General features: G+C 45.5%; 4 protein-coding genes across 5 annotated transcripts; 2 read left to right on the top strand and 2 right to left on the bottom strand.

Moving 5' to 3' along the window:
- Nucleotides 1–4,156: 4,156 nt before the first annotated feature.
- On the top strand, nucleotides 4,157–14,219 carry dvl2 (dishevelled segment polarity protein 2). The gene is made up of 15 exons (XM_084449578.1): nucleotides 4,157–4,486; nucleotides 6,526–6,595; nucleotides 6,932–7,077; nucleotides 7,276–7,385; nucleotides 7,540–7,666; nucleotides 7,809–7,899; nucleotides 8,125–8,194; nucleotides 8,464–8,603; nucleotides 9,107–9,183; nucleotides 9,290–9,357; nucleotides 10,371–10,505; nucleotides 10,667–10,798; nucleotides 11,004–11,180; nucleotides 11,299–11,517; nucleotides 12,183–14,219. Exons 1-15 carry the CDS (start codon nucleotides 4,326–4,328, stop codon nucleotides 12,737–12,739), a joined length of 2,280 nt encoding a protein of 759 aa, XP_084305704.1. The 5' UTR covers nucleotides 4,157–4,325; the 3' UTR covers nucleotides 12,740–14,219.
- Nucleotides 14,220–15,339: 1,120 nt separating this feature from the next.
- acadvl (acyl-CoA dehydrogenase very long chain) lies at nucleotides 15,340–22,916 on the top strand. Of its 2 annotated transcripts, none has more exons than XM_084449396.1 (20): nucleotides 15,340–15,574; nucleotides 15,722–15,788; nucleotides 16,552–16,623; nucleotides 17,286–17,358; nucleotides 17,520–17,584; nucleotides 17,700–17,834; nucleotides 18,051–18,195; nucleotides 18,318–18,447; nucleotides 18,541–18,666; nucleotides 18,851–19,049; nucleotides 19,225–19,329; nucleotides 19,751–19,837; nucleotides 19,924–19,986; nucleotides 20,089–20,190; nucleotides 20,304–20,401; nucleotides 20,532–20,604; nucleotides 20,720–20,792; nucleotides 21,173–21,245; nucleotides 21,362–21,437; nucleotides 21,561–22,916. In XM_084449396.1, exons 4-20 carry the CDS (start codon nucleotides 17,310–17,312, stop codon nucleotides 21,696–21,698), a joined length of 1,737 nt encoding a protein of 578 aa, XP_084305522.1. In that variant the 5' UTR covers nucleotides 15,340–15,574; nucleotides 15,722–15,788; nucleotides 16,552–16,623; nucleotides 17,286–17,309; the 3' UTR covers nucleotides 21,699–22,916. The 2 variants fall into 2 exon arrangements, with proteins under 2 accessions (XP_084305522.1, XP_084305521.1); XM_084449395.1 differs by having other exon boundaries at nucleotides 15,340–15,633.
- A 5,159-nt stretch (nucleotides 22,917–28,075) lies between these two features.
- Nucleotides 28,076–43,133, bottom strand: LOC311318818 (integrin alpha-X-like; the record flags this gene model as incomplete). Its single annotated transcript, XM_084450251.1, has 29 exons — nucleotides 28,076–28,177; nucleotides 28,567–28,677; nucleotides 28,861–28,959; nucleotides 29,077–29,184; nucleotides 29,304–29,363; nucleotides 29,507–29,608; nucleotides 29,722–29,782; nucleotides 29,897–29,983; nucleotides 30,096–30,175; nucleotides 30,360–30,467; nucleotides 30,540–30,699; nucleotides 30,803–30,876; nucleotides 30,968–31,096; nucleotides 31,258–31,406; nucleotides 31,554–31,714; nucleotides 32,024–32,154; nucleotides 32,275–32,475; nucleotides 35,281–35,421; nucleotides 35,569–35,717; nucleotides 37,038–37,173; nucleotides 39,143–39,216; nucleotides 39,356–39,488; nucleotides 39,658–39,811; nucleotides 39,943–40,088; nucleotides 40,187–40,317; nucleotides 40,435–40,549; nucleotides 41,110–41,165; nucleotides 42,454–42,548; nucleotides 43,033–43,133. The coding sequence occupies 29 exons, from the start codon at nucleotides 43,131–43,133 to the stop codon at nucleotides 28,076–28,078; spliced, it is 3,354 nt and encodes a 1,117-aa protein (XP_084306377.1).
- A 3,511-nt stretch (nucleotides 43,134–46,644) lies between these two features.
- On the bottom strand, nucleotides 46,645–59,572 carry LOC311318817 (insulin receptor substrate 1-B; the record flags this gene model as incomplete). Its single annotated transcript, XM_084450250.1, has 3 exons — nucleotides 46,645–46,763; nucleotides 54,401–57,718; nucleotides 59,218–59,572. 3 exons carry the CDS (start codon nucleotides 59,570–59,572, stop codon nucleotides 46,645–46,647), a joined length of 3,792 nt encoding a protein of 1,263 aa, XP_084306376.1.
- Nucleotides 59,573–60,888: the final 1,316 nt, after the last annotated feature.

The raw sequence follows: 60,888 nt of genomic DNA, 5'->3' as shown, positions 1-60,888 counted from the left end.
TTTCTTTAATCCAGGGGCAATGACTACCATTTCGCCAGGCAGTCTTTGGAAGGACAGAATTGACTTCAAGAGAGGTGACACCAACATACAAAGGTTACTTGTGACCTATAATCTTAGTTTTTACTAGCAAGATGTTGCAGCAAGTCTCTTTTTGCTTGTTTTTCAGGCTCCTTGTTCCCCACACTGGAGCCCAGAGAACCTGAGGACTTGACAGAGGTAGAGGACCTGACTAAAGGATTGGAACCTGAGGACTTGACAGAGGTAGAGGACCTGACTAAAGGATTGGAACCTGAGGACTTGACAGAGGTAGAGGACCTGACTAAAGGATTGGAACAAGGTAATGGACAGTCTGAGGCACTAACTTGGTGGGAAGGTGGTACTTATCAAGACTGTATTTGTACTAACTAACTTTGTATCTTAACAGAAGCAGAGGATGACCTCACTGAAGATGCAGGCGTGACAGTCTCTACTAGACGGAACCAGAACATCACACAGAACCTGAACATCACACTCCAGTCAAGTGACAAGGGGGCTACTCCTGATGACTCATCACATGGAGAAGAAACTCTTGGCACAACGCTTCCTAATGTCGTTACACCTGCACTGTCTGTTGAGGGCAGAAACCATACAGAGGAGATTACTCCTGCACTAAAGAGCTTAAAGGATACAGACTCTGGTGATCGTACAAAAGAAAATGATCCAATAAAAAGATGATTCTAACTGACATTTCATTATTAAACTTCAAACATTTCAGTGACTTCACATTTCCTATTGAGTAAACATTTTAGTTGGTGCACGGGCCTAAAATGGGGTTGGGGAGACTTGGGCTGTAGTTACAGTATTTGCTTTAAGTGCTCTCTGAAAGGTGAGCTTTACTGGAGAAAAGTCAAATCCTATTTGGCTAGGCCATCTGCATTCTCAACAAGAACCTTGGTTGCAACCTAAAAGATGACTGCATAGACGGTTTGAAGGTACATCTCAATCCAAAGGCAGTCTACATATCAAAGAAACGGGAAAGTATGACGAATGGTTGAGAAGTCCAGCCTATGCACCTGTCTGAGTTTGGAACTCGGGGACCAGTGGGTAGCAATGTAGTTGTGCCAGCTCCTCAGCTCAACTTTTGCCTGCTTTAAAAGCTCAAGACTTTTGAGTGAACTACAAGCCCCAACTATCTACATTTTTGTGGATTAGGAACATTAATTTCAAATTTGTCAAGTGATGGTAGCAAACGTAATTGTCATTAAAAGCAATTTTCCAAATGTGTACTTTGATCTTATGGCTGCTCATCCAATTCCACATTGTAGTTTATATGGCAAAGAACATGACCATTGCCTCAACGCAAGTCTCATAAAACATCATCCACAAAGTGTCGTCCTCATGTCTGCACCCATTTTAACACCTGATTTCACTTGCCCAACCTTGATGAGCAATTAGAATCAGCTGTGATATCCATTCCACATGATTGCTAATTAAACTCAAAACAGCAGGCTGTTTTTGTCCTTGCCAAACAGACCAATTGTTCTCATCTCACTTGGGCTACTGGAGGACACCAGTCAGGACATTACAGTTTAATGTATTAGCATAGACACTGACATTTCTGAATGTTCTTGTCCAAAATCAAAATGAAAGGCTATTGTGAACATTCCATCTTCATGGTTCTCATTTTGTCATCTACGTTGAGCACTGGAAGCTGCATTCGAACATTGAAAGATGGGCCAATGATCGGACCTGACTCAAGGGAATATAAAGTTTTTTCACAGAAAACGTTTGATGAAGCTGCTGTTGAAAAACCTGTTGGTCGACCACACAGTGGCTCCTCCACTGTTCACTTACAATGTACTGAAACAACTATGGTTATACTTATAAAGGCAGACTTGTATAATAGCCGTTATGTTTCACCTGGGGAGCTCTTTTTGGGACAAGGTCGATCGGAACAAAAGGTCTGTCAAGCTGTTCCTGTAAGTGACACTGAATATGTAATTGAAGTAGAATTGCATGACTGTGGCTCACACATAATGGTAAGTAGCATATCCTTTTATTTGAACTGACCTCTGAACAAGATGTAGATTTAGATTTGGAGCCTGAACTTTAAATAAAGCTATAATGGTCTCTCAATTCTGTCGCTGTGTTAGGTGGTAGATGATTCCATCATCTACATGAACAAGTTGGTGTTTTTGCCAGTTACCATGGGCCATGGCATTACCAGGATGACTAGTGCTGTTGTTCCTGTCGCGTGCCGCTACAAAAGGTACAGTACGGCTGTGGAAACATTTGGTATTGTTTGTTGGGTTCTGGCTGCAGCGTTTGATGTCAATGTCCCTTATCCCTCTTACATAGGATGCATGTGGTGAGCACCAGCAATATTGCCCGGGCAACTTTGCTCCCATCAACATCTTCCAAGATTTCAATGGAGCACTCTGATTACTCACTGAAGCTTATGACTGGTATTGCACTTTTATTTTGTCTCTTAATACTTCTATCAAAGGGTTTTAGATAAATTATTTTACTAAGTGGATGTTAAATGTGTCCCCTCTGTAGATGATTGGAAACGTGAGAGATCCTCGAATGTGTTCCTCCTTGGGGATATCCTGCACCTTCAAGCTTCCTATGATGTTGGCCATGGACCCAGACGACTCTTCATAGACAGCTGTGTAGTCACCTTGGAACCTCACGTGACATCTGTGCCCAGATATTACTTCATAGATAATCATGGGTCAGAAATGTACTCACTCACTCACTCACTCACTCACTCACTCACAGACTCTCATTCATCCTGGCATGTCTATACACTTGATCTGTTTCTTCTAGGTGCCTTGTTGATGCAAAGGATCCAGGATCAAATGCTCGATTTCTGTCGCGAAGAAAGGCCGACATGCTTCAACTACAGCTGGATGCTTTCATGTTCAACAGAGACACAAGAAACTCTGTGAGCCTCTGTGAAGAAAGTATTATGGGTGTTAAGTGTTGGTGGTTGTTTCATGAGTTCTTTGTTGAAATTCCTTTTGCCTTCCCCAGATCTTCATCACTTGCCACCTGAAAGCTGCTAATGAAAAACACAGAATTAGCCCAACAAGCAAGGCTTGCAATTATACAAATAGCAGGTGAGTTTTGACACTTCTGAAAGGACTGGATATGTGTAATAGGCTAAAAACAAAAGTGTCAAAATTGACACTATCAAAAAGAGAGAATTTCAGATACAATTGGTGCCTGGGGTGGGAGAGTTGTAGGTCTAAGTGGGGTTGTTTCTGGTCAGCTTTTGTGAGCTCACACTGTGTTCCTTTTGTGTAGATGGAAAAATGTGGATGGGAATGATGAGGTGTGTAGATGCTGTGAAAACACATGTGCTGCAAGTCGTCCTCAATGGTTCAGCAAGACAAGTCAGTCAAGGACCCCCACTGTAGAAGGTAATGTGTGTTTCAAATAACAGTTGTGCAAATAACAAAAAACTGCTTTTACATTGTTGCATAGGCTACCACTGGTGCCATCATATAGGGGTACCTGTTGCTATCCATTGTTGTTCTTTGAGTTGCTAGTTTAGTTTAAATGATGCAATTTAAATTTGAGCATGTAGCCTAATGTGTGCGCATGCTAGCTAGTGTAACAGTACGAGGCACATTCAACCATACTAATATTGTGCATCTTCTCGTTTCAGACCTCATGGCTTTTGTGACTCTTGGCCCTGTGATAATAATGCCATCCAAATAATCACAGACTTGAAATAATCTTGAACATATTCGCATATACATTTTCTATTTGTGCAGTCTTGACGACTGATAGATATTTTTCATTATAGTGTCATGGCATGATTATTTTTCCTGTCTGTAGCCCACTTAGACTGGAACATAGCCTACATTGTAGACATATGAGTAACATGAAAGCTGCACGGTGAAGGAATGTATTGTGCCATTTGAATAGCCGGTCATGAGTACCAAAGTATCTTTGGAATTTAAATCGGATGTTCTAAACGGGGAAGGGGATACTATGGAGGGGCGTAAGAGCCAGAGGTACGCCTATGCAGAACGTCATACGCCGCGTTGGCTGCAACGAGCGTTGGTAGCCTAGTATGCCCCCTCCTCCCTCACTTCGCACAGTTGGGGCCGAAAAAGTTTCATGGAATTATATGAATGTCTGCGTACCTGAGGGATTTAACTGATCTTAAAAGACTGGGAGACCGTCAAGAATAAAATCTGTGCAACACGAGCAAGCCTACCGCAGATATTAAATGGTGGCAGTTTCGGAGGTATAGTTTGCGGAGTTAAGTGTGGTTTCATCTCGTACTGTTCTTATCCAGTTGGATAGTTTGAGGGACAGAAAGGGCTGGTGAAATGGCGGAAACCAAAATAATCTACCACATCGACGAGGAGGAGACGCCGTATTTGGTGAAGATACCCATACCGTCGGAGCACATAACTCTTTTGGATTTTAAGCAAGTTTTGAATAAGCCTAATTACAAGTTTTTCTTTAAATCCATGGATCAGGATTTTGGGTAAGTTATGCTCTGACTTGGGCTCCTCCATGTTTTTGCCCTGAAATGGTTTAATTGATGATGTAGGCTACTCAATACTCTACAGTAAATGATTGTCACGAGGCGTGGATTAAAGTAGTTCCTAGAAACAGGACCGGTGGATGAGATTTTTTGTGTGCATGCATTCTGCTGCTGGGTTGTAGTTCAATTCCAGTTTATCCATGCCTCGCATCCTTAGAGTGTGAACACGATGACACATGATTTGAGACAATGTTCTCCAAAAACGTATGACACCAAGTAACCTATTGGCAATAATAATAATAGGCAATAATACAAAGCTGGAAATTGTATCGGTATTTCTAACAACAACAGCTGTCTGTCTTAACTTTAAGTTATATTTTTCACAGCGCCAGCCCAGTTCTCCTTTTAGGGAAAATAAATATTAGATGAAGGCAAATCTTTGTAGGCCTAGACGTCTGGGACAAACAGTGTGCGAGTTATTTAATATCTAAATCTGATCAGTATGAGCGACTCTAGACTAGAGCAACTCTTTGAGTCCACTTTTTGAGTACACTTTAGGGGCCTTTTTGGCAGTGCCCTGCATAGTTTAATAGAATGCATAATCATTTAGCAAGTTTTTATTCAGTTAACATATTCTAGTTTTATCTGCAACTCTAAAAAGTGTAACATTTATAACGGATGTTATAGTCTGCAGCACTGGGGGTCCTTTATGCCCCGTTTCGTTTTTGGGCTTCATGCCATGACCCCACCCCCCCCAAATCACAGCAGCTGCACTTCCTCTCCAGCTCCATCCCCTGCCGACATTTAAGTAGAGTCAGGAGAAAACACTTGTGTGCCAGTCGAATTTCTGATTTTTTTATGATCTTTTCCTGGTTTGAGCATATATATTTCACAGTCGATCTGTGATCATGTTACTTACTCTGTTAGTTTTGTGACCTCTGCCCTCAGCACAAAGCCTCTCCGGTATACAACCAAATTACCCAGGGTGTCACACTGGAGGCCCACTGTACATCTAACTTCTGGAGTACTGACATTCATTAGTCTATGTTCAGTCTGGAATGCACAATGTAGAGAAGTGGGACTGTTTTGAACTGTTACAAGTAACATCCTGTGTCTGCCCCAGACCTTGAACAGTGTGTGGTCTTGTTTCTGAAATAATACCGTGCTTATATAGAGTAGCAGAGTGTAGCTGGTTTAAGAACACAGGGACGTTTTCTTTAGACAAAGATAAGTCATGACACGGATGGACTGAAAATGTTGCACTGAAGATGGGTTTTAGTTTCGGGTCAAAATCAAGCATATGGAAACTGGCCCTGACCTTTTTTTTCTGTGAACCGTTTTGTCTGAGAAAGAGGGGACATCACTCCAAAGATACCCCACTCTCTCCTATGGAAGGGACCTCTGCAATTCCAGTTAGAGCACAGTCAAAACATTTACATCATAATTAACATCTGTCCATATTCACTTCATTTGAATGGGCAAGATGTATGTTGTTGCTATTGATGCATTGCCTGGAGTATACACCTGCAAGCAGACCATTAGTCTTGGACTACTGACTTGTCAGACCAGACATAATGTTTATTCAACGAACAGAGAGATCTTCTTAGCATTTGTTAGGACCTGAATATCATTTGGAGGCCGTCCCACTATTCCACTGAGCAAAAAACAGCCTTATCTCCAAGACCTGCAGGCAGGGGCAGGCACCCAGGCATTCCCACACAGGGGAGATGGAGGGATAAAGCCAAGACAGACTAAATAACATGCATCCACACAACCCATAAAGAAAAGGAATACGTTATGCCGCCCTCTAATTTCATGTGTGGAACAGAGAGAGACGCTATTGTGTGATGGGTATTTGGTCTGGTCTCGCAGGCCAACAGCGAAAGGATATTGCTAACGGAGGCCTGTGTGTGTGTGTGTGTGTGTTTGTGCTTCTGCATGTAAATGACAGAGAGGGGAACAGACCGTGTGTTAGAGGGGAACAGACCGTGATCCTAGAGGTCCTAATCTCTCTTTCTCTCTCTGCCTGCATGTCCTAGTGTGGTGAAAGAGGAGATTTCAGATGATGTAGCCAAATTACCTTGCTTCAACGGGAGAGTTGTGTCCTGGGTAAGTCGTTTTGTGGCCCCTGTTTTGATTTTATATATACGCCTGGTCACCCGCATTTAACATTGTTAGTTTTTCATTTAAATTACCGTGGGCATCTATTCTGTCAATAGACCCAGTGAGGTTTCAGCCAAGAAAATCGTGGTGCTTAGATTTATGTGTTTGTTATCTTAATATTATTCTGTTTGTGTAATAAGAGGAAGGAAGCATAGGATTAGGATTAATCCCAATCTGGTTTTCATGGTTTATATTTGCACCCCATTTATCTCCTTTCTTATCATTGCCTTGCCTTTATCTCTTCTTTTTCTTTCTCTCTTTCTCTCCTCCTCTTTTCTCCAGCTGGTGTCCTCAGACAGCCCCCTTGTGGAAGCCCCCCCACCACTGGTGGAGGTTCGGCCAGAGCCCTCTCCTCCCCCTCCCCCTCTGCCCCCCCCTCCGGTGGAGAGGACGGGGGGCATCGGAGACTCCAGACCCCCATCGTTTCAGTAAGTCTGAGCCTCACAGAGACCACTGTCAGAAGCACTGAGAAAAGTTTTGCCAGACAGCATGTTTCAGCTCCAGTTCAATGGTATTCAGCAAGCGTTTTGCGTTTCCTAAGGCTTCGGGAGACCAAACGGACTCGAGGATCGACTACATTAAAACTTATTACTTATACTTACTATCTTTCCTCCCCTCTCTCCCAGCCCCAACGTGGCAGGCAGCGTGGAGAACCTGGACGATCGCACGGAGACGGAGTCGGTGGTGTCTTTCCGGAGAGAGAGGCCCAGGCGCAGGGAGAGTCTGGACCAACATGGTGAGGAGCATCACCTGCATGCCCGTGTCATACTGTGGCTGCTATGAGAATTCAGTGCAGTAGGAATATTGTGTTCCCTGGGTGAGTAGTGTTCTGCTCAGGGCCGGTGGTGGTTAGCTGTCCTCCTAACCTGCTGCCTCGCCCTGCCACACAGGCCCACGTGTGAACGGGCAGAGCCGGCTGGAACGCCACCTGGCAGGGTACGAGAGCTCCTCCACGGTCATGAGCAGCGAGCTGGAAACCACCAGCTTCTGTGACTCCGACGACGACACCATGAGCAGGTCAGACTGGGAGGAGAGGGAGGAAAGGGGGGGGGGGGCAGGCACGGTGGACCGTCTCATTTCAAGACTCGTCTGTGTCGGTGTCCGCCCCGTTTGGTGCTCCATAGAGGGGATGGTGACTTTTGTCGTCGTCTCTCCCAAGGTTCAGCAGCACCACGGAGCAGAGCACGGCTTCTCGGCTGCTGAAGAGACACCGGCGACGCCGGAAGCAGCGGCCCACCAGGCTGGAGAGGGTAGCCATTATTAGCGGAGGCAGAGTCTTAATCTCACGGTCTCGTTTTCGAGACCACTGAAGTGTGATCTTGAGTAACACAGCATGGTCATTGTAAGCAGTAACTGTACTAGACGGAAGATCCTAAATATAAAAGCGTATAAAAATATCAAATACAAATATCAAAGTAACTAATTACGCAGTGGTGGGCATTGTAAGCGGTTGAGAGTCATGTGTTGTGTTGCAGGCCTCTTCCTTCAGCAGTGTGACAGATTCCACCATGTCCCTCAATATCATCACCGTCACTCTCAATATGGGTGAGTTCCTCAGGCCGCCAAAACCCCTTCCCACGTCCCCCTCTCCTCACGTCACTCTGTGAGTTCTGCTGTCGCTCATTCTCAACGGACAACCCCTGTCTTCTGCTGCTAGCCTGCCTGTTGGGTTAGCCACCATGGAATATTCAATTCAATTGAGTAAATCTTTATTGGCCCCGGAGGGCAATTCGGCTGCTGATGATAACTGATGGAATATATGATGAATACCTACATGTACCTGATACACTTCTGCTGGTTTTATGCACGGGTAGAGAAATACAACTTCTTGGGCATCAGCATCGTGGGTCAGAGCAACGAGCGAGGTGATGGCGGCATCTACATCGGCTCCATCATGAAGGGCGGAGCTGTGGCCGCAGACGGGCGCATCGAGCCGGGAGACATGCTCCTGCAGGTGAGGAGGAGGAGAAGGAGGAGACATGCTCCTGCAGGTGAGGAGGAGGAGGAGGAGGAGACATGCTCCTGTAGGTGAGGAGGAGGAGGAGGAGGAGACATGCTCCTGCAGGTGAGGAGGAGGAGGAGGAGACATGCTCCTGTAGGTGAGGAGGAGGAGGAGGAGACATGCTCCTGCAGGTGAGGAGGAGGAGGAGGAGGGGGTGGAGGGGACGCTGGCCAAGTGAGGAGGGTTTCTCCTCCCCCTTCAGACGTCTGAAGAAGAGCTTGGGCTCGAAACGTCACACGGAATAAATCTAGTATACGGGAGCTACCTGTGCAGTGTGGCAATTCTTTTCTTCCTTCATGTTATGCTTTTAATCCGGAACCTGGTCTGAATTTTTGGATGTGCGTACATTTTCCCCCCTGCTTTAACATTGTAGACATACCATTCCTAATCTTTAGATGTCTCGTTTGATAACTTACTCACTCGCTCGCACCTGCTCTGTCTCACCCTTCATCCAGGTGAACGACATTAACTTTGAGAACATGAGTAACGACGACGCAGTTCGAGTGCTGAGAGACATTGTCCATAAACCTGGGTAATTTTGATCAACTGTGGTTTTACATTGAATCTCATTGTCATTTAACACCGGCAAAGACAAGAGAATAAGCTTGCAACCATAACCCTCTGTTTTTTCATCCCAGACCTATAATCCTAACAGTAGCCAAATGCTGGGACCCCTCTCCCCAGGGGTACTTCACCCTGCCTCGTAGTAAGTAGCCCGACGTCTCCTGGATGATTCAACCTGAGAAATACTTTGCATATAAAATATGTTGACTGTATGGAAAGCAAGGCAAGTTTATTTGTATAGCTCATTTCAGCAACAAGGCCATTCAAAGTGCTTTACATGAAACATTAAAAGCATCAAGACAAAATGCAAGAAACACATTATAAAAGGACATATAAAACAAAATGCAAAAAACACAGTATAAAAGAACATTTAAAACAAAATGCAGGACAAATAAAATACAAGAATAAAAGTTACAGTGCAGTGTACAAATGAATAATTATTTGATTGAATAAAAAGCAGCGTCAAAAAGAAAAGTCTTCAGTCTTGATTTAAAAGAACTGGGAGTTGCAACAGACCTGCAGTTTTCTGGAAGTTTGCTCCAGATATGCTTCTCCATGTTTTGTTTTAACTCTGGGGACAGAGAGCAGGCCTGTGCCAAATGACCTGAGAGGTCTGGATGGTTCATAACGTAGCAGCAGATCAGAAATATATTTTGGCCCTAAACCATTCAGTGCTTTATAAACCAACAGCAGTATTTTAAAGGCAATTCTTTGACTGACAGGAAGCCAGTGTAAATACATCAGAACTTCAGTGATCTACTTTCTTAGTCTTAGGGACTCGAGCAGCAGCGTATGTACTCCAAAATATGAAGAAATAGAGGGGGAAACCAGTGTATAATGCAAATATAATTATTTTATGCCTAAAAATAAAATATGCACCCTTTACAGCGTTCGGTTGGCTTTTTAGAACACACAGAGGCTTTTGTTACATGCTGCAGACTACTTGCAAAGTGTTTTGAGCAGAAAACGTTTCTTCAGGCAGCTTCAGAATGCTGTAGGATGCATATTTTTAGGCATAAAATAATTATCTTTGCATTATACACTGATTTCCATCCCTATTTCTTTATATTTTGGAGTCTTGCCTTTTTGGGAACCATATCCTCCACTTTTTTGTGTGGTGACTGTATGTATCCCCCCTGTGGTTGACCTGGTTAGATGAGCCCATCCGGCCCATCGACCCTGCGGTGTGGGTGAGCCACTCTGTGGCGCTGACGGGCACCTACCCCCCATACCCCGGCAGCTCCTCCCTCAGCACCATCACCTCCAACTCCTCTGTCACAGAAACCGAACGTGAGTTCTCTCTCTCTCTCTCTCTCTTTCTCTCTCTTTCTCTCTCTTTCTCTCTCTCATTCTTTATTGACAGAAGCTTGGTATATGAGGTGTCTTGGTATTTGAGGTGTCTTGACATGTAGTGGAACTCACCAGCTGACTTGTTTCTCCTGTGTCCCCAGGCTTTGATGACTTCAACCTGTCTCTACACTCTGACATGGCGTCCGTGGCCAAGGCCATGGCCTCCCCGGAGTCTGGTCTGGAGGTTCGGGACAGGATGTGGCTGAAGATCACCATCCCCAACGCCTTCCTGGGTGAGGAGGAGACTGTAGCACACATGAGGGAGGGGGAGTAAAGAGACTGGCCTGTGTAGTAGACCAGTAGTTGACTGGAAGCATAAGGAAAGTGCTTAGATAGGGTAAGATTAGATGGGGTAAGATGCTAGTATGATTTTGACTGGAACCCCTCTCATCTCTCTCTCCCTCCCTGTGTGTGTGTGCTTATATGGCTGATTGACAGGCTCCGATGTGGTGGAATGGCTCTATCAACACATCGAAGGCTTCCAGGACCGCCGTGAGGCTCGCAAATACGCCAGCAACTTGCTGAAGGCCGGCTTCATCCGCCACACCGTCAACAAGATCACCTTCTCCGAGCAGTGCTACTACATATTTGGAGACTTCAGCGACTGCGAGAACTGTGAGCTATGCAACACAAGACACCTCATGTTGTTGGCAGAAGCTAACATGTTGTGCTGGTTTAAAGACTTAAATTGTTTTGTTCTCTCTCTCTCTGTCTCTCTCCCTCTCTCTCTCAGACATGGCCAACCTCTCCCTGAACGACAACGACGGCTCCAGTGGGGCCTCGGACCAGGATACGTTGGCTCCCCTTCCTCTCCCGGGGGCCACGCCGTGGCCCCTGATGCACACCTTCCCCTACCAGTACACTAACGCCTACACCAGCCAGCCGCCCCCCTACCATGAGCTGTCTAGCTACAGCTACGCCCCAGGGAGCACAGGGAGCCAGCACAGTGAAGGTAAGACAGCCCCCGGGTATAGTGCTTGTGTGTATAGTGTTTTGTTTTTGTATAGTGTTACTGTGTATAGTGTTGTTGTTGTGTGTGTGTGTGTGTTTATTGTGTTCATGTTTTTAAGATACACCAGAATTGCCCCCTGGGGGACAATAGTTTATTGAATTGAGTCTGAGAGGAGGATGCAGGGACCTGGTGGGAGTCAGATCTGTCTCTAAATACTATTTTAAATCTTTAATTTACCTTAGCATTGGCTTGAGTCTGCCTGGAGTGTAAGGTGGGTAGGATCCATTTTTGGCGGAACCACCCATTGATTGCATTGTGCCAGACAAAAACAGTCAAGCTGAAATGATTTCAAGTAGTATTTCAACGCAGGTTTGGGGGTAGTAGATCTGTAGGTCTGTATGTGAGAGGCCTGAGGTAAGTTGAGCCCCGACATAACGTTGCAAAGCGTTTATTGAAATGGTGGTGCGTTGAACATTCTGTGTCTTCGTTGCATCTGTGGCAACTGAGAAGATACAACGGAGTTTATATACCAGTCTGACACACCCACCAAATGAGAGAGAACCTACCTCAAACCCCGTTGCACACTGTCTCACACAGTTTTGTGGAAACACCGTTTTCAGATTGAACTCACCCCTGTATTCACTGTCTCATCCGTCGTGCTGCAGGGAGTCGGAGCAGCGGTTCCACCCGGAGCGAGGGGGAGCGGCGGCGCAAAGGAGGAGGGGCCGGCAGCACGAGCGGCCGGGACGAGAAGTCCCCCGTGGGCGGGGCGGGGGGCGGAGGGGCAGACTCTCGCTCGGGCAGTGGCAGCGAGTCGGAGTACTCGACGCGGAGCAGCCTGAGGAGGGACCACGGCTCGGCCACGCCCAGCGAGCACAGCGTCCACAGCCAGCGCTCGCATCACCGCGGCCCGCCGCCCCAGCACATCCCCTACGCGCAGGGCATCCCGCTGTCCTACAATCCCATGATGCTCATGATGGTGCCGCAGCACCCCCACGCCCACATGCATCCACACGCCCTCTCTGGCCTGGGGCCCCTGCACCCCCAGCTCCCCACCGGGCCCCCTCTACCCGGCCTGCCCCCGGCCAGCACGCCCGGGGGGCCCCCGGGTGCCCCTCCGACCCGAGACTTGGGCTCTGTGCCCCCAGAACTCACCGCCTCGCGCCAGTCCTTCCACCTGGCCATGGGAAACCCCAGTGAGTTCTTTGTGGACGTCATGTAGTGGAAGAGAGCGTACGGAGGAGGAGAGGAGTGTGCAGTGCAAAAGCAGCGTGAGAGCCAGAGCAGAGGATCCAGGGTGCCGGCAACGTTTTGTTGATTTTAGTAGAACTCTGAAAGCTTTAAGCCACACCTGCCCGATGTAAGGTTAGTCGCTCCTAGTTTATAACAACATTACTTGTCATCTGACATGAAGACAGCAGCCCTCCCGGTCCTCAGGGCATGTTTCCTGTGCCTTATGTTACAGGCTGGACTTCAGCATTTTCCAACATGACATTTAACTTAAGAATATGGCCCCAAGAATATCGTCGTTACACCATGTCCTAACTACACACGACGTGAGCGAGCATCAGCGACAAAATGCGTTCCATTGCTTTGTTTTCTATTATGTCCTAACTGGACGCGAGCGATGCGAGCGACGCAGCGCAACGTTTTAACTGCCCTTTTGACGCTTGCCCTGTTCCTATTTTCTTCCTGTCGCTCGCGTTGACAGGCGTTCGTTCTTTAACTGTCTTCAGTTGGGAATATAGACAAATGACGTAACAGAACAGGACATTTAACGGATTCAGTTAGGACAGCAAGCATGCGATGTTGCGTTCTGTTGCTCGTGTTGCAAGCAGTTAGGACACGGTGTTAGTGGTTACATCGTTAGTGGTTACATCATGAGTGGTGTCCAAAATTCCAAATCCAAAAAAGAGTAGAAGGAATAAATACAGATTTGAAGGTTCTGTTTAAATTTGTTTTATTTTATTTGACAAACGATATCTCACTGGATACATCACACATTCTCTGTAGATTGACAAGAATTTGACAGTGATGAGTGTAAGAGTTTGGGATCTGGTACAGTGAGTGTGCAATGTGAATGGCTCTCTTAATGTTCTAACCATCATCGCCTTTGTGTTCCTCAGGGAAGAATGGGGATTGTTTATGTTCTAAAGGATATGTACAGGTGTATGGTTAAGGACACTACACCACTGAGGATGTGAATGAGTTGACATTTTGTAAGACTATCAATTCTTATGTTTCCAGCTGGATCAAAGGCAAACACTTTTTTTTCCAATTACCTGAAGTTGCTCAGATAAGGAATTAGGTACTTCATGATTATTTCTGTATTTAAAATAACTCAAAAATGTAAGCAACTTAATGTGTACCTAATTCAGTGTCTCACAGCACCATCACTGCGGCAGTCATTGGCATATCATGTTAATATACAACAAACTGAAGGTGGATCACATTCCCATTACGGAGCATAGCACACGCACTTAAGAGGCAAATTGCTGTGGTGGAATCTACATGTTCTTGAAATGGTACTAAACAGTGTCACAGCCAGTGTTGGGCAAGTTACTTAATAAAAGTAATCAAGATAAGTTACTGATTACTTTCTCTAAATTGTAATTAGATTACCTTACTGGTTTCTCTGAAAAGTAATCTGACTTTACCCGAGTGCTGATCTAGGATCAGTTTTGCAGCCTTGATCATAATAGACACAAGAAAATCAGATCCTATACCAGCACTCTTGGCTTGACCCTGATGACATAAACAGTCAGTTCAGTCATGACTGCATTGGCCGCATGCGTATATGAACCAAATGAAAGGGAGCAGACACGTGCTTAAGTAACTCAAAGTAACCTCATTTTTATTTGGTCAGTAACTGTAATCTGATTACTGAAAATTCTAATGTAATCCCTTACATTCCAAGTTACTGGAAAAAGTAATCTGATTACAGTAATCTGTTACTTTTTAATCAGCTTCTCCCAACACTGGTCACAGCATGTTACATATCTGTCTTTTGAAATGAGTGGATTATGTATTCAGATTTTTGCCTTTTGATATTACTGCTCTAAAGCAGTAGGACGGTTTGAGAGATTCTGAGGAAGTGTTGGGTTTGTGTCAAGCATGCACTCACGTTCAGGTATTTTGGTAACCGCTGCCTCTGCAGTGAGCTGATATTTGCACATCACTGGTCAGGTTGGTGACTGGGAGATGGGACCTGGTACAGCAGTATTTGGGATAGTGACTGGGAGGGTTTAGAATACTATATGAATAGGAAATGGCTATATCTTATAAATAGCTTTAAGCTCTGATCTTACACTCCAACTCCCATTTTTTTATAACTGAGTGATCATACTTTTAAAAATGAATTTATTGTAATCATATTGAAAAAATACTTATTCATGTGGCACTGTACTGCATGTTTGCTTGATTGTTGACACTTTTAATACATTTTTAGTAGATTTAATATGTGCACTTGTCCCTCTTATTGTCTCTTAATATAACCAATTGGGATGTTGATGATTTTGTTTATTAGCTAATTTATTTTCAGATAAATGAAAATCCTTCTAATTTGTACAAATCAGTAACTTTCCATTTTGAAAAAACATTTTGTATCGTCGCTCAAATCGCACAATCGAATGTTTATAGTGTGCATTAGAATAAAACTTCAACTCCCATAATGCCTAGTTAAAAACCTCGAGTGCGCTTGCGGCTTGATGCGCATAGACCCCATAGATCGTGGCGAAGCAGATCAGACTTCGTAGCTGCGCTGACCTTGGTAGACTACAACCGCTACGATCAGACACATCTACCGTGTACAAATCTATGGCACAGCCATTTTATTAAGTAAAAAATCTGCTCATACCGACGACAGATCTGCAATCGATAACGTCAGTAGCCTACCAACAATATTCTGTGAATTCCTGTAGTCAAACAACAACAAGGGCGCCTGAGCGCAAGAAACAGGATAGAAATCCAGCTTCGGACGCGTATTTAAGTAGGTAATTTCTTCATCGGCATCCAGGACAGCCGACCGGCGGAATTCGTTATAATGCTTTTGGGCAAAGTGAGTTTGACTCCCGCCTTGTGCAGCGCAGCACTTCGCCTCTCTCCTGCCTTCCCTGTGTAAGTAAATCTTCACTGGCATCTGTTCGAAATAATTGTATTTGTTAGTTAGCCTACTCATTGTTGTGAATAATTGTTACTCTCGCAGGGCACAGAAACAGATTGCCGCTTTAGCCGCACAGAATGGCCGACTCTATGCTACTCAATCCGCAGAGGTAAGTAGCTACGATGCCAGGGCACAGACTAGACTGACAGAAAAGCGAAACGACAAACATTTTTGCAATGATCGTTGAAACATTGCAATTCTTGACGCTCTATTTTAAGGGCATGGGTGAGGTGAAGATCACTCAAATGAAACACATGACATGTCCGTTTGAAATAAAATGAAATTAAAATTAAACCAAGTCCAGAAGGTTAAGGTGCAGAAAAGTATTGTCAATAACATAGGATAATAGTATAGTCCTTGCTGGAACAACCTGACGCATACATAGTGCAAGTATGTAAGGAAACAGGGATAGGTAATAATCAGGCCTGGGAGTAGGGTAAAGTTCACTGTGGGACCACGTGACAAATGTAGGGCAGAGATGGAGGTGCCATTGGTGTTCTATTTTCATACAGTGATGGACTGGGGACAGTTTTGCAAGGGTCGTACTGTGGAACAAGGACAGTTGAATGGCATTTTGTCTGCTGAAAACGTGATTGTCGCAATTCTATTTTTTTTTTTCAGGTTTGACCTTTTTATTCTGAATGATAAGAGGATGGCCGTAGCCACAACGCCATCAGTGGTGTTATGTAGCCTATATAAATAAGAAGACTCTCATTATTCAATAACTCTGTCAGGTGTCAAACGTTTTACAGTCTACAAGCCACCACTTTTCTTACCATCCAGTTATTACTACCCAGCCCACAGAATCTCTATATTACGTCTTTCAGTCGATTTCCGCTGACTGTACTGTATAACCTCATCCCTTGGAACAGGCCGTGTTGGACAAGCCGGTGGCTGGCAGCACCACAGCAGCCAAGGCAGCTGCTAAGAAAAAACAGAGTGTGGTAAGCAGGGCTCTCGACGTCCTCACTTCACATTGCCTGCATTGCCTTCATTCTGTTTCCTTCATGGTGACCTCCCCCACCATGGCCCTAACAGAAAGCGTCACATCACCAGAAATCATTTGGGCTGTGTTCCGAATCAAATACCTCCATACTATATAGTATGCCAAAAAAGGATGTAGTATTTCCCAATACATAGTATGCCACATGCAGTATGGCAAAAACGCCAGGATGTGCTACTACATCCGGTCGTATTTTGTAGTATGCAAGCCAGCAAACTTTTCTGGCTTTTTTGATCCACAATCCTGTGCGCAGAGGAAATTACGTCACATGTGCGAGTACACCGGAGGCGTTATGATGAATCCTAGCTGTGGATGAATGTCGCTTTATGGACTGCGACGGATGTGGTCAAATTTCAAGGTGCTATTTTATGACAAAGTAGTATGTCCTAATTGGATGCGTACTGCATGCAAAGTATGCACTTTCTAGGAACAGCTGTAGTACATACTGGTAGTAAAAAGTAGAAGTATGTGATTCATAGCACAGCCTTGATTCGGAAGTTGAATTATGACCCATTATGTACACTGTAATTAATATAGCTCTTTATGACAGTGGACGTATCTGTAATGTCATTGATGAGACTGTATTTATGCCTTCCTTGTTAGGAGTCCAAGTCTTTTGCTGTGAACATGTTTAAAGGCCAGATAACTACTGCCCAGGTGTTCCCCTTCCCCTCAGGTGAGTGTACAACTCCTGTTTAGATGACGTCACAGGGAAACACATGACTTTGCACTCAGGTCTCGGGTCTCTCTGTACTGTTGTCTGAATCATGGATAGTGGGAATCCCCATTGGTTGAACGTTTATGCTGCAGTTTGAATACTTGTCTCTTGGCTTCCAGTGATGAATGAGGAGCAGACTCAGTTCCTCCAGGAGTTAGTTGGACCCGTCTCCAAATTCTTTGACGTGAGTTCATTGTCCATCTGTTCGACCTTACATTAGTCAAATGTCCGGCGTCGGCAGCTTTTGTCCGATTTCTGACGTCTCCTTGTCTTGTCTCCCTGCCTGGCGCGTTGTGTAGGAGGTGAACGACCCAGCGAAGAACGACGCCCTGGAGAAGGTGGAAGACCACACCATGGAGGGCCTGAAGGAGATGGGGGCCTTCGGCCTGCAGGTCCCCGCCGACCTGGGAGGACTGGGTCTCACCAACACACAGGTGAGCCAACACACCCCGGCCACACTGTGTATATGGTGTTCCCCTTGTGCTTGTGGGAAATGAATATAATAAGTCGCTCTTTAAGTGACAACATAATTTGCGTCATGGCCAAGTACACATTAACATGAAGCAGAGGGATGAAGTGACATTGAAACATCCAGGCAGAAGAGCTGAAAGATAAATCACCTTTTTATTTTATTTTTTATCTTCTAACAGTATGCCAGGCTGGTAGAGATTGTTGGAATGCATGACCTGGGCGTTGGCATTACCCTTGGTGCCCACCAGTCCATCGGTTTCAAGGGCATCCTGTTGTTTGGTAACCCGGCCCAGAAGGAGAAGTACCTGCCCAAGCTCGCCACAGGTGAGGATGATGGAATGACGTTTGTTTGGCTTGTTCTGTTTTTTGCACAAATCATACATTATATTTCAATTCTATGTCACTTCACTGTGTCATTTCTTTATGAATACTTCTAAAAACTATAGGCGAGAACATTGCTGCCTTCTGTCTGACTGAGCCCGCCAGCGGCTCTGACGCTGCCTCCATCAAGACCACCGCCACCCTCTCCCCCTGCGGACAGTACTTCACCCTCAACGGAGGCAAAATCTGGATCAGGTATTCAAGCAGGGTTTAGGATGGCTCAAAGCACGGCCATAAAGCACTCCACGCCTGCGATCACTCATCCCTTCTCTCCTCTGCATCTGTCAGCAACGGAGGACTGGCCGAGATCTTCACCGTGTTCGCCAAAACGCCCATGTTGGACGAGAAGACGGGAGAGATGAAGGACAAGATCACGGCCTTTGTTGTAGAGAGGAGCTTCGGTGGAGTAACACAGTGAGTAAGGGATGACAGTTAGGAGGGGATGAAGTAAGGGAGGAAAGCTGGGAGGGGATGATGTCAAATATCATTTTGTTGCCATGCCACATTGTTTGTGAACAGTCATTACAGTACAGTACAGTTATGGTAAATATTAATGTTTAAAAAAGAAATAATAATAATAATTTTGCCTCCCAACCAGTGGCCCCCCAGAGAAGAAGATGGGAATCAAGGCGTCTAACACGGCGGAGGTCTACTTTGAGAACGTCAAGGTGCCGATGGACTGCGTGCTGGGCGAGGTGGGCGGCGGCTTCAAGGTGGCCATGAACATCCTGAACAACGGGCGCTTCGGCATGGCTGCGGCCCTTTCAGGCACCATGAAGGGTGTCATCACGAAGGCCGTAAGTAACGGCCGTGTGTGTGTGTGTGTGTGTGTGTGTGTGTGTGTGTGTGTGTGTGTGTGTGTGTGTGTGTGTGTGTGTGTGTGTGTGTGTGTGTGTGTGTGTGTGTGTGTGTGTGTGTGTGTGAGTGAACACGTTTTCTATTTTTTGTATGTCATGTTTGTATGTATTTCAGGTTGACCATGCTGCTAACAGGATCCAATTTGGGAGCAAGATCCACACCTATGGGGCCATCCAGGAGAAGATGGCGCGCATGGCCATGCTGCACTACGTCACTGAGGTACGAGGACAGGGCTAACATTTTAGCTGTAGGCAGTCAAGACAGAAACTAGTAAGTACTGCCCATTTACCCTAGCCTGGCTCGAGCCCCTGAATCGCACACCCACTTTCATTGTTGAAATGCGATTCAGGTCTGGAAATGCTCTCTGCCAGAGTGGTTTCTCGGTTGGAATTCCAACCAGTGTCCATAGAATGCGATGATGGAATTAAACTGCGTGATGTGATTGGCTAGGAGATGAACTAATCGCTGAGGACTCCCCCTTTGGCAACGCCCATCTCTGAAAACGGCTGCAACGTCACTTTCAGACTGAATAATGAAGTGAAATGAAATGGCAGTTCAGTATTACTGTCAGGCTACATTTACCTTCTTCTTCCTCTTATGTTGTCTTGAGTCTCATCTCCGTTCCCCTCTGCTCTTTCAGTCTATGGCTTATATGATCAGTGGGAACATGGACAGTGGAGCATCAGAATTCCATATCGAAGCTGCCATCAGTAAGATCTTTGCCTCTGTGAGTATTTCTGTCTCATTTCTGTTCGGTGCTGGTTCTTTTCCTAGACAGAACTAAACACTGATAACGTACTCTCACTCGTGCAGGAAGCAGCCTGGACGGTGACTGATGAGTGCATCCAGGTCATGGGAGGAATGGGCTTCATGAAGGTACGCCTGGCTGACTGGTGGAGGAATGCCCCCACACAGTTTTAATGCACATTCAGACATTTTGTGCTTCTGTACTCTGAAGAATGGTTGTTTTGTACACAGGACGCTGGTGTTGAGAGGGTGATGAGGGACCTGAGAATCTTCCGTATCTTTGAAGGAACAAACGACATTCTCCGGCTGTTTGTGGCGCTCAACGGCTTCCAGGTATAGAGGACAACCCGTAATGGCTAACTTTCTCCACAAACCGCTAGCTCTGTAGATACGTAGCTCTGTATGAGTTGTGTTGCGTTACTCCTGATTGCCTGCTGTGCTTCCAGAACGCTGGAAACAACCTCAAGGCTCTGCAGAAGGCCCTGAAGAACCCTCTGGGCAACGCTGGTCTGCTGGCTGGAGAGGTCTCCAAGAGGGCCAGGAGGTGAGTGTGTACAGTACAAACACACCTCTACAATCCTCCCCTGTACATGCTCTGACACACACACACACACACACACACAAACACACTCTGCCTTCTGTAAACCATTTCTCTCGTCCTCCGTCTTTTCCAGGAGAGCAGGTCTGAGCACAGGCCTGACTCTGCAGGGATTAGTCCACCCAGAGCTGTCTCAGAGCGGAGATCTGGTACGATTCCGTCTAGGAGTGTGAAATGCAGTGGTCCTGGTTGAAAGCAGTGTAGTACTCTTACTTGTCACCTCACTCTCAGTTTGGGTTTGAACTCGTCTCTGTCCCCCTCCAGGCTGTGAAGGCCGTCGAGCAGTTTGGTGTCACTGTTGAGGACCTGCTGGTCAAACACGGCAAGAAGATCATTGGTGAGTGTTGTGGCCGTACTGTCATAGAAGATAAATGTGACCAGAGGCCAAACTAAGACAGCAGTGTATCTTGTTAGTGTGTAAAGGGCAGAATCAGAATCAAAAACAGGTTAATCGGCAAGTATGTTTTCACATACGAGGAATTTACTTTGGTCTGTTGGTGCATAACAATAAATACAGTACAAGGACAAGACAGGACAGTGCAAAATACAATAACGAAGTGTCACAAAATACTGAATTTACAGAAAAAACGACAAAAAAAACAAAGTGCACCAATGCGCCGAGGAGACCGTCGACGGCGCCATCTTAACTATTGACATGTGATAGTGTGTGCAGTCACTGCACTGGTGTTCTTACTCTGCCTCTCCTCTCCCATGCAGACGAGCAGTTTGTGCTGAAGAGGGTGGCTGACAGCGCCATCGACCTGTACGCCATGGTTGTTGTTCTGTCCAGGTAAAACCGTCATAAATACAAAAAGAACATCCGAACGTTAACACCCATGGTCCTCTGGTAGCTCAGGGAGTGACCCAGTCCCAGGGCAGTTCTGATGTTTTGTCTCTCTCCCTCAGGGCCTCGCGCTCTCTGAGCCAAAGCACCCCTTCCGCCCAACACGAGAAGATCCTGTGTGAGACCTGGTGTATCGAGGTGAGGGTCTCCCGCTGCCAACCATGCACTATGTCGTACCATCTTCCCCTTTACTAAGGCAGGCATTAGCATTGGGGACACATGTCTGACCTCTGTCCTCTGTCTCCGCCCCCCCCCCCCCAGGCTCACGACAGGATCATGGAGAACTCTAAATCCCTCAAGTCCAGCTCCACCACGCAGGTGTTCAAGAACATGAGGGCCATCTCCACTGCCGTGGTGGAGAACGGTGGAGTGGTGTCCCCGCACCCTCTGGGCTTCTAAACCCCCCCCAGCTGACAGTCATCACACCCCTGTGCCCTGAGAGGGAGAGAGCTCCGCTGTGCAGACTCTACCCAGCGGACGGTCCAGTCCACCCTCACGGCATCAACGCCTCACAATGCATCAAAATCCAGAGAGATCCAAGTCTGCATTATGTAAAGTCTGACAACTATTATATATGCCTTTTCAATTGATCTGATCTGTACTATAGTTATGATAAATGTCCAGGATGTTGTTTTTTCTCAGCGGTGGATAGGTAGTGGGTATACTGTGTGTCTGGATAAAGAGGTATATACTACTGGTCAGAATGACCAAGGTAGGGAGTAAGGTCTTGTTTTGTATTAGAAGGCTTTTATGTGAAACTGTGCTGGGACAATTTGTGAGAAGGACAGTAGTGAGGATGTACACCTGTAGTTGCATCAGTGCCCTGTATGTGATAATGCATTTTTGTGCATTATCACATACACATTAGTCTCAACGCCAGAGAGTTCTTTCGCTGATATACTACATAAGCTACACTAACTATGTTGTACGATCTCTATGGGTCTGGCACACTTAATGCAGAAATTTGGTTAAAATAAATAAATAAATCAAATCCTGGCAATTCATTGGTAGCGCCGGAATCCCGGCGGCACCAATCGGTAACGACTTTCACGATCAGGTGTTCCCACCCATAGATATGCCCCGCCCATCTAACCTGGGGCAGTGTGTCTCATTTGCTGCTACGACCTGTCACTTTCATTTTTGACCTGTTATGTCCTCAGAACACCAGCTTGGGCGGCGAAGTGGCAGAGTCTCTTATGTACAGTACTGTAGTATGCGGAGCTCAGCGATTCAATGTAATATTCGAGCCTGGAGAAAGACTACATACACATTAACCCTAACCCTTATATAAAGTTCCTGCCTGCCTCTCAGTAACCAAATATTCTGACGAGTCGTTTTTGCTGCACTCACAACCGTCACATTCCCTGCTCTCAGCCAACAGTAAAGCTTTCTTCTATGTTCCACTACTTCACTTTATTTCTTTAATTAGCTTGTTTCACATACCGTTATGCTAATTGCTTTATTTGATCTTCCATGATGTACATTGTAAAAAGGTTCAGTATTTATTTGCCTTTATTTGACATGGTGCAGCACGCACACGCGCGCACACACACACACACAGTGCCTTTAGCAGAGGTTGCAGGTCTGTTTGTATGACATTTTCTTTGTGTTTCTATACCTGGGTTATATTAATTAATTGAGAATAGCTTGACATATCATGTTAATGTCCAAAGGAATTCCCAATAAATATGTAATGAAGTAGTTGTCAAATGTGTATTTTGATACATTCACTGTTAAGTCAAATTATTCTCAGTCTTAAGAGGTGCCTGGAGTGATGCTACACATTGTCAGCACATTACCTGTCAACACTCACCTGACATGTTCTCCATTAGAAACATGCTCAAAAGTTGATAGTGTTGAATATGGTTGATTTTCAGAGAAATGCCTTTTAATATGATCCTGTTAGCTATTTCCTAATTATGATTATTGACCTCTGAGTATGGCTGTCGGCTTGAGTTTTCGGTAAGAAACGGTGTCCCTCTTCCATAGACTTATGAGATAAAGACATTCCATGGCTGGTACACTCTGTGCCAAACACCATTTTTGTGGTTAGAGATAGAGACCTGGGCGCCGAGGCGGCGTAGGTTAACTTGACCAAACAAGGCCACAGAAGAGACCAGAAAGACAGTCTTATCGGAGAAGAGATGAGGGAGGGGGGGACACTCAAACCACAAGAACGTTGCAACGAGACCAATACTTTGATTTGGGTCCAGACAGCATACAGACAGGTCATCTGTGCATTAGACCATGCCATTGTCTTTTGTATAACCTTCTGTAATAAACCGCTTTTGCTTGCGCTTACAACGCAGAGCTTAATAAGGACAATGATAAAAGACAACGAAAGTCAACAATTGGTGCAGTGACGACCCGGATCGGACATCGAACCCTGAGAAAGTCCAAGACTGGTTGTCAGCCAAAGCAGACAGCTACAGCCACGGGAGACGCCTGGTAGTGCAGCTGTGACCTGAACGACCCCGGACAGAGAATCAGACCCAACTGGGTGAGTGGGTTCGGTATCCCGATCATAAGAACAAATAACAATAAATCTCAAATATACCACACATAGTCTCTCAACACGTAAAACAAAACCAGTGCTGGATGTAAATGTATGCCTACATGTCTTATGTTTGAATGCCAAGGTATCTGTACAGGTGCTTGCATTGTTTTGTCTTGTGAGTAGCCTACTTCCCTATATGTATGCTGTTGTGCACAACAGCAGCTCTCCACGTGAAATAGGGTGAATGGTGTTTTCTTCTTATAAAGGCCCGTGAGAGATCGGGGGGATGGTAGCCTTTAAGGACAGCCCGTGAGAGATCGGGAAATTGCCTTAGAGGTACCTGCTTGCTTCTAGGGATCAGAGGATCCTTAAGAAGACCCGTGAGAGATCGGGGTGGTGTTAGTGTTAAAGGTAAACCTGTGTGGGGACACAGGACCGAATTGCCTTTGAAAAGACCCGTGGGGGTCAGAAGCTAGATGTGTATGTATGTATGCATAGGCCTGTGTACATGTATACATTCTAGGGAAGCGTTGTTGGTTATGTCACTGTGATAAAATCATACTGTGTGTGACCAAAAACCTTATCTGCTCAGCAGAAGTGCTGGAGCAGTTTCCTTCTCACTCACTGACTCAGCCCCTCCCCTACACAGCCACAGAGCCAAACCACAGTAAGCCAGTCGCTTGACTATCAGCAAGAGCAGAGTAGGCTTAGAGAGGGGAGTCGGAGGAGGAGATAGAACACCCGTCAATGACGGGCCGAGGTCTGTCTCATCTTACCAAAGTGAGCCCGTCCCACTGCAGGGGGCGGGGCTGACAATGCCGTCAGATGAGGACAGAAATGACGAGAGGTTAAAGGAGGAGCCCGAGTTTTCCGCCCCCTCCTCACAAGCTCAGGAGAGAGAGGAGGGATCGTACTGTAGATGTGAAGCACTCCCACCAGCTGTTACAAACTTGCGCCCCCTACGATCGGGGGGTGTTATTGTCGGTGCAGACGGCAATCTTGAATGCTGGTCGGCTAGTGTAAAACATCCACGCGATGTAGGTGATGTGAACATGGCTCAGGCCAGTCACCCTTTGATCGGTGACACCCTTACTAAAGCAATCACCACCAAGGTCAAGAGAGTAGAGGAGAAAGCCAGAGCTCCACAGATCCCATTCAGAGCTAGGGATGACAAACGAGAGCGCTGTCATCTTGGTGGGAGCAGAATCTCAGACAACAGCTTTCACCCTCACACGGCTCCCCTATTATTCAGCCGCTGATGCCGCTCCGTGTCCGAGGCCGCCCTGTTACAAAAGCCAGAAGGCCTGTGTGTAACAACCACCTTGAACGCCAAAACATGTAAGTTCCTCCTTGATACGAGGGGGGTGGGGGGGGGGGGGGGCTACCGTCACTCCTCATCGCTTTCTAGAGGGAACCGACACCATGATGAGAGAGCAAGGCATGCATGCATTGGTGAAGGTGGGGGGAGCCTATTTTGGATGAGGAAAAAACAGGCCATTCCTGCTGGAATTGGGATCTGTGTCTCTCACGACCTCTGTGTGGGTGGGACCGGTAGGATAACCCCTACTGGGCCCTGATGTGTTAACAAATAGATTCATCCCCTCAGTTCCCACAAGGGAAAGTTAAATGGAGTTCGAGTTGGGTAAACAAACCTGACTTAGCAGAGTTGCCAATCTGGGCAAAAGACAGAAGTTATAGAAGGTTTCTGAAGAAACTCACAGGGCCTCCAACAGCCCAGAGTGGCCTGTGTTGAAATGGCGCCTCTGTGTGAACTACAGAGTGGCCAATGAGTATGTGGATAAGATAGCGCCCCTAGTGGCAGACCGTCCACCATTTTCAGTGCCTTGAAACCTGAACACCAATGGGTTTCAGTCATCAATGCGACACAAGGCCTTTTTAGAGTCCCTCTTGCAGAGAAGGTGCAACCGGGGACAGCTTTCAATATTGATGGAGATCAATATCAGTTCACTTGAACGCCAATTGGGTTTACACAACTTCCCAAACACCTATCATCAGGCGTTGCGTAATCACCTACGCAAAATGTCTCCCATCACTTTCCACTTAAAGGGCAAGACTGCAAACATCCATGTAGTCAGTCATTATGCACATGGCATGACTGGAGAACGTTGGAAACAGAGAGGTTTCCTGTCAGCATTTAGGGACGCCCATGAAGAATGGAGAGTTGGTTAGGGAGCTCATGGAGGCCATCAGCCTTCCAAAAAAGAGTGACAGTGATTAAGGTCAAAGGACACTCTCATGGAGTTTGAGTCGAGGTAACACTCTGGTTGACCAAGCAGCAGAACAGGCAGCTCGTGACAGAGAGACCATACAAGCGCATTTGTCCTCAGCCCAACCTGCACCCACGTATCAGATTGACACGCTGACCAAAGGTGATGCAGGCAGAGACTGAGAGGGGGATGGTGTGGACATGGATGGAGAATGGGGCAGAAATGGACTCAGACGAGTGTGGCGACAAGGTCAGAAATTGGTTGCTCCACAACGGTTACTCCCTTATCTGGCAACACAGATTCACTCCACTGTTTTTATCATCCTCAGAGTAGTGGACTGAAAGAATGAACCGTCATCAAGGAGAGACTCACAAAGTCATCAAGAGGGCGTGATTTGGCCCGACGCTTTGAGTCCCGTGCTTTGCTCCATTCGAGCAACACAATCAGGAGATGGGCCTTAGCCTTTCGAGGTCATCTGTGGCAAGCAGATGTTCATCTCACTAGTGATGCGTTGAGTGGTTACTGTGAGTAATTGAGCATGGCTGTGGCCAGGGCCCAAACAGGTGCTGGCAGCATGGAGTGAGATCCCAGAGGGGGGACAGGCTCTAATCCCAGGCCAGTACGTAATGATAAAGGAGTTTTCAAAGAAGAGAAATTAGATGCGAAGTGGGAGGAGCCTTATCAGATCTGGCTCATCACCCACACAGCAGTTAAGGTAGTAGCCCTTTAGCGCTGCTAAAGGGCTAGAGAGAATGGGTACCAAGACCGTAGGCAGGTTTAGAACGGACCTTCCCAAAAGGTTGAAGTCTGGAATCGCGGCGGCTCTTTTAAGAAATGAAACAATAAGGATTTTGCGAAACAATAACCTCTAGATCTGGTCTGAGTGAGAGAGAGAGTGAGAGATATGCTATCACAATCAGAGTCGTGGAATGAATGATACTGTCGCAGTTTTCTTGTTGTTTTCTGTGCTAACAGGTGGAGTTGGAGACTCCACCTGGTTGACTTCCGGGTTGACTTGGGACACGGGTGATTGTGCCGGAGTTCAGTGGGGAAGACTAAACTACTCCGGGTGGAGACGTTAACAGACCAAGACGGGACATTTGAACTTTGACACCACACAATAACCACATCTTCCATTCACAGCTTGCTGGTCAGGGACAGGACGTCGATGCCAGTGATTGTGGAGGGTGTAGGTTATTGTCATACTGTGAATAAAAACTCCAGGTTGCACTTAAGATATACTCATTAAAACAGAGACAGGGGTATTTTATTGTCATAAAAACACAACGCAGAGCTTAATAAGGACAATGATAAAAGACAACGAAAGTCAAAAATAGCATTCCATTCTTTTCAACAAACAATGGACCTTGTTACGCAATATTTTAGGGGGGTACAGTAGGTAGTCAAAATCAAGTTTATTTATATAGCACATGTTCATACAAGCAAATGCAACACAGTGCTTTGCAAAATAAGAAAAGATTAATAAAACAGTTCATAGTAAATAGTATAAAAAGGAAGAAAACATGTAATATATGAAAAAATAGAAAAAATGTGTGTCTCTTGGTCCTGGCTCTAGTTAACATTTCAGTGCCAGAGGACCTCGGGGATCTACTTGGTGTATATCTTAAAAGCTTGCCTTACTTCAGGTGTGTGACTATGGAGTAATTTATATAAGCTAATAAATTAATCTTAAAATCCATTTTAAAACTGATAGGCAACCAGTGCAGTGATTTTAAGACTGCCCAGATAGCAAGCGGATCTGGGCCATATATGGGCCGGAACTAAGCCACAAGTGCCAGATCTGGCCTGTATATGGCCCTGATCGGATTGCTGTCTGGGTGGCGTGATGTGTGCCCTCCTTCTAGCCTTAGTGAAGACTTGTGCTGCAGCATTTTGTATCATTTGAAGTTGACTAATAGCTTTCTTTGGTAGACCATACAGGAGAGTGTTACTGTAATCCAACCTGCTAGTAATAAAAGGTAGTATAACCACGCCATGCAGTCCTGCAGGTGGAGGACTCGGCTGTAGCTTGGGCCCCCAGACAGGCTGAGCTACATGATGGACTCCCGCAGTGAGGTGCTGTCAGCAGAGGGACCAGGAGCAGCTGGGCTCTCACCAGTGCAAGGGGGCCTTTGGACATTCCAAAACCCAATCTGACAGAAAAAGACATCAATTTGCTCAAGCATGATTATCTCAGGCATTCCAGTTCATCTGAGGCAATGGAGTGTTAAAAGTTAGCACTCTAACTCTAAACCTCCACTGTCTCTTCCCCCACTGCATAGGATGTGGGATCCAGGGTTGGGGTCAGACCTGAGTCAAAATACAATTTGAAATCTTTTCAATTACTTATCTGTGCTTGCTATTGCTTGTCTGGCACCATAGAACCAATGAGCTGTTCCTCCAAAAAATGCAAACCCCACCCACCTGACCCTCCAGGTAGACTCAAGACAACGCTAAAGTAATTGAAAGTAATTAAAATTGTACTTTGTATTTTTCCCCACGCAGGTCTAGTTGGGGTTAGAGCACTGATGGTGGGACTGACCTTGTAGAGAACTCCAGAAATGACCAGCAGTACCAGCAGTCCACAGAGCACACCGATGAAGACGAAGAGACCAGTACGGACTTGAGACAATGTGTCCAGGACAGACACAATCTACAGAAAGACAAACAGAAACAGTGCGACGGAGAGGGAGGAAAGAGAAGGTGTCATGAAAAAGGAGATGCTGTTTCTTGCTGCATGTTCGGGAATGACATTTTGAAGTTAGACTGAGGATGTGGGACATGATGTTGGTAAAAGCTAAAGGACTGGTTCAGACAGAGGAGACAGCTAACCCACCTTCAGGCTGTGAAAGCCAACCGCTGGGTACTGGGCGTAGAATCGCTGGTCAAACGACAACAAGCTCCAACTGGCCACCTCAACCTGCACCCCCGAGCCCTGTGAATGAAGCACCCCATGTCTGAGATGTTTAACAGCAAACCTCAAGCAACCATGGTGTGCTGAGGCAAAACTACAATGTAGTTGTAAGTGGTCATGAATTATAATTATGCATACATCCGCCTTGCCACTGATATTCCCAGTAAACTTGAAGATGGTTGGCTGACGGTTTGTCAATAGTCCTATGGTGCAGCCAATCAGACGACAAGTCACTCCGCTACAGTTCTGTGGAGGCCGGGTCAAAATAGGATGAGCAAAAAATAACTGGATAAACATAGTCATATTTCTGCTTGTGTTCATGTTCATTTGCAGTATGTCTCCTTCAGACGTACAGTAAGTCTCACCTGGTTAAATAAAGAGCTGGTGTCTGTTTTTGAGATCACACAGGTTCTGCCGCTGTTGTTCTGCAACAATCGCGCACACACACACACACACACACACACACACACACAAAGGATTGCACACATTTAAGTGAATAATTCAGTCCTATAGACTGGAGAGTAGTGTGTGTCTATTCAAAGAGTGATTTAGAAATGGCTGTGCTCACAGTGTTTGAAAGAGACACACTCCACAGGAAACCAGAGTCCAACTCAACAGGAATCAAAAATGTAACATTTACTGGAACTGCCACATTTCCAATATTCTCCACCTCAGAAATAAAGAAAGAGGAGGATTTAAATCAAACAAATGGCCATACTCTGATAGGTGAATGAACAGAGATAGATAAATACTACTGTATACTTAATCAATAGTCAGTAATACCATGTATATATGCTCCATAAGTGTCTTGTCTGGGAAACTAATCTGCTGGGTGGAGTCTCCTCTGAAACAGGATGATGAATACATGAAAAAAGTACACAGACGTCACCACGTCAACCAATCAGTATTGACTCACACACACATGCACAACCACAGATACAGCACTGTATGTACCCACCCTCTAACAATTATATTGATTGGTATCTTAACAGCAACAGAGCTGATTGCAAAGTTATCCTCAATGGTGTCCAAAGCTTCATTGTTCCTGGAGAATAGAGAAATGAAAACAACTGACAGTCAAAATATATTAATATCCTCTATGTGGATTAGAAAACTGATTCACTGGAAGAACTCGCTTTGGGAGGATGATGACTCACCCGGTGACAGAGACGTTCACAGACAAGAGGTCATTTAAAGATGAGTGGTCAGACACCGTAAATGTCATCAGTACTTGGATCTGGAGGAGGGTCAGAGTTGGGTGGCATTAGGTTCACTTTCAGGAGCTGAATCACTTCAGTCATCAAATCCTTGGTCTACTCCTGGATGAGATTAATAGTTTATATTCTTCATAATCAGTATCAACCACTGTGGTTCAGGAGCAAATAACTGCCCTTCGATGAATAGAGGGGGAAGCTAATTACCTTTGCACCCTGTCTGAGGTAGGTTGAGCTGACTGGGCACACTGTGTGTGTGAGATTTTCAAATTCCGTGGTGTTGGACACACACCAAACAGCAACCTGGTCTGGAGTCTTGCACAGGGTATGGCATTTATTACAACATTATGTTGAAATAACATGAAATCAACTGAATGTATGTGTCACCTGGGGTTGGTCGGACAGGACTCTCACCCGTTTAGCTCGAAGGAAGGCTATGGATGAAGGATGGACCAGTGTCAGTTCAGTCTTTGAGGCATCCTCCCCATTGTTGGCCACTTCCACAGCTAGTTGCACTGGGAAATCCGGAACACTGATCACCTCTGGACTGCAGAGGGAAGGGATAGAGAAAGACATTCCAGAAAAAATCTAAATTGGAAAGAGTAGCTTTAAATTGAAGTAGAGTCTAAATAAATATTCTAGGACAGTACCTCGTAAAGTTGACTGAGACTCGTAGGTCAGGGACACAGATGTTGTCTTCGCCACAAACCTTCTCCAACACCACCTGAAATGCACCAAAAATGTTAATTTATCGTCAACATGATATGACCTATTCGAACCCCCCCAGGGATATAGACACAGGCAGGGCGGCTCACCATGTGTGTGAAGGAGGTGGGGCTGTCTGGGCTGAGGACGGACTTGAGCCCCTCTGTCCCTGGAACCTCCCGCCCCTCCACAACCAGCCGGCCAGACAGACCCACTGCGCTGTAGTCTGATATACAGCCCTGCGACACGGCAACAAAAACATATTTTAGTACATTATATTCATCTAATAATTAAAGGAATGCTTCATAATATGGGAATATAGAATACATTCTGGGAAAAGTACGTCATAGAGAGTAGTTTATACAGCGAGGGAGAGAGAGAGAGTGGGGTTCATATGTACTGGTATGCTTATGGAGAGGTTGTGACAGGCAGTGCCGGTGACCTCTTCCACCCACTGAGAAGAGGGCGAGCTGGGGTAAAACAGTAGGCGAGACGGCCCGGTCTCAGCGTCCAGCTCCACGGACATATTCACCCTCGCTTGGAGAGGGGCTACGGTAGGGCACAGACAGAATTACCATCAGTCAAAAGTCAAAATGCTTTACGTTCAAACCAGAGGGAGACTGTCCTTCTGCAGATTTCTAGATGCCCCCAGATCTTCTACAGCTGGATAGTATAAGTTCAGCTGAGGAGCCTCACCCTGTATGTTTCCAGTGTGAGTGTCTCTGACTGCGACGCACACGGTAGCTGTGGACACGGGGGTGTTGAGAGCAGAGGCGCCCGCACAGTGGAAGTAGTCCTGAGGGATGATGGCAGGGTCCATGGCGACTGACACCCGCACATGCATCACTGGCTGGGATCTGGGGGACCACACAAGCACAAGGTAAAAGTAAGAACCAATGGACATGACGCTAGTATGTCGCAGGGACTTACCCCCAATCCAACCCTTGATGCTGAGTGCCAAGCAGGGAGGCATTGGGTACCATTTTTATACTGTTATCTTGTGACACAGCCAGGGGTCAAACCCCCAACGTCCCAATCTTAGGGCGGACGCTCTAACCACAAGGCCACTGAGCTGGCAAAAAACAACAACTCATTCTCTGAATATCCACACTGAGAAAAGAGAGAAGTAACTGGAGTGTTTGTTGACTAATATTGACCAATCTCACCTCAGTATGACAGCAGAACCCTTGGATCCCACCACCAGGTCAGCCAGTCCGTCTGAGCTCAGGTCCCCAGCAGAATGCACCGACAGTCCAAAGTAACGCAGCCCACTGGCCACACGCGCCCCCTGGATCCTCTGACAGCAGCACGGCGGACATAGGAGAATTAGTTGATCTATTCGTAATAACATACACGACAAGTGCATTTACTTATTTCAGGGTGCTTAGACATATTTCAGAAAGAAGTGCTCTCTGACCTGACTGTATTTAGTTTGGACGCGCCCTGGGCGCCCCAGGAAGATATACAGACTCCCCTGTCCGCCGTCCTCCAGTGGTGCTCCAACAGCCAGCTCAGGCACCCCGTCCCCATTCAGGTCAGGACAGGGGGACATAGAGGCCCCAAACTGACCTAGCTCATTCCCATTGGCTCCATGGAGAGTATAGGTGCAGTTGGGGTCCTAAGAAGATTGAAAAGATTTGATTAAGACTCTGTAATGTCTAAAATGTATGCCAACTAGCAATGTAGAGGATTAAGAACTAGAATAAGGTAGGCTACTGTATATGCAATGGTTTCACAATTATACCAGCGTTTCCGCTGGTAAGGTTTTGCTGTGGCGCACCGCCACGGCAAGATCCTTGCCGCCACACCAAACATTTGATACAAAAAACAATAATACAAATTAGGCTATACTGTATATATAAAAGTCTTAAATTAAACGTCTTAAACTTTCTAAATATTTCTGCCTAACTGCGCTTTCAAAACCACTGTCATGCCAACATTAGGACTATTTATTTTCAATAAGACTAAGAGCCTATAGGACGCGCGCTCTGTGCCGCTCCATGCTGCTCCTTTCTGAGGTGATCGGAAGACGCGTGAAGGGATTTTGTCTTCAGTGAGCGGCATGAGGTTACAACGAAAGATAGGTAGGCTATTGCTGCTCAAATATTACCAGTGTTAACCAGTGTTTGAATTGGGCCAAACACTGGTGCTGGCACCTAGGCCTACTCCTCAAAATGCCTAGCCTACTGTCTAAAATACATTTATGTTAGTAATCTAAGTGCCGTTATAGCTACAGTTAGACGTACCAACACCTCCTGCCCATCTCAAGCACGTTGGCAAAGCCTTTGATTTTATAATTCCCTGATGACAACTAGCGAATCCTATAACCATATATATCAATACAATTTTCCAGATAGACATACGACTATTTTTGAAGAGGAAAAGATGAGACCAGTCATGTAAGCTAGGTTATTGCCGGCTAGCCATGATTCACATCGGGGGGAACAAGGAACGCTGTAGACTAACAGTTTTGCCCGCTTCCCAGGGACCAGTAAACTCTGTTTGGACAAGAGGAATGCCTCATGCAGTCGTCTGATCGGACAAGTAAAAAATGAATATGATAAATTGGCCTTGTGTGGCTAACGTTACGTAACGTTATCTGAAAGTACAGTTTGAGCCGAAGCGGAGCTGCTCCATTTGAGCTACGCGCTGCTGTCTGTCCGTCAGTCAGCCCTTCAAGCGAGCGTTGTCAAGGAGACATACACCACAAGCGCAAGTAGGTTTTGCAACTTTCGTGCGAGTCAGTCAGGTGCAGCGCTGCCTGATTGTGCGACCGTCTTTTTGGCTGGCTGAACTAACACTAGCTTGCATTAATGTTCCTCCAGCCACCTAAAAAGTGCCAATCAAAATAACAGATGTAGTATATTTTTATACTGTATTACATCAATACATCTGTATTACTCTCATGTAGTAATCAATATTACTAAGAATAATGAATAAACTTCACTATAGGTAGAACTGTGTTAATATAACAGGATATTGACAACAGATGCCCTGTCCTGAGTAAACATTCCTTTGTCCTCTGGGTCAATAAAGATAACACCTCGTCTACAGTTGAAACGTGATCTAAGCAGGACAGGAAGAACCCAAGATTGCCCCCATGTCCGGAGGGGGGGCAGAGTTCAGTGACCTGTTGACCAATTACAAGACTAGTTGACCAGATCTGTGTTAAATGTACATCCCTTGTATGCAAATTTGTTTGTCATGTGAGCTTGGCCTGAAGCCAAGTATATAAGCTCGCCACCTCGTAAAAGAACCTTAGTACTGCCGAAATTTTGACCTGTGTGGCGTGCTCAATAAATATTTGGTTTAACCGCATTTTGCTCCTGAAGTCCTTTCATTTTGCCCAAAAGTCAAGAAGAAAAGAAACCACACAGAAAAAGCAACAAATTATTTAGGCATGTTTAAAGACTAGTTTACCTTTAAAAAAATCTACAGCTGCTGTTATAATGGTAACCTACAATACACCTGATTAAAATATGTCTATATAGGCTACCATATGATTTATTAAGTGCCTGTGTGGGTTTACTGTTTTATCCCGTCCAGTTACATGTCATTAATTACATTTTAAGCTAGGACTTTAAACAACAATAAAGAAGGGTCCGCACTCAAAACTATGTTTATGCTCTTTTAATTCATAATGGTGGACAGACCTGACAGACGCGTTTCGGCTCTGCCTTCTTCAGTGTTTAGCCCACCATGTCCACCATTATGAATTAAAAGAGCATAAACATAGTTTTGAGTGCAGACCCTTCTTTATTGTTGATCAAAGTTTTTGTATATTGGTCCTGCACCGGTTCTGAGCCCTGTGGCCCCGATTATTATCAAGCTCTAGGACTTTACCAGCCTTACGAGATAAGTTAGGCCATCTACTCTTCAGTTAATTGTTTTTTTTAGGCAGAGGCAGGGATTGTGGTAGGAGAGGACAGGACTGTGGCACAGGCACAGAGTGGAGGCACAGGTTAGAGAGAAGAGGAGAGAGAGGTTGTTGAGAGGAGCGCAAGAGAGGAGAGAGGAGAAGGAAGGGGACAGGAGAGAGGAACAAGGGAGGAAGAAGGGCGGTCTCCAATCCCCCGCTTTTTTTTTTTTTTTTTAACACACCACCACACCAAGAGATCAGTTCCACAGGAAACACTGTTATACTGTGGTATTTCACACAGTGTGTTTAGCAACATGCAACAAGTCATTAGGGGAAGTAAACAGTAAGGAAGAACACATGACAGAAACCTTTATTGTGACACTGGATAACTGACTCATATTGGATGCAAAGTATTTGTGTAAGGATATATTCTTTTTTTAATTAAAGTAAAATACACTGAAGCACTTTGATTGTAATTAGTGTCATTAGATTAGTTATAATTCAATTGACCTTGCTAATTTAGGAATAAAACAGTATGATATTAGGAGACCAGACCACTCTCACCCCATTCTCCAGAGTGCAGACTTGGACCTCTCCCCCTATGCCCTGGTCGAAGTATGAAGGTGATCCGATCAGCAGCAGTCCTGCACGTCCCTCCGCAGATGTCTTCAACACACACACCTCCGCCCCAAAGTAGGAGCCCAGCTGAGGGGAGGGAGGGAGAGAGGGATATCATGAGAGACATTAGACAGACGTGGGCCACAGCATCACCGGTGGAACGGAGTGTCCCATCTTGCCTCTTTCCCTCCCAGCTGCCACATGTCCGTTCCCTTTCTCCAGAGTCCCTCATACCTGAGAGCCATGGATCCTGCTAGTGACCTCCCACCCCCCACGGAGGAGGTCCCTCTGGAAGGCCAAGACCAGCCCTGTGTGGTTATACCTTGGGGCTCCAGCAAAATACACACTGCCTTTCTCCGTCTCTGCCACTGCCACTGTGTAACCTGGTGGCACATCAAATTTCAAATCGCCAAATGAACTTTTATTTGTACCTTTTGTACAAATTCCAATACAATGTGCTTCAACGGAAAAAGAAAATAGTTTGAAAAGCATTAACATAACTTAATAACTCGGGGTAGTAGTATGGGAATACAGATAACTAAAAGTATTCGTCTCAGTATCTGCCTGAAAGAAACTTTGCTTTGTTAGAAAGCATGTACTGTAATGGGCCACCACAGAAATGTTTTTTAATATTTATATTATTATTAATATTATATTTATTATTTCATTCATTGTATTATTTTATTAATTAAGCAATATCACATGAGAGGGAGTGCTGTTACACTAAATATCACGGCTGTGATTCGGTCATAGGTACGAGGCCGTAGGCTGAGTACTGAAGATAATCACAGCTCCCTGATCATTTTCCAAAGTGGTAATATATAAAGGCTGAAAATTACAGGACCCAAAATGGAGTCTTGTGGAACCCCATATGTAATGTTGGTCATGTCAGAGGAATGGTCACCAAGGGAAACTGAATATTCTCTGTTAGATGGTTTAGGACCAATTCCACTGAGCCAGAAAAGCCCATCGGTTTCTGCAGCCTATCAATGAGAATGGCATGGTCTACCTTTCTACCCAATCAAAAGATGCACTCAAGTCTCAGAGTACTAAGACAGAAAGTGTTTTGTTGTCCGTCTTCATTCTTAGACCATTAACATCTTTAACTAGAGCTATCTCAGTGCTATGGTTGGCACAAAAAACACTCTTACACTGTTACACTATCCCCAAATCCATTGACATATTCCCCAACTACTTTCAAGCTAACTCTGAACTAAGACAGAAACAGTGCCTAGTTGGATAGTGCCATTCCATCCACTTATAATCTTATATAGTACTCTGTATATTCGGTGTACCTACTGTAATTAGTCCTGCAGCATTAGTGCTGTAACACAATGATTTCCCATCTGTCTGTCTCTAAAGCTAGTAGAAACAACAGAGAGCTGAGGGAGTAGTGCTCATTGATATAAATACATTCATAGAATTACACACCCATGCACAACCTCTTACCACAACTGTGCAGTGCATGGAGGTGTAAGAGGAAGTGCAGTATGTGTTTTGACATGTACAGTCCTTCCAAGGACTTTATGCTAACCACATGCTCTATAAAGCTGTTTTTTTCTCACATTATATTCCTGTAATCCAAATCTGAAATGAACTTTCTACCTCTTGCTCATTTCTCTCCACTACAGAGCAAGTGCTGGTGCTGGTCAGGAGCTTTGTCAAGAATGTCAACTTCTATCCAGTCATGTCTCATGTCTCACCCAGGTATGAGTCTTCCATGTCTCTCTCCAGTGCAGAGGCATTGATGAGGGTTTCATTGCCACCACCACCATGGACAATCTCCACAATACCTCCTGACCATGTGTAGGCCCCCACTGCACCAAACAGGGACACATCCTGCAGGGGAGACAAGCTCAAGTGTTACACAGGCCTCAATTAATCAGCAGTATCAATCAACCAATCAATCAACCAATCAACCAATCAATCAATCAATCAATCAATCAACCAATCAATCAATCAATCAATCAATCAATCAATCAATCAATCAATCAATCAATCAATCAATCAATCAATCAATCAATCAATCAAACACATTTTATGTGTATAGCACAATTAAGACATGAATGCAACACAATGCGCTTCACAACAAAATAAAATGGAATGGCCCGTGGACCCGCCCTGTGATTCGGATCTGCTCCAAAGTTTGAGGTAAGAGGTAATGAGTGGACACAGCTGCTAGAGCGTGTCACAATAAGAAAAGGGCAAATGCTGAAAAGAGGACTGACCTGAGGAAGATCTCAAGTGAAACTGGAACGCAAAGCGCACTATCGTTCTCACAGAGTGGCCGCAGGAAGTGACCCTCTGATGAGGAACAAGCCTTTTCATTATACAGTGTCTGATGTAAGGACTGTAAAGGGAGGGAAACCCCTACAAAGTGTGAATGGGTGTGAACAAGTGACATTTGAGACTGATCCTGGATGCTGTTTCACCATACTACATGAAAGTACTTTCAAAGAAAAAGTAAAAAGTGCTCCTAAATTGGAAAAATAACAAGACAAAACAAAACCAGGCCAGGTCCAGCCTGTCTTATGTGCGTGGCTGGCTTGTTTCTGTTCAGGACTGGTAGGAGTGAACAGGAGTGAATTGAAATGACATGAAATAGTGTCTGAGAAATTAAGATAGGTCTTGTCGCATGGACACATCAGTTCCAATGCTTCCAATGCTAATCCAGCACAATAAGAGCGGGATAGCCAGTTAGCTCATGAGCTCACAACAACAAGCAGCAGCTTCCATAACATTAATGGTAGCGATCAGTGGCTAAAGCAGTTACACTGATCATTCCTGAAACGTTAGCTATTTTGCCGCAATTGGTTCAACTTCTGTTTCTGGACAAAGGTAAGGGATAAAAAGATTGGAGTGAAAGGATGAACGTGTAGAGGTTTGGGTATAGTCCCATAAAGTCATCCCCACCAGGGCCTTGAACCCCGGTCTCCTGGGTGGGAGTCCTATGCTCTCACCACTACTCTACTTGTGCAGCAGAGATCAGTGAGTTGGTTTTGGTGTCCTTCTTCCAGTCCCTAGTGTGGGTTGGGGTTAGAATAAGGGTTGGAGTTAGAATAAGGGTTGGGGTTGGGACAGGATCTGACCTATAAGGCAAGAGGTAAAGGTCGGAGTGAAAGGATGAACATGTGGAGGTTTGGGGTATAGTCCCATAAAATCATCCCGTCTGGGGCCTTGAACCCCAATGTGCCACGTGAGAGTCCATTGTTTTCACCGCTACTCTACTTGTGCAGTTGAGATTGCTGGGTTGATTTTAGTGTCCTTATTTATTTTGGTGTGCTGGGACTACTGCCTCTGGTGGTGCCAACAGAGTAATGCAGGTCAACATTCAACGGAGCGAGAAAGGGAGGAAGTGATAAACGGACAAACGCTATACTAGGTGTGCTGGCTTACAGCCACGCACAAAAAATGACTTGATTTGATAACATACAAGAGAAGAAATACCTGTGCTGGGGAAGACTTATGCGAAAGTGAAATACCACCAGCAGAAAAAGACGCTGCCCATCATAGTAGTTAAAGCTCAGGCCCAAACTTATTGGGAAGATGGTGGTTGAAGTGATTAGAAATAAAGTACATTACAAAACGCCCACAGTTGCTGGCCCTGTGGCACTATAAGATTAAAAATATCTTTACATTTCTGCACGAGAAGGAGATTTAACAGAATGTCCGTGTCATGTTAAAGTTGGTTATTGGAGATATAGACTCATTGCCTTAGGACTGAATTGCAGCCCAACAATACATGTGAAATTCTGTCATTACTGCCAGTGATGGAAATGAAGCATAGAAATAAGGAGAAGTCACTCACCCTAGAGAGAGTTGCGCTGAAGCCTCCCTGTGAGAGTTCCTTCTTGAAAGACCTAGCGTTGGCAGAGTTGGTTCCTTAACACAGCACAGAAAAGACGAATCAAGTTCCATTTAAACCAATTACATCTGACATTGATATTCCAGGCTGTGGGCTCTCCTTGACCAATGATAATGTAATTTTTTCCAATCCTTTGAGAATGACAAAAATCTCTACCTTCAATGTTAAAGATCTGCTCCCTGAGCTGCACCTCAATGGTTTTCAGAGCCTCAAAACTGCTTGTGTTAAAAACACCTTCTGGAGACGACGCAATCTGCTTCAGCTCTTGATAAGACACCTCTGCTCCTACCTGGGAGAGAGAGAGAGAGAGAGAGAGAGAGGGGTAGGCAGAGAGACTGTGAGAGACTGAGAGATGGCTCTCTCTTGGTTAACTTGGTTAAGAATCTTGAATTGGTTAACCTAGAAACCTAGTACAGCATCACCAGAATGCCACTTGTAAAAAAATCAAAAACAATCACCCCAACAGCAATTCTGGTGACACCCCTTTTCTCTGCCAATGGTAACACAGCTCCAAGGGTCTGCTTGGGGTCGTTGGATTTCCCATCTGTTATCACAACCAACAGTTTCCTTGACTTCTCCCTCATCCCGCGATCCACTCTCATCATCTCCTCACTGGGAGCACAGAAGGATGGAAGGTTATACCAGGAGGTAGAAGAGAGAGATGTTTTCAGTGGGGTTCCTTCTACAGTTATTCAGCAGTGCAGAGGGACTGGAGTGAGGAGTGTTCATCCAGATTGACTCACAGCACATAGCGAATGGCTAAGGGTGTGTAGGTGGCTCCCTGCACATGGCTTACGGATCCCATCAGGTCATCTGCGTCTCGATTCACTGCAAAGTTCTCGAACTGGAAGACGGCGTGAGCCTCAGTGGAATATTGAGCCACTGCCACCTATTATAGAGGTAGACTATAGAATTAGACACATACACACACACAACCACACACAACACACGCAAACAAACACCTACACATGCATACACACCACTCACCTGTGCATTGGGATCTGTGAACATTCTGATGATGTTTTTAATGAAACCGATCATTGTGTCAAAGTCGCTCTGTATGATACTCTGAGAGCTATCGAACAGTATAACTGCATCAAGACCAGAGTCATGGCAATCTGACAGAGAGGGGAGCGAGGAACCACAGAGAGAACAATATGACACCTTGTCCATTACGACCACTCACCATTCATCAAACCAACGGATGAATAAAATGTACAATGGACACCTCATACCTTGAAAGCCAGGCTTCAGTTTTTGTAGCACTGTCCACTGTGGTGCCAGTTCAACACAGAGGCCGTTGAGGTAGTTTAACGAGCCACAGCCATGGGTCAGGCGTGGTCCACACACCTGGCCAGGACAGAGACAGAGCATGCTACAGTATGTGAAACATTCATTTCTGAGTGGACCAGACGTCAGATGATGAATAATAATCAGTGAAATTACTCTAAAAACAAACATTGATTTTGAACTTGTCAGTTACATTTGTCTAGCATTTGTTGGACTGTGAGTCTCTCTGAGCAGTGACCAGTCAACAGAGGTCATCTGATATGGACCAAGAGGGGCGTGCTTCTCCTCATGTGTTAGAGCACACTGCAGGTCACTGTGGGTGTGTGTGTTTGTGTGTTTGTGTGTTTGTGTGTGATAGATGACACAAGCTTAAGCAGTACGGGACGCTCTCAAAGGGAAATGGAAAGTGACAGGTTTCCTGTTTCTTAGAATCCCTATGTCACGGTGTGCCAGAGGGGCATTCTACTGCTGGGTGGCCGTACAGGTCCTGCTTCAACGCTTGTTAGTGCTCTTCTGTCATGACGTGAGTGGGGGTGTGTACGTATCATCCTTACCAGTAATCAAATGCTCAGTATTTGAAGGTAAACGACTAAGAGACATCCAACAGTTCAAGGACTCACCATTGCTCTGTCAGCATTACAAGCTAACGACAGCCCAAAAGCAATGTGTGGATCCACTAGAAGAAGAAACAAAATGGAGTGAATAAAGTTTTTGGAAACTCAGACACATTCATTAATAACAACGATTTTGTACAAATTAGCTGGTAGACTAAACACTGAACACTAATACAAACAAAAACTAAAAATGAATTAATTTGCATTTGATCAACTAAACAACACATCAGAATAAAAAAGGCTCTTTTTTCCGTCCTCAGTCCGCACAGCAGGTACCTGGAACCGTATCCAGGCACTGGATCTGAGGTTGTAAGTGTCACAAACTGGTACAAAACTGGAACATATGTACAGAGGGAGCTTGCCTAAAATGGCCCAATAATATAAACCAGTGCTGCATCCTGCGCATAGTAAGTGAGGGCCACCCAGTTAGGCTATACAGTGTGCAATGATGAGTCCTATAATGCAATGCAATGCAATAGTGCAATGATGAGTCGTATAATCTCTCCCGTACTTCCAAAAAATGGGGAAAGGAGAGTGAAAGGAGGGAGGGAGAGGGATTGAAAAGCCTAAAGTAAACGTAGAAATAAACCATGGATGTATTAATATAACTGGATAGGATCACTCCATTCACTGACTGCTCGAAGAGGTGAAGCCCTATAGGACCGCGCCATCTTTGAAAAAAATGCGTCATTGGTACCTTTGACATGCGCAGTCAAAGGTATCAATGACGCGTTCTTGTAGTCCATGAACGGATGTGAAATGCAAACGTGCATTCATGGCTCTCCCCGCTCTGAATTAGCAATGAAAATCGGCTTGTTTATTAATCTACTTTAGTCAAATATATCAGTTGTTACTGTGCATGTCAAAGGTACCAATGACACGTTTTTCTCAAAGATGGCGCGGTCCGATAGGGCTTCACGTTAGATTTCGAATCCTGGGGGCCAGGAATAAACCCACAAGCTAGCAGGGGGTGTGGGTATGGTTTCCCAAAATCGTCCCCACCGGGGCCTTGAACCCCGATCTCGAGTCTGATGCTTTCACCTACTTGTGCAGTGGAGAATGACGGAAATATTTTGGTATCTTATTTATTTTGTTGTGCTGGGACTACTGCCTCTTGTGGTGCCAACATAGAAATGCTGGTCAACATTGAATGGAGTAAGGGAGGAAGGGAGGGAGTGACAACCCGACAAACGCTATCCATGGAACGTTGGCTTACAGCCATGCACAAAAAAAAATAATGTGTTGAAAATTGCGGTGGCTTTGAAAGTATCAGAAACACATCCCTCTTCTACATCAATGCTCAGTGTGACTGTCATGGCCATGAGCAACTGGGCAGTGAGTGAAACTTACCTTGTACAGGTACTTTTACACATCGTCTACTCTGGTAGGAGCACCTGTACATCCCTCCAGTGTTGGTCCCCAGGAGAGGGGCTGTGACCAACACACTATACAGACAAATGGAGGGACCAGATAGAGGCAAACTTAATGCAATAATATAAGAGGTATCAAAGACATTACATAATGACCCAAAAACATCATACTGTATATGCTTTGGAAGGAGCCCTGTAGGTCCTAATACTGATTTCCCTGGAGGTGCTAATCGTTTAGATAATGTAAACAATGCAAAAATTACAACAGCTTGAGGTGAATTGGAAGTGCTCCTTTCTTTCTTCTCAATTCTTATGCTATTTTTCGCTCCATGCAGTCAATTTTGCTCCAGCAAATGTGGGCCTCAAATCCAGTCTGCCTTCCGTAGCGGCTGGTCAGTGGAGTCCATCACATTCTTCACACCAGTGTATCACTGCCATTCGTTTTATAGCTTTCTCTTACTGGCAAAATGAGTAGATAAAATGGGGGACAGGGGCCCTCACAATACTGCTATTATTTACAGCCGGTAATTCCTTCATAGTGGGACACTGGGTTTCTGACTTTTTGACCTCTAACGTGATGACTGATGAAACCTTGCCTGTCATCCCGCGCAGCTCCAAAATGACACACTCGATAGCCGAAATGGGACCCAGGTCCAGCATCAAGGGCGGTAAGCAATCTGGGATGATGGATGTCCAAATTGAACCCCATCAATGGTACGACTGGGACATTGTATCAAGAAACAAAATTAAGTTGTCTGCATAGTAAAGCCTTGGCGTAACTATAATACTATTACTATTACTACTACTACTAGGCCTACTACTAATAATAATAATAATAATAATTCGTTGGGAAATCTCAAAGTGCTGATATAGTAGGCTGATATTGTTTTATAAGGGCCCTAATGTCTAAACGTGTTGAAATAACAAGTAGACTACTTACTATGGATGAGTCCCATTAGGGTTAGGGTTAGGGTGTATACATTCCACAACTGGTCCATCTTCAATTATTCCAATTTGTTATTAGCCGAAGTGCCAAATTTGACGCGAGGGAAAAAAACGTGTGAGTAGGCTATGAGGTGTGGTGTGTTAACACTCGTGTTGTCAGAACGGAAACGCGGAGTGGGGCTGTTGTAGTCAGTACTGTGGTTGCGTGTTTTGTTTTTACGTCAACTGGAGTTTTGCGCAATACGTGGTTCCTTGGCCTTTAGAGTGTTTCTGGCAGATTAAATGAAAGGCTTTACATACAGTACAGTATGTCAATAAAGCCTCGTGAGTCTGTAATTTCATCTCTCAGAAACACTCTAAAGGCCAGTATGGACACGTGAACATCATTATTATAACATAACTATTACCAAAACGCCTCTGATCATTTTAGTTTTGAAAGCTAAGCTAAAAGCGGGTCCTTTTTCCAGTAGAACCATGCAGGCACGTCGCACCTGTCGGTTCTCTGACGCCCCACTGAAGCGAACAGGTGGTAACGCTACAGCCCGTGTTTTCCCCGCGTCTTGTTTTACCCGTGTCTTACCAGTTACTTACGGGGTACTTACTAGGTGCTTACAGGTATGGGGTACTTACCCTGTAGCCTACTTACCCGGTACTTACGTGGTACTTACCCGGTACTTACCTTAGGCCTACACTGTAAACAAATAAATAAATAAAAAACTTTCAAAAGGGCACTTGCCTTGTCCAGAGAGCAAAGGGCAGGTGCTCTAGCACCACCTCGTGTCTATCTGTGCACGTCCCTGCTTACGTGGTACTTACTTGGTAGCCTACTTACCCGGTACTTACCTGGTACTTATGGGGTAGGCTACTTAACGGTAGGCTACTTAACTGGGTAGGCCTACTTACCCAGTACTTACAGATTAGTGCGGGGTACTTATCGGTTAGGCCTACTTACCCGATAGCTACTTACGGGATACTTAGGCCTACCTGGTATCTTAAGTATCCCATACCGGGTAAGTAACCGGTAAGTACCCCGTAGGCCTACCTACCTGTAAGTACCCAGAAAGTACCCCGTAAGACACTAAGACACGGATAAGACATGGGTAAAACATTGGTAAGACACGGGTAAAACACGGGCTGTATTATAAAGTGTTATAACAGCGAACCATATAGTGGGCTATTATTATCATATATAGCCTACTACAGGTCCGAAACCAAGTCACTGTCACATGATGGTCGCTAGTGTTCACAGAGCAGGAGGACATAGCCCTCCCCAACTCCCCACAAACTCAAATGAAAAGAAAAGGGTTAAAATAAACAGTGACCAAATTGACAGGCAAAAGAGCTGTAACACAAAAACGTGATCTGTCATGGTTTGTGGTTTTCGCTTCCTCCACTGTATTTTGGGACGTGTCTCTCAAACAGAAATATTTTATTGCCACTTTGTTTGAATGTGAGTGGGTCTAGGTAATGGAGATGGCAACAATGAATGATTATCAGGGTGGTGCAGGGATCCCCAATACAGGGCCCACCAAAACTGAGGACATCTATCAGACTCTTCAGTCTCCAGCCCCAGTAGCTGGAGGGTTGAGAGAAGCCGGTTAGTACTGAAATCAATATACTAACTTACTTTTGGTCGAACATGGATATTTGACGTAATTTACTATAATTTGTAATTGACAGGGCCACAACTGAGAGCTGAACCACGAAAATTAGTGTTCACAATGCTCCTGCTTGTCAGTGCAGTGCTAGTCATCATCCTTGTAATTGTGGGAGTCTGTAAGTAATTTCTTATAAATCACTACTGCATATGATAATACTTTCAAGGTGATTATTGAAGATATGGGAACACAAATTTACTAAATGTGTTCAGAATGATTGTTGAAACAATAATGTTTTTTACTTTTCATTTCTAGATACTTCAACTGCATTTACAAATGGAGGTGGGTGACTTCTTCTGGTAGCCAAAATGTATTTTGACAAAAGAGGAAGTATGTTTTTCTGATTAAAAGCTGTGAGTTTAGCCTAGAACTTGAAATTAAACATCAACATAATGTACTTGAAAGATAAGATAATTCTGGACCCCGAGGGGTCTTTATTTGGCCATACGTGACACACACACAGACACACACATGTCTTTTTTCTCCAGCTCTGCGCCAGGGTGAGGAAGTCTGGCATCTCCACCAGAATGTCTTCTTCCTGTTCTGGCACAGCGAGGGAGACTGTCCTAGCGCTGCGACATTCTGTCACCAGAGAAATGCCACCCTTGCCACCTTGCAGCTGCACAACAAGGTACAGTGTGGCACCCCCTGTGCATTGGCACTTTTGGGGGCGGGTGGAAATATTTTCTGGCTAGATATTATTCATAGTACTGAAGCTGTCAGATGTGTTGAACCCATATGGAAACGTCTCGCAGAATCTCACAGAATTTGTGTTAGTTTGTGTATCTCCTATGTGTGTTTGTCTCCTATGTGTATCTGTATACATCTGTATTTTTAGGGGTATAACATATAGGCCTACAGTAAACACATTGTGATAATACTTTACAGTGTGTATACTGTTCATATACTGTATGAACAGTATACACACTGTATAGTATTATCACAATGTGTTTGAGAGTGAGAGATCACTGTGTGTGCACTGACAGATTTGGGTGCTTACCAGAGCCCAGGGGAAGCAGCTGTGGATCCTGGATGGCTTCACTGAGGCCTCTGCAGACGTTCAGGTGGAGGTGCAGTACAACACAAGATTACAATATTTCCAACAATATTATTTAGACAAATTGTCTTAAAATTCATATCTTAGATTTAGAATAGAAAAAACTCAAGGGAAAAAGCTGTGATGCTGTCGTCGTTCACTGAGGGTATAATGTGCTTAGTCAAAGTTGGTCCTCAAAGTTTGAGAAATTTTATAGCATTTAACTGAGAATGAAAAAAAGAGAAGTGGTCATATCCAATGGGCATGGTTAAGAAGATGGTGGAAAGGGCTTAAATATGTAGCCTATTTGATTGTTGGTCCCATTAGATTAGATAAAAACCCATCTAATGCATTAACATTTTTTATTTTTACATTTCTGTAAAATTGTATTTATACATTTTTGACGCTTTTATCCAAAGCGACTTACAATTTGCTTTAAGTAAGAGAGCCAACTCATTCCACCATTGAAGCACTACAGTACATCAGAGAAGAGACGCGACTGGGATGAGTGAGCGTAGGCATGGCAGAGGCTCTATGTGGCCTGCAGAGGGATAAGAATAGAGTGCTCAGCCTGTAGTTTGGAGCCTGAACAGGGAGGAGCTGTAATCTTTACCGCCCTGTAGGTGAGCACCAAGGTCTTGAATCTGCAAGCTGCAATTGAAAGCCAGTGAAGGGTGTGGAGAAGGGGGGTTGCATGGGAGAATTTAGGTAGCTTGAAATTAACGTTTTAAACTGTACAAACCTGTTGTTTGACCATACATAAGGAGCACATTTCTGATACGTTTTCATTGATCTTCCTCAGGATGATACTGAAGTTGATTATTCAGGCTATTACTGGCTTGATACTGAGAGTTATGGGGATGGGATCCCGAGGCATTCAGCCTGTGTCCTCCTGGATAGTGCTCTGCCCTACAACAGCCATGTCCATGGGAGGAGTCAGGGCTGGGTGTGCCAGAGGACAGCAGGCCCACTTCGCAATCAATGAGATCAATTTTATCTCTGTCCATTCAGGATGGATGTAAGCATTCTCCTCATGCATTTCTTCCAAAACTTTGGGGTTATACTTGGGTTAAACGTATCTCCACTTGACCCACACCTGTATCTGTAATTGCAGATAAAATAAATGATATACAATAAAGTATCGTATTGGTAATTACTTTTAACAGGTTGTTACTTTTACCAGTGTTTGTGTTTGCTTCATTGCCTGAATTACTGTTTTGAATAGACACTGTCAGTCATGTTTTTGTGTACTTTGCACCTGCATTGCAGATTATTGCTCTGAACCGTTTGTGTACTCAGGAGGGCGCTATACATCTTTGTAAACATTCAATGTCTACCAAGGAGAGGCCCCCAGAGCACATAGTATAGTATTCACAAAAGCATATTAATATTACATGCACACATGTTTTGCCTACATGCAGAGAAGCCAGTGACCTGTGGCACACACACAAATAATCATTTCATTCCGAAATGCACCAAAGGCAGATGTTACGGTGTGATAGGTAGCCTACCTCCAATCGTTTGGTTCTACAGTACATAATTTACACATTCTACTCAGATGTCTGATGTGATGTCATATGTACTGTAGTGACATATGTGTGAGAAGTGGAAGGCTGCCTGTTAGGGGAGGGCAGGATTAACACCCTCTGTCCACAGGGCTTATCCTTCACAGTCAGCTCAGCAGTGGCTTACAGTCTAGACTTGTCTTGATTACATACACCACTGTTTTCTTTTTACAAGTATATATTGATTGAACACATTTGGAGGACATTATCATTCTCATAGATAACAGTTTGGCAAAGAAAACAAGACGCCTGACACACAACTTTGATCTTTCCATCTTATTTTCTCCTTTTCTCCAAGTAACAAAGTAACATTGTCTACATCACAGGCAAAGATCATCAGCAATATTCTGTTTTGAAAACAATTCGCCATGAACTGAAATTGTTACCATAACATTTTCATGAACCCCATGCCCACACCTCCCCCTAAAGTCTACACCCTTATACACGGAATACTGCACTGTACAGACCCATATCTCCAGTTTCTTTTCATTATATTATACATCATTGTCAAACTATTATAAATAGCTTTAAAATAGATACACACCCTTCTCTTGGTAATTGTGTCCATTACCCTGATTGTACATATCATACCCTTTTCCCACAACTACTGGCAGGTATTGTAAGTGATTTAAATGCCTCGCTTCAACATCACTATAGCATTATTCTGTCCAGACTACAGCCATTGGGAAAAAAATCTCTGCATTTCACCAAACTAAGAATCTTCAGACTTGACAGAATTCTGATTATTCTAGAATGCAAAGCGCCTTTATACAGCTGCTGTGTTTCATGTGAGATTTAACATAGACAATAATAAGGCAATTTTAAAACGCATTAAAAACATGAGGTAAAATAATACCCACTGAAGTACAAAGCTCTTGTTTTGACTTTCCTGTAACTACTATAGTTGAACAAATTGTTGAGGACTTACATGAGACCTTGAACCCTTCTCAGAATGGCCAGGGGTCTTAGGACCACCTGTCACGTCTGTGTGGATTCCTAGAGATGATTATGAGGTAGGAGAAGCTAAGTGATGAAAATCCCCAATTAGAATAATCATTTTAGAGGAGTAAGAAAGGCAGATTATAAATGTCACATTGACTTTGGTGGGACTTCAACTGCGAGTGCTGAGTGTAATTCTACCTTGAGTTTAAAAAGTAGGCTATATGAGTTATCCACTTATCTACAATTCAAGATTTTGGCACAAACACTTTTCTGCATTAAGCACAATAAGGTGGCAGTAATGGACTATGTTAATTTCAAGTTATTTCATAAAATCAAGTAGAAATAGAAATTAAGATAAATATGACATCATTGGTCCACAAAGCAAGAAGGGCTGTTGGGGTTTAGAGTTTAGACATAATAAAATAACTCTAGATGACTTGGATAAAGAAGCAAAATATAACAGTGTAAGTAAATGTAACATACTGAATAACTGACCCTGTTTTTTTCAAGCTCAGGTCTTTCCTGATCAACACTTTTCTGGGAGCAGTTGTCTGCTGATCTTCACTCAGTTTAACACTCAGTTTATGGATCTCACTCATGAAACATTGAAGCAGGGATCCACAAAAAAGAGTCCCTGGTCTTAATGAATCCCCTGCATGAATAAAGTTGGGGGAAAATAAAACATCTGGGATGATTCCATAACTGCTGGTCATATGGAATACAGAGAACACATGGAAGACTGAAGGTTACCTTGGACTAGAGACATATATATATATATACATATAAACACACACGCACGCACGCACGCACACACGCACTGTATATACCTGTACCTTATCGCTTTGCAGTTAATGGTATATGGGAGAGGGACCCAGTGAGACTGAGTGAGGGTGACTGTTGGAAGATGGACATTAAAGAACTAAGCCCGTGAGCATCCTGTCAGATGTACAGAATAAGTGCATGGTGTGGATGTGAATATTATCCTGTTAGTATTTGATGGGCTTTGGAAGGGGATAAACACAGAGACTGTGCATGGGAGGTACGTGGGTGCAGACTGTGCATGGGAGGTATGTGGGTGCAGACTGTGCATGGGAGGTATGTGGGTGCAGACTGTGTATGGGAGGTATGTGGGTGCATGTTTGTGTAACTGAGGGTTCAAATGATGGGAGGAACAGACCCCCGCAACTGCAATATCAAAGTGGGTACAAGAAATGTGTTTTATAAATAAAATCTACTTACTTGCTTACACCCATAACATACATTAAGTATCAACAATGAGTTGGGCAATCTCAAAAGTTAATGTGTGATTTGCACCCTGTATGGGCCCTACTCCTTTGAGAGAGAGAGCGAGAGAGAGAGAGAGAGAGAGAGAGAGAGAGAGAGAGAGAGAGAGAGAGAGTGTGTGTGTGTGTGCATGTGTTCAAGTCCAGGTTGGAGAGTAAGGGGAGAGTGTTATCTTGGCTGAAGCGTGAGGCACAGCATAAAGTAAAAAGAGGCTACTAGTCTTATAGTACTTCTCACTAAAATAGTAAGGCAGCTTGATTATGCTTGCTAGTAGTAATATAATGTTCTACTACGCGTTCTGTAATTTTCAACATATTCACATTATTCTGAACACAAACATTATATTCAAGAAAGGAACATACATATTTTCTCCTTGTATACCAGTTCAATATTTCCTGTGTAAAAACAGCTACAATCAAAAATGAGGCACTTCTTAAAAAGTATATATAATATATCTATGTAGCTTTAATTATGTATACTTTTATGCACCATTATAATATATCACATTTATATAACAATTTTCTGAAGTTTATGTTAAAGAACAGGAAAATATCATTGACTCCTTGTTGTCAGTCGGGAGTTGGGGTAATCACTCTTGATTGGCTGGGGGATTTTCTTACCTCAGCAAACCCTGTGGATATAATAACCAGTAGTCTTACTCTTTTGGCACACATTTGGTTGATTGCAACCAATATACAGAATGTAAAAAGAGTTAATGATGATGGGAAGGTCTTCACACACACACACACACACACACACACACACAACTCCTCTTCTCTCCTCCCCTGATCCCCCCCTGGCTGGGGATCACACTGGACAGGCTCCTGGACGGCTCCGAGAAGAAGATGGGTCGTTAACATTCTGTAAGAGACGGAAGCAATATCTTTAAAACTTTTGAAAGGATGTGTCAAGATATTATAGGAATTATGATTTATAATTTGTCTGGGAGAAAGACTAGGCTGTCTTTTCATATCATTGAATTTCAAAGAAAGTTTCTGTCTGAGGTCTGATAATGTAGATATTTGTAGATTAAACAAACACAGCTGATGGATTGCTCTTCTGAGCATGGTTACTAATGCAATAACAGTGTTGAAATTGATAAGCAAAATCTGATTATCAGCAAGAACCAACTACTTGAGTTAAATCCTCTCGACATGTAAAGATAACTATCCTTCTTCTGCATTGTGCTTCTGATTGAAGAAACTAAACGAATAGCCTGTCAATAATGGCTAAGCCGCCAAATAAGATATCCCATACACTTCTATGACTGTAATGTCAATCAATAGATGATGTTCCTTCTCCTCCCCCAATCCTCACACAGGTCATTAAACAAAGCCACTGGGATTTTCATTTCCCCGTCTACTTGTCAGTCTATTTGAGAGCTTGCCAGACAGATTGAACAAGCCCCCCATACCGCCCCCCCATTTCATGTGTCATGTCGGGAAAACTGCATTAAAAAAATCTATTTTTGGCATGTTTGCAGCTTTCATATCTCTATCTTCAGCACCACTGTATGAGCTTTTAAAAACCTACTCTAGCAGCCTGTCCATAGTACCTGGATGTACAATAGAACAATTGCATTTCAGCGTTCTAGCTCTACATAAGAGCAAGCAACATCCCGTCACAAGAAGCTCAGACAAAAGACCTGCTGAATCCAGTGTTAATTTTGACAGCATATTGTGATTTAGTTTTAGTCATATTTTAGTCATCTGAATTGTTTTAGTTTTAATCTAGTTTTAAGTTGACTATATAGCATTACGCTTTTAGTTAACTAAATCTACAGTAAATTTAGTAGACTAAAATCGAATGGGTAGTTTAAGTGTAATGCATTATTTAACCATTTCTCTAGAATTTCCAAACGTATATTTGTTCCTGAATGAAGCATGTATCAGAGTGATGGACAAAGCTACTAAATTACATTTCTATGCTCTCTCCTTGCACGTGTTTGAGTTTTTTCAGCGTGTGTGATGATGACTTTCACGTCTCATTTTCATCATAGTTTTCATTGCCGAAATTAGCACTGGCTGAATCAACCTGAGGATGGAGAGCCTCTCCTCTGCCCTCCTGGCCTATCTGTCAGCATGACTGACTGCATGAGACCTCTCCATTAAAACTCACAACACACCACTTATCTTAAGGGCTTCTCCATTGTACAGACTAATACCAGATACTGTACATCATAACACACACACACACACACACACACGCACACACACACACACACACACACACACACACCTCTTCATTTAATCATATACCAATGATTTTCTCTTCAAACAACTCCAATTTCCTCCGGCGGTAGATGCCATAGAGTAAATATATATATATATAGTCTTCAAATCTGTTGTTGCATCTACAAACGTCGTTGGCGCCACCACGTGAGATCCTCCAGCCAACAGCACACCCACACAGAGACATAAACACCTGGCCTAGTACTGACCCCTCCACCTCCGTCCACAAGAAATGGCTCATTACCAGCAGACAAATCAATTGGCTTCACTCTCTGAACGCCTACCAGGGATAATGAGAGACTCTCTATAGATAGACAACCACCATCGCATGGCAGCAAAACACTGCTGACTAGCTTGAAGCCGAAGTACACACATCAGAGAATGCTGAACTGGACAGCACAAAAAAGACACTTCAAACTGTGTGTCTGGCAATCTGGTCATCACTCATCACACAGCAAGAGTACTCTCTTCAGGGATGATGAGAGGAATTGTCCAAGAAGTAACTGGGCAATATAGACAGTATAGAAAGATTGTAGTAATCTGACACAGTTACCCAGCTGTTAGGTAGAACTGGGAGCCATCAAGTGGATGGTTTTTAATGAAAAAGAGGGCTGTGGAGAGGAGATAGGTGAATATTGTCTCAGTGGGCAGTCAAGAGGAGAGCTGAGGGGAGCCGAGTGAAAAACAACAACACTTTCATTGGCATCACTAAGGAAACGAAGCGAGTAAGGCTTCCTTTGACGCAAGCAAAGTCCAAATCCAGAAATACCGTGTTCCCTTCTCCTGCGTCTCTAACATTGTGTAGGCCTACGTCCAGGTGATGAAACACAGGGCTCTAGAATGATCCTTTGACATAGACTCCAGCAAACTATCTTCACACAGGAAATAAGGAACACAGCGGGTGGTCAGAGAGTGTATGCTGTATCACCAATTCACAACATGGGAGTACTCGGCCCATTTCAAGTGATATGTCTAAGGTACTGGTACAGTATTTGTATATGTATACATGGGCATACAGTGCACACAATATTTAACTAAGCATCAACAATTCCCAAAATGTCTAACCTTTTATTTTCGTTGAATTATTGCAATTGAACAATATAAGTTGGATTTTAAACATGAAAATAATAAAAGTAATACTTTTTCAGAACCCAATCCCTTGATCAGGTTAGGTCAACAAAACATTCTTTGGACATACACAGCGTCTGCTTTGGTTAAGCTGCTCATGCGTAGGCTGTAGACAAAGATCCTACTGCAGCCACAGCACAATAGAAGCCTTATTTCCACGGCCATCAGTGGGGTAGGCTGTTTTTCATAATCCAGCACAATTCATTATCTGAACAGTGACAGTACAGAGGTGACCGGGTCAATGGAGTAGCTATTAGAGAAGGAAATATTTGGTGTCGCTTGCATTCCTCTGTCAGAGGCTTTTCAAACTAGGATGGTGATTTACAGGTAGGCAGAACATGTCTCACATGTCAACTCAAGGTAGAAAGCTGCCAGTTATCTGCTTTGGTGGTCTGTGGTCATTTCACTGCTTATGTACCAGGGACATTCACAAATACTGTAGCAATGAATCCTTGATTTAGAAGATAGACACAAAAACCTCAAGAGTCACTACTGTATATTGACTCCAGTCTCAGACCCAAGCAAACAGACTGAGGCCCACATCCCCCACCAGAGCATTCTGCTAATGTACTCTGTGGCTGTAAGGTACTAGTCTACAAGTGATGCAGAAGGGCTGTAACAGGTCACCAACAGAACAAGATACCTGGGATAAAGTTCAACTATCTTGATACAGGACGCTGTCAGTTTCTCCAGGTAATGTGGTGTGTGATATTTCAAGTGAATACACTGAAATGTCTATCTCAGCACAAACAAATGGATTACAGCAGGCTAAATGACAGCTGAGTCTAACTATCTGCAGATGGCAAAATGTAATCCATCAGCTCTATATTCATGTTGTGGCTATAAAGGCTTTAAAGCTCTTTTCAGCCATTATGGTGTAATGGTTAGGCATGTATCTATCCAGATCCTTCAGTCATCAAGCAACTGTAATCCAATTGAATATTATTCCTAAATTCAAACATGGTGCATAACTAATGCACAAACATGTTCTTTGTAAGAACTCTGTACAGGTAAAATGTTCTTTGGGAGAACTACCATCCACCATTTTGAAATCCAAAATATCCATTGATATTAACTGAGTGATAAACAGATGCTTAAAAGAAAAAAAAATCTCCTCTCCAACTGCCAGTCATCTTACCTTTGCCATCCTTTCGACTGTTCTGGTGTGCTCTCAGCTCCTCTGACTTGTAGAAATCAATGCTGGCATAGGTGTTGAGATTGGAGCCAGCGCTGCTCCCGAGACCGGGCGCTCCCAGGGCCCCTGCACTCCCCCCACCACCATGGACAGGACCGAAGATGCTATGGGTGGCAGTGGCTCCCTCCAATCCAGCTTGAAGACTCTCCTTAATGGCCAGGTCCAGGTCAATGTAGTTAAGGCCTTGTTCAGCTGACGAGGAGGAGGAGGAGGAGGCCGGGGCTGCGGGTGTGGCTACCTGTCCGTTCTCCCACAGTGAGCCGTCCAGCCTGTGGCGGTGACTCGTCGCCTGGGCGCCTTCCAGGAAAAGAGAGGCGGAGGCGGATGGGTGGGGGGTTAGAGAGGAGGGGGGCACCATGAAGGTCTCTGAGCGGTGGCGTCTTCGTCCCGGAGGGTCGCCCCTGACTGGTCGGCGGCCTTGGTCAGGAGAGGAGAAGGCCTTGGCCGAGGGGAAGCCCAGGCCTAGCTCCTGCTTTATAGACGGGCAGACGGAGGCCCCCGCCGCGGTGCTGGAGCCCTGACAGGGGGCGCCTTGGCCCCTGCCGAAAGCCATCTCTGTGTAGTCTGTGAACGAAGTGGGCACGTCTGTTGGCACCGCCGCCGTCGGCGTGTCGGACCTATGCCCTGCGTTACCCTCTGCCGTCGCGGGGGAGGGCCTGACATGGTCACGGTCTCTGGTCTTTGGGGCGACAGCTGGCGCAGGGCACTTCGGGGAACTGAAAGACGACTTAACTGGCGTCAGAGAAGAGGAGGAGGAGGGGGACGAATTCCCCAAGTCCATGTTGACGTACTCGGCAGAGGCGGAGAGGGGCGCCGAGAAGCTGCGGGGCAGGTTGCCGGAGCCATCGTGGAAGAGCGCCGGCCGGTGCAAGGGCCTGGGCGTCCCGAGCGTCGCCGCGGGTCCGAGCTCTGACCCCCACTGTGGTCCTCCTCTCCTGCCCCGCTCCTCCTTGCCATCCCTGAACACGATGCTGACATACTCGCCGGGGCTCTGGGGCACCGCCGGGAGGAGGCTCTCCTTGACCCGGGGCAACGTGTTGGCTTTCGACACGTCCGCGGACGCGCCGATTGGCCGGCCCTTCCGATGAGGGTGGTGATGAGGGCCCTGGCCGTGGCCACCGGCTCCACGTTTCTGCTGGTGGCTTCCGTCTTTGGAGCGCGCCCCTGAGCTTCTGTAGCCCGGTCCCATCCTCGTTAGCCGCAGCCCCCCCGTAGCCGCCACCGACATGGGCTTGTCCTCCAGGCTCTCGCTGCTAGCCGAGCTGGAGGAGAAGGAGGACGAGGAGAGGGAGAGCTGGCAGCCTCCCGCGCGGCCCACTGTGGCCTTGTCCCTCTTGCTGTATCCCACCTGTCCGCTCCTGTTTCCAGCTCTGCCGCCGCCGCCGCCTCCCTCCTTGCCCTTATCCTGCTCCAGGTCGTCCTCGAAGCGGGTGGAGAGGGCGTGCTGGTAGGAGCGCGGCAGAGAGAAGTAGGAGTACACCACCTTCGGCTGGAGCGCGTGCTGCTCCGGGTGGGAGGGTGGCGTGCTGCAGGCCGAGCGGACGCTGATGGGCGACATGTTCATGTAGTCGCTGCCGGCCCGGCTCTCCATGCTGCCGCGGCTGCCCCACGTGGCCATGCCGTGCAGGTCCGGCGAGCAGCTGCTGTTGGGGGACATGACCATGTAGCCCTCCGAGGCGGGCAGGCGGATATGCTGGGGCGGCGACACGCTGCTGTTGGGCGTCATGGCCATGTACTCGTCGTCGGCGGGTTTACCGCCGGCGTCCGACGACGTCGCCGCGACTGAGAGGGAGAGCGTAACGGGAGGGGCCGCCGTGACGCCGGGCAACATCGACATGTAGCCGCTGTCCACCGCCCCCCCGGACTCTGCTCCAGCGACAGCGTTGATGGCTCTCTCCCCGGTCTCTCCCACCGCGCCCAGCTGGCCGCCTCCCACTCCCGCCGGCGCCGCCGCCGAGCCCCCCGCCGGGCCGCCGTGGCGGCACGCGGCGAAGGTCTCCCGGCTGACGCTCCGCGACATGACGGCGTACTCTTCGTCCTCGTCCTCCTCTTCCTCCTTCCTGCCGCGCGGCACCAGGCGGTCCAGGGGCAGGGAGGCCCTCTTGCTGAGCAGCCTCCGCTCCGCCTCGCACTCCCTGCTGGAGGAGCGCCGGAGCATCCGCCGCCCCTGGGAGCGCTTGTGATGGGACCCAGGGGGGGGCCCCTCTCTCTGGCCCATTACGATGTAGCTGGCCTCCCCGTAGGCGGCGTGGTGGTGGCCGCCCACCCCGTGGGAGCCTCCGGGCAAGCTAGGGACCAGCAGGGAGTGCTCTCCGGGGCTGGAGCCGTACTCGTCCGACGAGCCGTAGTCGCTAGGAGAGCCCGAGACAGACACCCTCTGAGGGATGCGGCCGTAGGAGCAGATGGGTACGCCCCCGACCGCCGCGCCGACTAGTCCGCACTCCGAGCCGTGACCGGAGCTGGAGGAGAGGCTCGGGGCAGGGGAGGGGGCGGGGTTAGGGGTATAGCGAGCCAGACTGAGAGTGATCTTGGCAGGGGTCGGCGCCCTGGTGGGCTTGGGCCTAAAGGTCGGCGTGGTGGAGCAGGACCCGTTAAGGCTCGGGCTGGAGCTAGCCCACGCCCCTCTGGCGCCAGTGCCGCCCTCCTCCGCCCTCCCCCCGATGCTGGCGGTCCTCGCCCTGGGGAACCCGTGGCGAGGCGTCGGCGATGTGCTGGTGCTATTGCCTCCGCCCGCGCCGGGGGTCTCGGTGCGGGCCCGTCTGGAGAAGCCCACCTGGCTGGGGGGCAGGTTGGGGTTGTGGCGGCGCGTGGGCACGCTGATGGGGTTGGAGGCGGTGCCCCCGCCCCCCGAGGTGCCCACTGACTGGGATTTGGTCCGCTGGCGGAACTCCTCGCTCAGGGCCTTCATGGCCTCCAGCAGGGTCTCGTGCATGTTCTGGGCCACCACCGAGTCCTCCACCTGCATCCAGAACTCCCCGGGGCCCGTCATGGCAGAGCGGCCCACCTCGATGAAGAAGAAGTTCTCTGAGTGGCCGCAGCGCCGCACGTTCATCAGCTGCAGCACCACCGCCGCCACGTCCGAGTTGAGCTTGACGAAGTTCACTGTCTTGTCGGTGAGACACAGGCGGTAGATGCCTATTAAATTTCTGGCCTGTCCGAGCCCCTTAGGCCACACCTTCACCTGCCACACCTCCTTGAAGGCAGGGCCTGGAGAAGGGAGACCACACTCTCCTCCACTGCCACAGTCGTCAGGACTTTTACCTACAGAGAACGACAGAGACATAAACACAGATATCATGATACACAAGAACAAAATGAATCAAAAGAACAAGACAAACGTAGGCAAAGTAGAAACTGTCAAAATAGAACAGACTTTGGAAAATCACAAGAGGATTGAGGATGTCAAAACCAACCCTGAAAATGGTCAAACTGACCTCACATATTTTGTGAGGCAGACAGCTTGTGAAGTGTGATTCCAAAGCTAGATCTAGCACCTTAAGTGAAAACTTGCTGAGAAACGAAGAGAGCATTCACATGAGGGAAATTTCACATTGATATCGCACACATTAGGCTACTGAAGACTCATTACTGAAGAATGCAACTTAACTGGAAGACAGTATACCTATACGATGGATGTCCTATACCCATCACCCAGGTGCAATGCAGCAGAAACTGAAATTGGACAGGCTTTAACGTGTTCAATGTCAGACATTTTTATTCAACAGTATAAACCACTGATGTGCTGTTCTCTTTCTGACAAATGTCTAGCCTACTCCTCGATACTGTATAAATATGATATAGCCAACTGTTTCAACTCATACTGTGTTTAGCCTACATTTGACAACTCGCCCTGAGGAATGGCCTCCACTGATACAAATGTAAAATACTTAGGCTATTTTTCCACATAAACCATGTAATACTCTTATGTTTTGTCATTTAGGCACAAACAGCACTAATGAGGACCTAAAACAGAGAACCCCTTTACATTCCAGTGTTATAATTAATTAATTTCGTTAGGATTGTCTATTGAGATGCGATCAAATATCATAGAGATCTATGGATGAGATTAATCTATTGATCATATTGGCTAAATCATTTTCTTAAATAATTGTTACAATTAGTAATAGCGCAATAGGCGGGGGTTAATCTACGGCACAACAACCTAAACACGAGGGAGACGACAGAAACCCGTTTTGCAATAAGAACACTCAACCGCTGCAGCTCTCCTCCCGAGCAGCAACGCCATAGCACAGAAATGTAGGTTACGCGCACAACATGCAGAGCAATGTGTAGAAAAACAATAACATAGCCTAGCCTACTCTGCGTCCCTGCAGGGCGCAACCTTACTGCGCTACAACTTGTGTAGAAAATAAAGTAGTAGCCTATGATAAGATTGAAATTGGAACAAAAAAAATTAATTAGCTATTAGACCCAACTGATGATTTTGATGTTGCTGTTCAAAAACACAGGGCATTATGGCCCACCACCCTTTGAAGCGCGCCATGTACCTGCTATTGATGTAGACTAATTAGGCGCGTAGAATAATTGCAATAAGCCTATAATTAATTTACTTAAATCAATAGAAGCCTACATACAGTATGTATTCTACATGCGATGGGATTCATTCCAAACTAACATTAACATGATGGCCAAAAGCATGATGTGAATGTCAAAATGGATGTCAATCCAGAGGTGGTCAAGCAAAATATATCGACACTTAGGGAGTCACGTAGCCTAGGTAAATCTATACTATAGCTTACATTTACACTGAAGATCCAGCATGGCCTGGTACCATTCATTCTGAACCTCTTCGCTGTCTGCAGCGATGGAAAAGCTCTCCCCGCGGGTATAGAGCACTATCATGTGCTTGTTCTTGGAATCCGCCCGCTTGTTGATGTTGAAGCAAGTCTCCAGATTAAGTGCTTTTTTGGGGATAGGTGATTTGCTGCGAAATTTCTTCTCATTCTCATAATATTCAAGTCGAGCTGGGCCCTGATCTGATGCGGCCCTGAGAACGAAGAATCGCCGGTGCATAGATTTCTGCTTGCGGAGATACCCGCTTTTCCGTACGTCCTCATAGCTCTGCTGCTGCTGTTCCGCTGCTTGGTTCTCCATGGCGAGGCAGAATTCTTGTTTTGCTATTGATTGAAAATCTCTCCTCTTACTGTGTGGGCTATTCATTAATTGTAGCCAATATTCCTCTTCTCCTTCTCATCATATCCACGTTGATCATCATATCCACGCGCGCACTGAAGATACGCGATTTAATTTGAAGCATGTGTGTTATTCCTATTAAACCAGCCTCCCTCGTGCGCCCGTCTGCGCACACACAGGCGTGCACATGCAACGATCGACGTCCACGCTGTCCTCACTGGTACTGCTGTTTTAATTGCTACTGGAGTACAACCGTAGAGGTGTTATAATGAGTGCAACCCCTGTAGCCTTTGCCTACTCTGCGCTGACTCTCCCCGATGATGCTCCTCATATAGTTCAGTGTTGGTACTGAGGAGACGTCAATCCACTGACAGATCTGAGCGGTTTTACGGGCGATTAGTGCGCATAGGCTGCACTAGAACATCGAGTCCAGGAGTTGCTCCTCGTACACATTCATTCTCACACTAGCCTTATAATTTAGCAAAGGATTGCTCTGCTCTGTTGCTGTATGTAAGCTATTCCAAAAAGATTATACAATAAATTGGCAATGCATGCATGCATGATATATGCGTATTTCTCAAGAACTAGGCTATAAAGTACACTGTATAGGATATATACAGGCCCACCATTGAAGAGAGAACAATGTCTGATAATCTTTTTTATTGTTATTTTAGTAATTAATCGTTCTATTTATACCAACACTTTTAATTATTCACTGCGGAACCCCCCAGGATTATTTTGCAATCGCTTCCCTTATTCTTCAGCTTTTGCGACACCTGATGGCTACTCTGTATGTCTGCACCATGTAGGCTAAAGCCTATGATTTAAAGTAATTTCAAAAGTAAAATGCACTGGACAGCTTTTTAACCCATATGCGATGCGACCAGTTCCTCAAATCAAATTCCAGACTACTTACAGAATTCCTGACTAGTGATTATCTAATCTACGAGAATCAAATGACAAATTGTTATCAGTTGGGTTTCATTTGGCTATGTATAGCCTACTCTTTGTGGTTTATAAACCAGTAGGCTAGGTACCCTATAAGCTTGATGGTTTAGGCCAGAGGACTCATTGTTACAAAAATCTGTCCTGATGAAGGTCTAACTGAAACGTTAGATTAAAAGCAGAGAAAAAGTGTGTGCAGGAGTATGTCATTTTTCATTTGAAACTTTTAAGGGGATTTACTCCCAGCACCACAATATTGTGAGAGAGTGCATGTTGATATTTTCACAGAGGACTTACCCCACTCATGGCCCTTGATGCATATCATGGGTAGG

Source organism: Borostomias antarcticus, assembly GCF_949987555.1.
Source record: "Borostomias antarcticus genome assembly, chromosome: 15".
Lineage (NCBI taxonomy): Eukaryota > Metazoa > Chordata > Actinopteri > Stomiiformes > Stomiidae > Borostomias > Borostomias antarcticus.
Note: the sequence above shows the minus strand (reverse complement) of the source record. Positions and strands in the feature narration are given on the sequence as shown.

Excerpts from the sequence above, each read along its gene's own strand:
- dvl2 (XM_084449578.1), top strand. The coding sequence starts at position 4,326 with ATGGCGGAAACCAAAATAATCTACCACATCGACGAGGAGGAGACGCCG. Across the intron at positions 6,596-6,931 it reads ACGGGAGAGTTGTGTCCTGG|CTGGTGTCCTCAGACAGCCC; the intron begins GTAAGTCGTTTT and ends TCTTTTCTCCAG. Across the intron at positions 8,604-9,106 it reads CGGGAGACATGCTCCTGCAG|GTGAACGACATTAACTTTGA; the intron begins GTGAGGAGGAGG and ends CCCTTCATCCAG.
- acadvl (XM_084449395.1), top strand. The coding sequence starts at position 15,560 with ATGCTTTTGGGCAAAGTGAGTTTGACTCCCGCCTTGTGCAGCGCAGCA. Across the intron at positions 15,634-15,721 it reads CTCTCTCCTGCCTTCCCTGT|GGCACAGAAACAGATTGCCG; the intron begins GTAAGTAAATCT and ends TTACTCTCGCAG. Across the intron at positions 19,330-19,750 it reads TGCTGCACTACGTCACTGAG|TCTATGGCTTATATGATCAG; the intron begins GTACGAGGACAG and ends CTGCTCTTTCAG.